This window comes from Pelodiscus sinensis, chromosome 6 (assembly GCF_049634645.1).
Source record: "Pelodiscus sinensis isolate JC-2024 chromosome 6, ASM4963464v1, whole genome shotgun sequence".
NCBI classification, from domain to species: Eukaryota; Metazoa; Chordata; order Testudines; family Trionychidae; genus Pelodiscus; species Pelodiscus sinensis.
In genome coordinates this window covers 91,864,541-91,925,488 of record NC_134716.1, presented here as the reverse complement: position 1 = coordinate 91,925,488, position 60,948 = coordinate 91,864,541, and the positions used below count along the sequence as shown (strand labels likewise).

General features: G+C 41.0%; 1 long non-coding RNA gene across 1 annotated transcript; it reads right to left on the bottom strand.

The window, feature by feature from the left end:
* Positions 1 to 456: 456 nt before the first annotated feature.
* Positions 457 to 37,245, bottom strand: LOC112547651 (uncharacterized). Its single transcript, XR_012904891.1, has 3 exons — positions 37,063 to 37,245; positions 11,017 to 11,074; positions 457 to 2,476 (listed from the first exon to the last, which is right to left on the bottom strand). It is a non-coding gene; the product is annotated as an uncharacterized LOC112547651 (long non-coding RNA).
* Between the last annotated feature and the right edge of the window lie 23,703 nt (positions 37,246 to 60,948).

Here is a 60,948-nt window from a genome sequence, read left to right as displayed (position 1 = left end):
TGGCAATGACACTGTGCAATGCTATCTATGCAAGCTTAGAAGAAATCTGCCAAAATTCAGAGCACCCTCTAGAGTCAAGTGCACAGCACAATCTAAGGCTGAAAGAATCTGCTTTGCTAGTTGTTCAGAGCTGTGGGTATAATTTGTGCTGTAAGATCCTTACAAAAGAACTTCTCATGTCCCTCCCCGAATACTTTCTGTGCCCACCAACCTCCAGCTTGAGAATCTCTGCTCTAAGATTCAGTCTCCACTTGGCCAGCTTGAGGAGAATTGAAAAGTGATTTCTCCTTATCTCCTGCTGTCATCAGCTGGACCGAGGCTCCGGCCCAGAGTGTATTGAACTATGTGAAGTGTTTTCATTATGTTAAATTCAGAGAGTCATGAAGAAAAGGCAAAATGGTCAACTTTGGGGGATTTAAATGAAGACGGAAGGGGTAAGTGAATATAAGGGAAGTGGATCAAGTTTAAAGAGCTCTGAAAAGCAGGAGGGCAACTGTGAATTATCTGTGGCCAGCTAGAGGTCAGTGAAAGTATGTGAAGATAAGGGTAATGCACTGATGATACCTGGAGGAAGAGAATAATCAGGTTGCAGCATTCGGCACCTCCTGAGGTTTAGCTAATGGGAATTCAGAAAAGCCAGGAGAAAATAAATAGTAAAGACAAACAGAGATTAAGGCATGAAGAGAAAAGACTTTAGTAGAAGTGGAGCCAAACTATGTATTTTGGCAGTTTCCCAGAGGTGCATTTGGGCAGTGTTTCAGAGGTACGCCTCAACACTACAACAGGATGTAGTGTTGTATCACCACTTGATCTTGAGACAACTTCCGTGACCACTAAAATTGGTTAGCTTGCCCTATTATTTTTTTGTACTTCATTTCGTGTTGTGAGAAGGGTGAGAGAGAAGTTGTTGAGGAGAGGGTAATAGGTCTTTGGCAGAAGATGGTATAATCTCAGCTACGCACTGTTGTTGGCTTATAAGAGGTTTGATTTTTTCACTTGTAGCATCAGTCTAGCTCTAATTCACTGGGTATAGAAGTTATGAAAAATTGCTATAGTTACAACTGCAAATACTAGGTTAGTTCCAAGCTAAGTGGGTTATTGTTTTGATTGCCTTTATTTCCAGGTAAGCACTGTAAATGAATTCTTAGAAAGCACAGAAACTATAGAACCATTTTCCTTGAAGAAGCCTCTAGTCCAGGTTACTGAAGTCACTTTCAGTGACTGACTTTCTTCTTTTATTCATTTTCAGGTATCTTGTCCAGTGCTGAGGAGAGAGTAGTAAGCATGGTGGTGTTCTGGCATCACAGTGCCTCTCTTCCTTAAGTGATGTGGAGTCTCAGTCTTATTGCTTCCTTATTCAGTAAAAGTGAGAATGTAATCATGTAAGAGTTCAGAATCCCCAAAGGATGCAAATACCATTTACTCTTAGCTTTCTAGAAGGAAGGACAGTGTACTTGGTGTTTTATTATTTGTGCCAAGTTTTTTTCCCTGGGTATAATTTGTACTCCCAAGTAAACAGGATTATTTTTGGAGCTCTCTCCTAAGTAACTAGTTATGTAGAGGACAGTTGCTAAATAAACCTGACTTTTCCAAGTTTATTTCCTGCATTCTCAGTATGTGGCAAAATCTAGGCAAGGACAGAGAGTTTCCTGTTGGTAGTGTCTCTCTCTTAGGTATGTAGTGAGTTCCCACCATTAGCAATGGAATGTCTCACATGCTGCTCAGTCAAGATAGTATTATCCGCACAGTATATCTACTGAAAAGAAAAGTAGAATATGATCTGCAAAGGCTGGAGGTAAATAAAAACCTGACACACGATCAAGAACAATTCAGCTTTGCAGAGAAGACTAAGAGCTTTGTCTTGCAGGATGCTGAACCCCTCCTAGGAGGTGATGGATGCCCTGCTCAGGCTATTGAGGACCTGAAAGTTTTGGTTCCATAGAAAGTTGCTTTTTCTGGTTATATTTTTGAATAGCTTACAAAATAATGACTTGGGAAAGTAAAATGCATGTTACGCTAGTGAATTATAAATCCATTGCTCATCTAGCACTTTAAATCTGCAAAGTGCTGTTCAGACTGTGAGGTCAGATGGTAGCTGTTAAGCCTTGGGGAGATTTGGAGGGGTCTTGCTGCAGCAGGAGTCCTCATGAGGTTGTTCTTCCTGAATATTCTCTTGCAGGTTTTCCACAACCACATGGCGTATGGTGGATTTTCCATCTTTCCAGTTTGAACAGTTTGTACTCTCAGGCTAAGTTAGCTGCTGGGGTGGGATGGTCACTGCTTTTCTTTTTGGGTAGCTAAAGCTCCTGTTTACTTTAGTAGTGAAGGATCAGGCACATAGTGAGTCGGGCTACATCAACATTACTGTGGGGGTTGACACACTGAGACATGGCCATTGGTGGTTGATTTAGAGGGTCTAGTAAAGACCTGCCAAACCATTCACAGATTGCGCTTCAGTTGATGCTGGTACTCTACCCTGGATAAGAAAAGAAAGGAAAGTAAATGTGAGAATTTCTTCCATCGACCCTCCATGCTGTAGACCCTGCAGTAACTCAGCCTAACATACGTTGACTTCAGTTATGTTATTCAGATAGCTAGAGTTGCATACCTTAGGTCAGCTTTCTGCAGTAGTGTAGATATAGCCTCAGCAGGAGAGCCAGGGATAATTACCGACTTATTGCCCCCATGTTAGTCTATTACTGCTTCTCGGGAAACACATAGGATGGTAGTACATATGGAAACTGACAGACTTAATACCGTATTTCTCAGGGCTGTTTATGAGGAATCAGATGCTTTATATAAATGTGAGAATAATCTTTAACAAATATTCTTTGATTGGATTAACAAACAATAATGCTGTACTCTATGTTCCCTCACACTCTTAATCAATTTCTTATTAATTTATGGTCAACTGTTTTTCACTTTATTTTCACTCCACAGCTGCCTACATAATACATATTATGTACATGTTGCATCTACCTACAAGAAAATATAGAAGATTTAAATTTCATCCACAAACTTCCTATATAACTCCTGTTCAGCATTTAGATCAAAAGATTCTAATGTTTTACCCAAAATATTGGCAATAAACGTGTTTTCTTGCATATAGACAAATTGAAAAGAATTTAAAAAGGTGATAAACACAGGACACAGCTGTGTAAGGGTATTTCAGTAATTTCAGGATTCACTGATCAGGAAGTGACTCGTCCTGAATATGTTATACTTTTTCAAACTGTTTTCAAAAAACTCCAGTCATCTGAAGAAGTGGGCTGTGCCCATGAAAGCTCATGATACCATCTGGTCTAGACAATGCTACCAGACCTTTTGTTGTTTTTTATGTTTTTCAAAAGGCAGCAAAATTCAATATCTTCCATTGTTTGCACGTTATTGTTGCTGTGGTGGTCCCCACAACCTTGCTAAGTGCATCATCAACTCAAAGTGATATTGGCCATTGCCACAGCAACAAAAGCAAAACTTGTAGACCTACGATGATCAATACCCTCCACAACACAGTTTTCAAAATCTAGGGGCCTATTAGAACATGTGGTATACTTCAGTCAACGCACAAAACACCCCAAGAACAACTGTGTGAGTGAAATGAGACTATCACTGGAATGAACTCTCTCAGAAAAATGAGACACAAAAACATTGTATCGCCTGTGGGCAAGCACTTCTCACAAAACAATCATTCCTTATCTGACCTCTCAGTCCTTGTCCTCAGAGGAGCCCTTCATAATGTTTTCAAGACAAGCCTGGGAACTTCAATTCATAGCTTGGTTAGACATCAAAAATCATGGACATAATAAAATTGCTGGATTTATGGCTCATTACAACATGCTGTAACTCACTCACCCCACTTTGTCCTACAGCTGAAGAAATATTAACTACCCACTTCACCTTGAATGGTCTCTTGCTGAATGTGTTAACTCCCTATCTGTTCCACATTGAATGTGGCTGTGAGGCTTTGTGTACCTTTCTCAGACCTGAAGAAGAACTCTGTGTAACTCTAAAGCAGTGGTTCCCAAACTTTTCCACAACATGCCCCCTTCTCCCACACTGGGGAGTGGGAGAAGGGAGGGGAGGGCTTAGCTTCAGGGGCTGGATTCAGGAAAGCCAGGAGGCTGCATCTGTCCCCCGGGCCTGAGGTTCCTCACCCCTGCTTTAAATTGTTCCTTAGGATTATGATTTAATCTTTTCTGACCTATCTCCTGGATTTGGTTAAGTGACAACTCAGCACATGTAGGGTATGTCTACACTCCTCGTGAAATGAGGAGTAACGGTAGTTCGAACTAGGAAGCCTAGTTCGAACTGCCTAGTTCGTGCCCTGTGTAGCCGCGCTGCACGGGGTTCGAACCAGCGGGGATTTAAAAATGGCGGCTCCCTGCTTATGCAAATGAAGCCCGGGAAATTCAAATCCCGGGCTTCATTTGCAAGTGCGGTATGCCTACATTACCCCGCTAGTTCGAACTAGTGGGGTAGTGTGGACATACCCAAAGGGGCTGGGAAAATGATGGTGATAGATAGTCAGGTTTCGAGTTCTTTGTATGAACACTCCATCCTAATGCTAATTTCAGCTAACTAAACATTCTCCATCTTTTATACTGTCTATCCCATTTTCTCCTCTCAAGGATGATGTGTGCCTCCTCCTCATCCCCATCTTTCCATTTATACATTAAAATGTTACATCAAGATAAATGTTGAAATATGCTCACACAACACGCAGAGCCTAAACTCCACTCTTCACAGAGAGTTAGATGCCTGACTCTGGGTCAGAGGAAGACACCTCCCTCCATTTGGGATTCACAGCCATTAACCAGATCCTGGAGTGAGGTGCCTATGTCAGCTTTTCCTGGCACAAAGTGGTGATGGCGCCTCCTATGCTCCACTTATCACAGTGGATAGTGTGGTCACCTGGAATGTGGCACCCTCAGTTCAAATCCCCATTTCTGCCTAATTCAGAACAGGGACTTTAAACCAAGTCTGCAACTTCCATGCAAGTGCCCAAACCTCTGGGACATGGAGTATTTTGGAATAGGTCTCTACTATTGCCGCTGTTACACTTTCTATAAAGTGGCCTCTAAGCACACCTATCAGATTAGGCCCTCCAGGCAAAATGCAGGGAATGCTGAGTTTGAGAATTGTGCCAGCATTTAGGGTTAAGCAGTTTAGGGATTAGGCAGTTGTGCGCGTCCCACTAGTAAGAATTTAGGTGTTTACAAAGTGAGCCAGCCCCTGACTTGTGAGGGGGCTGAGGATCTCTAAAATGTGGACATACAAACCTAAAAAGTGATAGTTGAGCCCCTAGTATATCTAGCCCCTGGTGTATTGAATCATAATTTGAAATGAATCTGAAAAGTAACATTTCTGTGTTTTCTTTTTATATTATTAGACTGTAAGAACAGCCATTCCTGGTCAGAGCAAAGGTCCATCTATCTCATTGTCCTGTCTTCTGACAATGGCCAATGTCAGGTGCTTCAGAGGGAATGAACAGAGAAGGTAATTATCAAATGATCCATCCCTTGTCACCCATTCTCAGTTTCTGGCCAAAAGAGGTTAGGGGTGTTTTGGAGCATGATTTTGCTTTCCTGCTCTGCCTAATAGTCATTGAGGGAACTATTCTCCATAAACTTATCTAGTTCTTTCTTGAATCCTATTTTAGTTTGGCCTTCACATCATTCTCTGGCAAAGAGTTTCACAGATTGACTGTGCATTGTGTGAAGAAATACTTCTTTTTTTTTTATTATTTTAAACCTGCTACCTGTTAATTTCATTAAGTGAACCCTGGTTCTTGTGTTATGAGGAGTAAATAACACTCCCTTTTTTTATTTTCTGCATACCAGTCATGATTTTATAGACGTCTTTCATATGGATCTATGGTCTTCTCTTTTCCAAGATGAAAAGTCCCAGTATTACAAATTTATCCTCATATTTGCTGAAGGAGCATGGAATATGTAAGCATTTTTTATGCAAGGACATATATATTCTGATGATAAGACATGAAGCAATGGACTGCAGCAAGGGAGGTTTGGGTGGGATATTAGGAAAAACTTCCTAACTGTCAGGATGGTTAAACACTGGAATAAGTTGCCTAGGGAGGTTGTGGAATCGCCATCTCTGGAGATATTTAAGAGCAGGTTAGATAGACATCTATCAGGGATGATCTAGATAGTGCTTGGTCCTGCCATGATGGCAGGGGACTAGACTTGATGATCTCTCAAGGTCCCTTCCAGTTCTAGTATTCTATGAGTCTATAATTCTATAATTTAAGAAATAATTAATGAATTTTGTCTTGACTCTGCCAGTTACATATTATTTACAATTTAAAACTAGACAACCTTAAGAAGGTTATAAGATTTCTACCATTTTTAAAATGTTAAGATTTCTTTGGAGGGGTTCTGCCCTTTTATAATTAATAGAAAATTAATAGTAGTGTATCATGAGAAATTTATCTAGAGGAATTTAGTTCCAGTAATCAGTCTTAACAACCTCTTCTGATCATTACATCTGAGCCTTGGTCTACACTAGGACTTTAGTCTGAAATAAGTCCCCCAAGTTTGAATTAGTAAGTGATGTGTCCACACTCCCAAGCCTGTTATTTTGGAAAATGTGCAGTGGAATTCGTGTTCTGTACTCCTGCTTTTCATGAGGAGTAATGCTAATTTCAAACGTGTAGGTCTGAAATAATGTTAGTATGGATCTTCCGGTGCTGCTAATTCAAACTAATTGGCCTCTGGGAGGCCTCCGGCAGCTCTCCAGAGTGCTTCCTGGGGCCCACATTAACAGAGCCTGCCTCAGACTAATTTTGATGCTTCCCCATGGTGAGGACATGCAAGTTTGAATTTGTTAAATCAGGAGTTCTTACATCGAATTTAGTAATTTAGAAAAATATTCCTAGTGTAGACATGGCCTAACTGACATGTTGAACACTGAGCTCACCAATCTAGATATTTACATAAAGGCAAAATCTCCTCCTTGTGGTGATATGAGTGAACTCTAAAGTCATTATCAGGGCAGGCCAATCAATTTAAAATTGGGCCTAACAAGCATTCCCCATCCATTAAATTTCATAAATGCAGTTAAGTCACATTTAGAAGGATGCAAAATTACTTCTTGTCTAGTATACAGCCAAGATAATCATGTCCAGTCTGATCCTTACACCTTAAAATTGTACTAATCATTGTAATCAAGAGAATAAACATCAACATAAGCATGGCTGGTGCAGAATTTATGAAAATAAGATTAAGCAACAGATCAAAACAAATGCTACCATACATGTGGTTCAATTTTATTTAACTGAGTAGAAAAGCTGAAAAAATGCACATAATATTTTTGAAAGGTTTTAGAATGGCATAAAATACTACACAATGTTTGCTCCTTGTTCTGATTCAAAAATTCCCAGTACAGTATTAAAACTTGCTTCCTCCCTGGTGTTAATAAGGTATAAGAGGAACAATAAGTTTTGAACCTAGGTTCTCTTCCACAAACAGTAGAAGCCAGTGCCAGTGAGAACTGTGCAGATGAGGGAAGTGATATGCGTGACTGCATGCAGAGTGCAGCCTCTGGGTCTGATCAGATTGTTAGCTGGGGTAGATCAGTACTATTGCAGATTGAAGAAGTCAAGCTCTTGAAGTCTATAGAGGTGCACAAATTTACATTAGTTGACAACCTGCCTCAGAGTTGGCACTTTAAGTAACTTACACCACTTCTCTCATTTACACTGTGCACAGATCCCTCAGGTAAGTTAATGAGTTCAGACCCTGTCAGCCGACGGTCAGGGCAGTGAGTGGTGTGTGTGTGTATACTATACACCCGAGACTTCAACTGCTGAGACCGGGGTCCCTTGCAGTGGGCAACCTGGAAGAGGTTGATGGGCACCCCAATAAGTGTACAGGAAGAGCTTATTACACTTCAGATTTTAGCTGCTAGAATATGTGATTCCTTCGCAGCGGGCAGCCTCGGGGAGGCTGAGAAGTGCCCCAAAGGATTTTGCCACCTAGGTGTGACACAAATCCAAACGCCCAAGCTCTTCCTATACTGTCCCTAATGACCGGCTAAAGTTCTTTTTAAATTGTGCCTGGTTCTGTTACAGCAACTGAAGGAGTCAGGTTAAAACTTAAACAGTTACAGGTTTATCGAGGAAGCTTATAAATCATATGGTTGCAATGGCTATTGTTCTATTTCTTAACTGCTGACAAATATATATATATATATATATATATATATATAGAGAGAGAGAGAGAGAGAGAGAGAAATGGTTACAAAGAAGATAAAGATAGGAAATAGAAAATAATGGTACCAAATGACAGCTTAATCTTTAAAGAGCTCTATTCTATGCATGCACTATAACAAAAGGACACATACAGGTACAATTTTTACCCCCTTCTGTGTCACTCGATCCCAGCGTGTCAGGCCAGGATTGGTCCCTCAATTCCTCGGAAAGATGAAAATACGAGGTGGGTGTCCCCGTGGAACCTCAGGAGGTCAAACACCTAATCCGACCAGCAGGTAGAGGGCAGATTGACACTCAAAAGAGAGTGTGCTGCTGTACCACCTTATATACCCGTTGGGTCACGTATTTTCTCTTTCTTATCTGTAATGCCAAATGGTGCGGGTCTGTCTTTTGTGAGACCAGTTCTTACAAGGGAGTTGTGAACTTAATTTACACTTGTAAGAGAGAGTTGAGAGGATTAAATTGGAAGTACTGAACATTCTTTTTCTCAGTGGGAAATTCCTCTCCCAGGGACTGTGTGTGTTTGAATCAACATGGGTGCCAGCCAGGCACTTCTTGCAGCCTCGAGCTCAGTTTATTTCCTTAATCGTTACTCAGAGTCAGAGAAACTCGCATATCCTGGTTTCGCATCAAAGCAGATCAAAGCTTAATGGCTATGCTGATTTTCTTATTGTTCCTTCTCTGCCCTGTATACAGACATCTCAGAGGGCAAGCAAGATTGTTTGAGATGGGGGGGGGGGGGGTTGTCTGGCTACAGACCCTGAAGAATTTCTGGGTGGAGCTTGGAAAAGCATCCCATCTCCTTACCTCATCCTCAGCTAAAGCCCTTCACCTACTCACAGCCAGTGCCACCCTCAGCATGCAAATTATCAGTGAATACTGAGAAGTTATGGCTGCCTGCCTATCACAAGTGCCTTCTGCTATATCAAAAAGCTTTTTTCCTGTTGGTCTCTTCCCCCTGGATTCTTCAGGATACTTCCTTATCCTCCACATTGTTTCAGTTGTAAGGATTCCCTAAAGGAAACCTTTTGTGTGCAATCTCTAATTTCCTAAAACAAAAAACAGGACTATGTAGCACTTTAAAGACTAACAAGATGGTTTGTTAGGTGATGAGCTTTCGTGGGCCAGACCCACTTCCTCAGATCAAATTGTGGAAGAAAATAGGCATGACCATATTTACCAAAGGAATACAATAAAAAAAAGTGAACGCATATAAAAAGGACAAATCAAGTTTCAGAACACAAAACGGATATCAGACAGTATGACAAAGAAAAAACAGTTTCTTGCCATTTCAACCAGAAAGGGCATTGTCTCAATGAATTGATTACCTGCATCCTGCTTCAAAGACATTTTAACATCAGACTTGAAAGAGAATCCTCTGAACTATCAATCATGCTTAAATTTGACACTTTACACCTAGGTCTGAACAAAGACATTAATTATCTTACCCATTACAAAGATAGCTTCCCCAATTATCACCTCTAATATCATTAGCTCACAGACATTTACCTCCCACCCCTCCATCCCCCTTCTGTTCTGAAATTTGATTTGTCCTTTTCATATGTGTTCATTTTTTTGATTGTATCCTTTGGTATATATGGTCATGCCAATTTTCTTCCACTATTTGATCTGAGGAAGTGGGTCTGGCCCACGAAAGCTCATCACCTAATAAACCATCTTGTTAGTCTTTAAAGTGCTACATAGTCCTGTTTTTTGTTTCAGCGACACCAGACTAACATGGCAACATTTCTATCACTAATAATACTAGTTATGTTATCATCCTGATGCAAGTAATGAACCTGATTCAGATCTGCTGAAGATGGTGACAAATCTCTGCTAAAGTTGCAGCGGGAACACCAGATTTGTAAAAAAAATCACCAAAATGCTGGGTCTTCAGAGACATTCCTAATTTTTTTTTAATATAACACTAGGAAAATTCAGTAGGAAGAGTGCACAGCATATTGCTCTTACTGCCTGCCCTTGTGTTTAGCTTGTCCTGCATAGCAACTGTTGCTAGCGGGGGTGTGACTTAATCTCCGAACTAGAATGTGATTAAATATAACTGAACATGTGTGAAATGTGCTTGTAGTTCTGTGTAGCTAGCAAACTAACCCCTGTAATAACTTTGAACTGTTTTAATAGCTTTTTTGTGCAATCTACATTATCTCTAAGAGAAAGGAGACATACGTGATCTCGTTATGAAGGTATGGTGAACTCTACTAGAAACTTCTCAGAAAAATAAATGTACAGCCCTGAACATCATTCTTTAAAGTGCATGTCAAAAACATAGAACAAAGAATGCCCTCTTCTGGAAACACACCTAGCAGATGGACAGGGGTCCAGGAAAGTGTCTGATTCACCTTCCAGAATCTCCTGCAGGAGGGGGAAGTAGCAGAGAGAGAGAGGGACACAGGGGAGGCTGAAGTGTGACACTGTAACCTCATGGGTCCTCAGGTTCCATCCAAGCAAACCCCCACCTTGAGGAAGTTCATGTATTTAATGCAGGTTCTGTGACAGCCAGGCTTCTCTAGGAGCAGGACTGCTTTGGGGTAGGAACTCACACATCAAAACAGGCCATTCTCTCTGAGTGTGATACAGGGCACATCCTCAGGTGACACAATGCCTATCAGTTGTTTCAGACAGAAGAAGACTGTAAATACTGAATCCTCCCTATGTTACCTCCAGCAATGGCTCCCAAAACATTTCAAGACCTGGTCCCCTGATGTACCCATTGAGCAGCTTTTCAAATCCCTGCGATGGGGGGAGAATCACAGAGGCAGACTTACCTATAGTCCCTCCTTCACCCATGGATCCTGCAAGTCTTGTTCCCTGCTCTCTGGGGAACTGTAACAGACATTATGTAAATAATTACCACAAGATGAGAACTTAAGCCAAATTACCTGTGATCTCAGGTGTATTGGAGATGCACGGCCACAAGCCAAATGTTTTAAACTTTTCATAAGTTGCTGATATTTCTTTAAAACCTCACTTTTCAAAATATTTTATTGATTTTATACTTTTCTGTACAATTACATTAATAACTATTTACACTGTAGGCTCACAGTATAAAATTATAACTGTAATGGGCTATTTTTCTCTCTGTGTGTCTCAAACAAATCCAGGGCATGATTTATTTGTGAAAGATATGGTGTTGGCATCTGATATTTGAACTTTAAAATAGGTCACACAAGTCACTAGTGGTGTGACTATTCACATTCCACATCAAATACTGGTATTCAGTTGTATTATGCCAACCATATGGGACAAATGGATTTATCAGTATTTTATATCCAAAGCTGAAAATATGGTGAAAAGTATTTCATTAACCTTCTCTTCCCTCATTCTCCTCCCCCAAAAGTTGAGAAATTCCAAGACAAATTTGTTGTAGAAAGTTATGAGGAACTACAAGCAGATATTAGAATGGAAATTTAGTCTTAACTATGCTGACAAAATACAAATGCCAATGTACTGTATTTTATTGGCATTGACATTTTCTTTTAACAGGTTCTTATGCTTTCTGTCCTACTTAAAAAAAGGCTTGATTATGCACAGAATAGTTTTAAAGGCTGATTGGTAATACCTAAATTAATGTACTTTTATAAATGTTTTATTCATATTTATGGCATGAGTACTAACTGCTGCTACAGTACATTCTCATCTCATTATACAGCATGCTATAGTGATAAAAGCTTAATATTCATGATGATGATAGGACAAGCTGTTACAATGTTACTCAAAATTATGATATTCTGAATTTTTATGAAGAATAATTTTCTGTTAAATGCAATTCTCTTTTCTGTTCCTGCTTTAATCATATAACCTCATTAACCCTTTGAATACATCAATAGAGTGTTGAAGGCATTGGAGATCCGCATGACTTTGATGAGGCTTTTTTTAATGGTATTAATCAAGCCATACATATGCCTCTTTGCTCAGTGTGTGTGTGTTTGCATGTGGCACAGAAGAAGTTAAATAATGCACCCTGAAAGAAAGATATTTTCGATTAAATTAATTTTCATTTAATATGAAAGATCCCCATTAAAAATGGGCCACTCTTAAAAATATTGTTGCCACTCCGCTATTCTAGCTGGCAGGACAAGATCTACTGGATTCCCTAACCAGAATTAATTCTGTCAAATCCTGTTTTAAAATATGCATGCGAAAATATGGAATTGCTAAATAATGTATAGTAGCGGTGAGCCACTGCATATTCAGTTTGATTTGGGTGCTCTGCAGTAGAAATGCTCAAAAAATCTGTCTTGAAATGTCTAGAAATCTGCTTTCGAATATAATGAGAACAGCGTTTACTAGGGGATTTCTGGTACTTCCTCATTCCTGGTGGGTTGATGGTACTGTGAGAAATGCATATTTTTTTTCAGAATAATTCTGCATACTCCTTTCAGGCCAACAGGAAACAGTGAGGAAAGGAAGCAAAAGAAAGGGTTCAACCCTTGAAAGTTCTCTGTGTGAACCATTACCACTGAAGTCTTCTTGGAGACCCAGAGTGGCATCTGCAGGATTAGCTCAAAATTCAGTTGTTTTCACCTAAAAAACAGCTTAAATGGCGATGAGTAAGTTGTGAGTTCAGTTTAAAAAGTGGTTGCTTTAGGTCAGTGTGACCATAAGTGATTTTCCTGTGCCAGACACTTTCCACTCGTCTATCTCAGCAGCTAGGATTCTCATTTCCAGTCTCATCTGACTGTGCCAGTGAACCACAGCAGAGACTGGCTTTCTGAATTGCCTCTCTCTATTACCTGCTTGGAAAACTGCACTTTGGCTCTGCTCTCCAACATTCTTATTGATGTAGGAGGGGTCATGTAAGGCCGCAGTACCTGTGCATATAATGTTTGGCGCGAGGCAAATAGGTTCTAGGAGCAGCACAGAAGCCTCTCACTTATTACTACACATCAAATCTGGAATTTATGTGGTAATAATGCAGCCAATAGCTAGTAATGCAGCCAATAGCTAATAGACTCTCTTTAGCCTATGAAAGTCTCAGAGGGGTAACCATGTTAGTCTGTAACTTTAAAAACAATGTGCAGTCCAGTGGCACCTTAGGACACATCTACACAGCAGGTTATTTCAAAATACCAAGCATTATTTTGAAATAACAAAGTGAGCATCTCCCCAGCAAGGCCATTATTTTGAAGTAATTTTGAAATAACTGTCTTCTTATTTCGAATTCTGTAACCCTCATTTAATGAGGAATAATGCCTATTTTGAAATAGGGCGTGTAGATGGGGCAGCTGAAGTTATTTTGAAATAAGTGGCCTCCAGGAAACCTCGCAGCTGCCCTGGTGGCCACTCTGTCCACAGTCAACAGAACTCTATAGTTCACCTTCCCCTGCAGCCCTTCAAGTTGCAGGCAGAAAGGAAAGGGCTTGTGGCATGAAGCAGGCCCTGCTCACATTAAGCCGCACAGCCTACCCTGCTGCCATGGCTGAGCTCACTGCTCCAGCCAAGCCTCCTCCCTCCCCCCCCACACACTGCTGCAAGCATAGCTTCAGCAACTTCTAAGCCCCTGCCTGGGGCCGAAGAAGGGCACCATTCTGGTCTGGTGTGCAGATCCTGGATCTCTTTGAGATCTGGCGTGAGGAGGCAAATCTGCAGGATCTCCACACCAGGTTGCGGACATTTATGGCCAGATGGCCAACAGCCTGAGCCACAAGGGCCATGTGCGCACCCAGGAGCAGGTGTGCATGGAGGTCAAAGAACTGAGGTAGGCCTACACGAAGGCCAGGAAGCACAGGTCCCACCCAGGGGTAGCACCCCGGCCTTGCCCCTACTACGAGCATCTCCACTGCATCCTGGGGCGGGGAGGAGGGGGTGTTCAGTCCCATTCCCCCGCCCCGTTGTCATGAACTCTGGGCTGGAGACACCAGTCATCAGTCACCTGGAGGGCATGGCTGGGGATGAGAAGTAGGAGGTGAAAGAAGAGGAGGAGGAAAAGGCCAGCATGGATACAATGCCTACCAGCCAGGAGGATATTCTGGCTCTGGAGCCAGTACCCTCCCCCTAGAATGTCGCCCAGGGACTGCACAATGATGGGGAAGGCCCATCAGATAAGTTCCATTACTTTCCCTATGCACATATGGGGGGAGGAAGCAGGCGGCAAGGGGCTGTGCACACGCCTTGCTCAGCCTTCTCAGCATGGGGATCACACAGCAGCCCATGCACGTGGGTGCACATGGAGCACCAGTCCACAGCACGCAGTCCAAGGAGCCTGCCACAAGCAGGACCTTGTGCTGCTGCTCACAGGGTTCCTGCACAGGCCCACCTTATCCCGACCTTTTGGTGGGACATCTTCCCACCACAAGCCAGCACTAAGGAAGATGCGGTCATGGACACACACAGCAGTGCCACACACACCACATGGTCCTGCCTGCACTTCTGGGACAGCATCTGCTTGTGGGCAAGTGTGGCAAGGCAGAGGACACGTAAGGACACTATTCATGTGAATAAATTGAAAAACAGGAATAAGCATCGGTAGGACCAGGGATGTAGGCTGCTCTTCTTGTTTCATCTGGATGACATCTTTTTTTATTTTTTTTAAGTGTTAGCATCTGTACACAGGTATTTTCAATAAGACTGTTATTTTTGCAAGAATTCAATAATTTGAAGAAGTATATAACACTTCTAGACATCAACTTAAAGCAACAATTCCTGATTTATTAAGTTTTGTAATGCTACTTTAGACACGCAGTAACGAATTAATCAGCAACTAAGGTTCAATGTTTAATGGCATTTACTGGATCCCAAGAGATATTACTGTGGTAATCAGGTAACTAATCAAGCAAACACAGTATTAAATGTTCTGTTCACAAAATTCCAGAACTATTGAACCACACAGGATGTTGAGAATGTCTTACCTTAAAATATTAGCTTGTACGTTGTTTAACAAATAACTTTTACTTTGGGAGTGAAAAATAACAAAAAGTGAAAGTACAAAAACTTCTATCACATTTAAGTACCTGATAATTTTATTTTTTATTATTATTTAAGAAAAATGTCCATTGAAAATTCTTCTGGGATGGCCTTGCATTAGTGAGGTGAACAATTACTTCATGTATTATTAGCTGCTGAACTAAATGAATTTTGCATTACACAGTCCATAAAATACAAACACCTTCCAGCACCTCTGAAAGCTTAATGGATATGTGTTTTTCAATAATTTTTTTTTTACTTTTCGTAATAGCACAACTGCTAAAATTACTCCACTGAAGCAGCTTTTGGCAATAAGCATTATTAATAAGTAAGTTTGTAGTACTGGCTGTGTTCCCATGTGTAAAGGGCACTTATACTAAATCTGGGAGAAAGTGCTGTTTTCATCTACATCAAATGATCTGACTAGAAATGAAGTATTTTGTTTCTACTTTGTTTTATTCCAATATTACTGTTTTGTTTATACTTTAAAGTTTAATACCAGATTTATAAGATATTTTAATATTTTATATGGCAGCATTATTGAAATATAACATTTTGAGAAGACAGTTTAGGTTTGGGAAATAAATCTGAATTTTCATTTTCTGGTATACTTGGTAATATTGACTTGGTAACTTTAATTGTCATGATTTGGAATGAAAGGAAAATGTGAAATGATAGAATTTCCTGTGAAAAGGAAATTCCATTTTTCTGACCAGCTCTACTTACAGCTTCTTTACATAATGTGGCAGAGTGGTCATTCCAGGGTGAAGACTGTATCTGAGAGAAGAACCCTCCAATTGGTTAGGGTCCACTAAGGATCTCAAGCCCATGGCAGAGCCTAAAACTTTCTGGCAGCAATATGAAGTTAAGTTGGAGCGGGGATTAGAGTTCTGGACCCAAGAATTAAGAATTATTTTTTGTAAAGCCTGTAAATATGGAAAGATGTCAATTTGTTATACACTTGCTTCCCTTAATGGGATGTAAAATATAAGGACACTTCCATCACATAATGATATGTGCTGGAGCTGAAGATGATGATCTCAATCTCAGAAGTAGTAAGTTTGTCATTTTGCTATAGTGAAAAATTTAATTATCACTTAAGAGTAGTTCCAAATCTACATTTTCAAAAGTTGTCTAATTTTGGATGGCTCAGTTTGGGGGTGTTTAACTTCAGATACTTAAAACTGGCATACAAAGTGACTGGGCACTTGTGAAACCATAACACTAAATACTAAAAGTCCTAAAATGGCCAAGTAATCAAAATTTGTTCCCTGAATATTATTATATATAACTGCATTTGCTTTTAAAGGTGGCATTTTTTTTGTTACTTCAGTTAATGCCCACTCCCAGAACGACTGCTTCCTTTAATGCTCATCCTCAGTGTCAAGATAAGTTGGCATTATTTGCAGAATAATTTAATTTGCAGAATAGCTAATTATTCTAATATTCTCTTTCCTTCCTTCCCCAAAAGGTAACAGACAGCAAACCCACTCTAAAGACACAAAAATGCAAATTTCAGTGTGGATTTATTAAAAGCTGCTGTTTCCTGGGGAAGGCTGGTAAGTGTCTTCTATTGAAATGACTGAATTAGCTAATCAGATGTCAGGATTTGGTATGAGTTTGGTAGTATTATTAAGCATTTATGTTTTCTTCAGCTGCTATAAATAAGATGTTATGAAATTCTGTCGTTGTGTCATTTTAATAGAGTTAATTTGCTCTGCTCTCAGGTACATTGAAGGAAAGTGTTCTTTGATCTCTCAATTAGCTTTTCAGTCATTTACTGCTCAAGCTCCCAGCAGTGTTTGCATTCCCCCTCAGGCTCACACTCTGTCTCATACACACATGTATGGTCATCTTATTTAAACACCATCACGTTCAAGAGTTTCTTCATATACACTGGTATGTGAGTGCAAGTTCTGTTGCTGCCATAGAGCATGCATGTGGAAATATATCCCCCTCGTCAATATACACATCCACACAGTTATATACTTGAACATGCAGATTGACTTTCATAGGTCTCAATGCAGCTCCCATTTTGTTTGTATTTTTACAATTGACTTCTTGGTGACAAGACTAGATCCAGGCACTCCTAGGCTATGAATACGCTATGAGCAAGGGAAGTAAGTCCCTGCTTTTGTGCAAATATTTGCAGTAGCTGGATGAAAGGTAGTATGAGTATAACTAGCAACATAGCTATAGCAGCACAGGCAACAGCATGAGAGGCAGGGCTTAGCTGTGCCAAGTATATATTTACCTCAGACTGGTGGGTATGTACTTAGCATGCCACTACTGCTGCTATCTATGCTCTCTCAGCTGATAGTTATACTCACACTAACTTGATGAGAGCTATTGTAAGTGTGTATGTGCATGCTGGGGACTCTGTCCTCCATTGTAAAGTAGATATAGGCTTAGTTGAAGGTGTGTAACACTTTTGAAAATCAGGCCAGTTTTAGTAGGATGACTAAAATACACATTGTAATGTCTAAGATGAGTCTGCCACATTTAAGAATGAAGACCTAAATCCTTCTGTTGATATTAGTAGGCATTTTCCTGCTATGATAGTAGCAGAGTTGGGCCATAAGTAATTTAAAAAAACTTCTTAACAGTCACACTGTTGTTCAATCTTATGATACCTTTATTGTGAGATAAGTACGGTTGAGAATTCTTTTTGCTCAGAATCATCCAATGTTTAAGTTCTCAGCCATTTGGCACTGCAAATTATAACCATGTGGTATACAGCTGCACTAAGGCATGCATCTGTGTCATGCAAAGAGTCCAGGACCATTGGGATATCAGAGGTAATTCAGTCAATCAGTATCCGTATTCAGTCAATCAGTATCCGTATTGGGCAGCTAATGTGCATGTAGTAATATCAATGGTTCTATGTGGGAGACTGGACAGATGGTGAATTACTTGGCATAACTGTCGTGCATGTGTGACAGTATGGCTTTCAGATACTAGTGTTACTGTAATATAATCTGAAGTTAAGATTTAGTAAAGAATTGTACACAGGTGTGCAAATGCAAAAAAAGATGTTACTAAAAAGATGTTACTACTGTAAAAGTCAATTAATTTCTTGACTATAACAAGCATTTGTTTAGTTATAAAACTATTTTTAATTGTGCTGTGATGAAATGAAGCGGAGTTATCTGGTACATTACAGCTTATGATCATTGTCAAGTGTGTGCTTTATTTGTGACTTTTCTTAGCAAATTCAGATCTGACGTTCTGTCAGAATGCCTGTGTGATAAAAGTACAATTCCTAAAATATCAAAGCAAAGAGAGCTTTTGAATGGCTTGTAACATATTTTATGGTAGTCTCTGAAGAATAAAAATATTGCAATCCATGCATATCTTTTGCTGCAGAGCGGCATGAAATACCACAGTACTTTGAGAGTCACTGCATGTTGAAATAAATGATGACAGCAAGAATATAAATCAGAAAGTAGGAAGTGTAGAAAATTTGATAAAGGAAGCAGAAGGGCACAAGGAGAAATCTGTAGCTGAAAGAGTTAATGAAAATAGGAAAGAATGTAAATATATTAGGAACAAAAAGAACCAAAAAAATTGGTATTGGTATTGGCATTACTGGTACACTTGTTAATTTTAATGCAGAAAAGGCAGAAATGTTCAATAAATATTAATCTTCTGTGATGTTGATAAAACATTTTCAATTCTAATAACTCTGGAGGATGTTAAACAGCAATTATTTAAATTAGACATTTTAAAATCAGCAGATCTGGATAACTTTCATTAAAGAGTTGTAAAAGAGATGGCTGAGGAACTTGCTAGATTATTTATGCTGATTTTCAATGACTTTTGGATCACTGAGGAAGTTCCAAAATGGATGAAAACTCATACTGTGCCCATATTTAAAAATAGTAAATGAACAACCAGGTAGTTTTAGGTCTATTAGACTGACATTGACCTTGGGCAAAATAATAGAATGGCTGATACAGGACTTTAATTATGTTAGTTTGTAAGTTTAAAAACAGCGAGTAGTTCTGTGGTACCTTAGACTAATTCAGGAGGAGGTTATGGAAAATAGATCTGTCAAATAATTTGATTTTTTAATTGAGATTACAAATGTGGTTGATAAACATAATAGTATTGATGTAACCTAGCTAGACTGCTATAAGATAGTTGACTTAGTAATGCACAAAATTTTGATTACAATTATAATTATACATATATTAAAGTACATATATTAAATGCATTAACACTGGCTAACAGGTCTCAAAATGCAAATGTAAACAGGGAATCATGCAGGGTGCATCTTTTTAAGTGGAGTCCCAGAGAGATTGGTTCTTGCCCCTGTGCTATGTAGCATTTTTACTTGTGACCTGGAAGAAAATATAAAGTCCATAAAACAAAGAGTGATGGACTGGGGACTGTATCTTAGAAAGCACTGACTCTGAAGAACATCTGGGGGTCATCACGGATAATCAGCTGCTCATGGGCTCCTAGTGTGATGCTGTGGCCAAATGGGCTAATGCAGTCCTCAAATGTATAAACAAAATAATCTTTTCTAAAAGTCTCAGAGGGGTAGCCATGTTAGTCTATAACTTAAACAACTTTAAAAACAACAATGGTCCTGTTGCACCTTAGAGACTAACAAAAAAAATAGAGCTATCATCATAAGCTTTCGTTGGCACAACCCACTTATGACAGGGAAGTTATATAACTTCTACATATAACACTGGTGTAACCATGAGTGGAATAACATGTCCAGTTCTAGGGTATGTCTACACTGCAGGGATTTTCCGGGATACACTGCAAGGTGTCCCAGAAAAACTCTGCCGCATCCAGAGAACACGTTTGCTCTTCTGCTTTTTTTTGCACTCTCTTTCAGGGAGCCCTGTATACCTCGTTTTACGGGGGATAAAGGCTCTGCCGAAAGAGGAGGCTTTTCCACCATTTGACCCCATCTAGATAGGGCCAAATGGTGGAAAAGCCTCTTCCGGAAAACTGATTGGAAAAAGCTATGCATATTGCAAAGCGCAATTTGCATAGCTTTTCTGACAAAGGACTGTAGTCTAGACCTAGACCTAGTGTCCACAATTCAAGAATATTGGTAAATGATAGAAGGTTCAGAGAAGAGCCAAGAGAATAATTAAAGGATTGGAAGACATGCATTGTAATGATAGACTCATGGGCTACGTCTAGACTACATCCCTTTTTCAGAAAAGGGATGTAAATTAGACGTATCGCAATTGCTAATGAAGCGGGGATTTAAATCTCCCGCGCTTCATTAGCATAAAAATGACTGCCGCTTTTTTTCGGCACGGAGCCTTGCCGGAGAAAAGCGCCAGTCTAGACGCTTATCTTTCGAAAAATAAAGCCTTTTCCGAAAGATCCTTTATCCCTTATTTCAAGAGGGATAAGGGATCTTTCAGAAAAGGCTTTATTTTTCGAAAGATCAGCGTCTAGACTGGTGCTTTTCTCCGGCAAAGTGCCGTGCCGAAAAAAGCGGCAGCCATATTTAAATCCCCGCTTCATTAGCAATTGCGATACGTCTAATTTACATCCCTTTTCCGAAAAAGGGATGTATGTAGTCTAGACATAGCCATGAAGTTCAATGCATTTACCTTAACAAAGAAAAAGTTAAGGAGTGACTTGATTGCAGTCTATAGGTAACTATAGGTGGAACAAACATTTGACAGTGAGTTATTCTATTTAGGAGACAAAGGTATAACAAGGATCTAATGGTTGGAAGTTGTAACTAGACAAATGCAGAGTAGAAATGAGGCATAAATTTGTAAGTGAGGGTAACTAGCCATTGCAATTAATTTCCAAGGACTGAGATACATTGTTAGTCTCTGTCAACTGTTAAATCAAGATTGGGTTCGTTTCTAAAATACATATTGTAGTTCAAAGAGGAATTAATTCAGGAAAGGTCTATGGCATCTATTAGATAGGAACTCTATTTAGTGGTCATAGTAGTACTTTCTGGCCTTAGCATCTGTGAATCTATGAAATCTATCAGCTGTCTGCCGAAGTATGAGAAGGTGACAGAAAAGCTCCCTGATCTAGAAATTGTATTGAAATGAAGACTGATCAAACTTAACTAACTTTTCTGATAGTGCTGTAGCCCTAAGTGATTGCTATATGAGAGCTAGTTGAAAACAAATTTTCCACAACTTAAACCCCTCCAATGCATTATCAACAATTTATAACCTATCCTGAAAAATGACCCCTCACTCTCACAGGCCAATCCTCACCTACAGACAACTCCCTAATCTCAAACAAATTCTTTCCAGCATCCACGCAGCACACCTCCATCATCACCATCCAGGAACCCACCCCTGCAATCAGCCCTGGTGCCAACTCCATCCACACATTACTGGACCCAACCACATCAGCCACTACATCAGGGGTTCATTTAACTGCACACCCTCAAATGCCAGCAATGCCCCTCTACCATGTATATTGGCCAAACTGAACAGTATCTATGGGAAAGAATTAATGGATACAAATAAGATATTCAAAAATGTGACCTATTGGAGAACTCTTTAACCTTCCCAGGCAGTCATGAATGGATCTCAAAGTCACCATGTTGTTTCAGGCCAATTCTACAAGCTAAATACACAGGGAAGGGTTGGAACTTAACTTCATTTACAAGTTTGATTTCTGTCACAAATGAAGACAAACATTGGCTGGCTAGCACATATGAATAAAGACATTGGCTGGCTAGCACACTACCTTCCATATCCTAATGACTTAACCAACTAAACAATGGGTACTTAGACTAGGTGCAAATTGTTCATATTAGCTTCTTGTAACTTGAACACTCTAATTCACTTTTTTTCTCCCTTCCTTTACCCTCATCTTCCCTTATTTATTCTTGGCTCCAAACTTTTAATGTTCCATTAATCTGAAGAAGTGGGTTGTACCCACGAAAGCTCATGATACCATCTACATGTTTTGTTAATATTTAAGGTGCTGCTAGGCTTTTTGTTCTTTTTTAATTTTGTTCAGTTACAGACTAACACAGCTACCCTGCTGAAGACCCTATGGCAGCTCAGTACAGATTCAGGACAAACAGAATTTAGCATTCCAATTCACTTAGGCTACGTCTAGACTGCAAGCCTCTTTCGAAAGAAACTTTTTCAAAACATACTTTCGAAAAAGCCTCTTTCGAAAAAGAGCATCTAGACTGCAAGCAGTACTTTCGAAAAAGCAAGCCACTTTTTCGACAGAGAGCACCCAGGCAGTCTGGATGCTCTCTTTCAAAAAAGCACAGTTTGCATTCAAGAACGCCCTTTTTCGAAAGAGCACTTTCGAAAAGAGGCGTTCTTCCTCGTTAAATGAGGAGTACCGCCATCGAATGAAAAGCCGCATTCTTTCGATTTAATTTCAAAAGAATGCAGCTGTAGTCTAGACGCAAGTGAAGTTTTTTCGAAAAAAGGCTACTTTTTTCAAAAAAACCTGCAGCCTTAGGCTGTGTCTAGACTGCAGGGTTTTTTTGAAAAAAGTAGCCTTTTTTCAAAAAAACTTCACCTGCGTCTAGACTACAGCCGCGTTCTTTCAAAATTAAATCGAAAGGACGTGGCTTTTCTTTCGACGGCGGTACTCCTCATTTCACGAGGAAGAACGCCTTTTTTCGAAAGTGCTCTTTCGAAAAAAAGGCGTTCTTGAATGCAAACAGGGCTTTTTCGAAAGAGAGCGTCCAGACTGCCTGGGTGCTCTCTGTCGAAAAAGTGGCTTGCTTTTTCGAAAGTACTGCTTGCAGTCTAGATGCTCTTTTTCGAAAGAGGCTTGCAGTCTAGACGTAGCCTTAGGGAGACAAGTAGAAATAATCATCTTGGAATTCGAGACATAGGGGTGGGAGTGGGGTCAATGCAGTGACACTTTGGCTAACATGAGCATAGTATGGCCACTGCACTCTGCCATAATCACAGGCACCATATCTATAGCTATATTTATACCCAGAATTGTTTGTGTCCTAAACTCTCTTAATTTTTGTTTTTCTTCAGTTAAATCATTGCTCTGGGGTTGGGCTAGGGATGAGGATGCTCTGGGGAGAGAGGACTACCCCAGCTCTCTCTTACCCCAGCAGTTTGGGGACTGGTGAGAAGTGCTTCTCCATGGCCACTGCAGCTGTGAGAGATGCATGCTCCTAGCTGGGGCAGGTCCAGGTTTGTCTGCGATCAGGACCCCTCAGAGTGAGGAATGCAACAAATGATGCACTTTCCTCTCATTCTCCAATGAAGGCAAACAGTCAGCAATGTTCCCATACAAATTGGGGACAGAAGAAGGCAGAACAGCCATTATGCAGAATACAAGAATATTCAGTTTGTTTATTAAAATAAGAACGTGTATATACGTCTGTCTGTCTGACTGTCACACACACACACACACACACGCTCATTCTGCATAGGGGCTATTCTGACCTACACCAGTTGACAAGAATCCCCAAGATGACAATAATATGAGTCAGGTTTCAGCTGTGTTGCAGACTTGTTCTCCTCCACATTCACCTTAGGCCTGCCCAGTGCTGAAGGACCTCCCCAGAAGAGGAAGTGCAGGCAGTTACCTTGCCTGAGTAGCGTCAATTGAGTAGAGCAAGTGAGAGACTCTGTCCCTGCCTTTATAGAAAACAGAGAGAAAGAAAGGCACAACACAGATTGAAATATATTCAAAATAAACCATCTTGATAAGTCAAAACCTCCAGGAAAAAGCTCTCGCCTACCTGGGAACCCAACCTAGTACTGTCACCTGACATTTGTATCTCAGTCTTCAGAGTGAAATCTACAGAGTACTGGATTATATTGCTCAAGCTCCGCCTTGCTAATGACCTGCACAAAATCAATGAGAAATTTGTTTAAACATGCTCATTGAAGGCTGCTGTAAGGAAAGTGTGTCTGTAAGCATGCCCGGTGAGACCCATAGGACACTAAGGGCATGTCTACACTACAGGGCAAAAGTCAAATTAAGCTATGCAACTTCAGCTATGTCAATTGCGCAACTGAAGTCGAAATAGCTTAATTCACCTTTTGGCATGATCTACACAGCAGAAAGTCAAAGTAAGAACACCCTTCCTTTGACTTCCCTTACTCCTCATGAAATGAAGGTTACAGGAGTTGGAGTAAGAAATCCTTCAGCTCAACATCATTTTGAAATAATGGCTTGCTGTGTAGATGCGCACTTTCTTATTTCAAAATAGTGTCAGTTATTCCAAAATAATGCTGCTATGTAGACAAACCCTAAGAGCTTTATCGCTCAGAATTTCACATAACAGACCATCTAGTTAGGACAGTGTGTGAATTTTGGCCACTCCATCAAAGGAGTGCAATTGATTTTGAAACTTTGCCTCCAAGAAAACACAAGGCTACAGGGAAATTTGAAAGGAGCAGGAACAAGGCTCATCAGATAGTTGGCTGGGAATTCATGAAGAGTAGAGGAATTGTAAGAGATGTCTGAAAGAACAGAGATTTAGCCTGAGTTAATACCCTGCACTAGTAGGGCCTGGAGAAAGGAAAGAATTGACTTAAACTGACCCAAATTTGGAAACAGTGCTTTTGTTTTGTTTTGTTTTCCCTGTTTGGTTCAAATAGGGAAATGGGAGAAAATTCAGGCTGCTTTGTTCTGTCTTAAAAGTTTCACCTGTTTCTACTAGAAAACTTTTCTAATGTCATTGGGACTGATGGTTTAGCCTATCTTTTCATCCCTTCATTTTGCTCAATGGTTCAAAGGCTGAGGTGATTAGCCAGAGAACTGCTGCCAGTAGTCATAGTTAGTCTCGGCAATCTCTCATATAGGGATGTGTGTTGAGGTGGGCATGAGGCATAGCTGGGGCATTCTGTGTTCTAGCCCTCCACCTTTACTGAACCCAGGTAGGTGCAGCTGAGAATCTATTTGTGGTATGAGTCTTATGTTGTCAAGTTATACTACTGAGCTTTTAAAGAGATCCATTTGCCTGAAACAAAAAATGGTCTAAATCCTGGTTGTAATTAAATTAATGAACTTCTGTTGACTTCAGCGGAACAAGATTTTGCATGAGCTAGGAAGAAAATAATTTTGAAGGACTAGAATGTGGAGATGATTAAAATAACATTTTTTTGTGAAAGCATGGAAAATACAACCCTGTCAAACAGAGCGCCCATAAGACTGCATACTAGGGTGAGAACATTTTTATCAGTGCTAAATTAGGCATCTTCTGGAAAAATGGCCAACATAAAACTAAAAATATTTTTGACCCTCTGTCTCAAATTCACACAACATATGTCTTGATTTCTGTATCTATGAAAATACTGCTAGAATTCACAGTCTCCTTATTGGTTCATCTGTTTGTGAGGCTGATTTGTAAATTGAGTGTCTGAGCCACTTATACTAGATTCAGAAAGATCAAATGGACAGACTCTGGAAATATTTTAAATAATGTCTTTGAATATCTTTGGGGTCCTGATTCCATTTGGAAATGATGGTGTCCCCTCTGTCTAACACATGTTGGTTGAGTTAATTGAGCAGTTGGGTTACTGCTTTCCATCTTTAAACAACTGTACTCATTTTGATTATATTTTTTTTAACAGAAAGAGAGCTAGTGAACTTTCAGAATTGTTAAATAGTATGGTGTCAGGAAGAAATTTGACAGGCAAAAAAGCATTTTTGAATCTCTCATTTACCAAAATGTATACATGATATTATTTACTGATCAGCCTCTAATCAGATATCTAATTTATACTGCTTATGTGCAGCCTATCTGGAATGTATCTTTCTCATTCCTTGTGGCAGGTTTTCTCCCTAAGCATATTAATTCTAGTACAGTTCTTTTTCCTACAAATGTTTTCCATTAAAATATCCACTTAGAAGTTATAATTCTTTTTATTTCAACTTCTTGTTATTGCAAAAAGATATTTATTACTTGATATTTAAAAAACAACAACCATGTCCGTGAGAAGAAACTCATAAATTCTATATTATCAGCTAATAATGTGAAAGAACTACCATCAAAGTTCAGGAGTTGTCTGTTCCATTCATATTATAATGACTACTTGTTAACCCAGAGAGCATGTTGTATATCACAGTTGTACAGCAGATTGAAAGTAAAATGGTAAAAACAAATCTTACCAGGTAAGTAAAGAAAGCAGAAGCATAACATTTTAAAAACAGATGTAAATGTACATTGCTTTATGTGTTATGCTGCCAAATCACTTCTCATGGGAAACCCATATCTTATCTTGTGCAGTCCAAAGAATTTACTTACACCTTTCCACATAATTTCTGAATTAATTCTTGAGTCCACTAATGCCATTTATGCAAATATCAACCTTCCTGGGTGACTGACAAACAGGGAGCTGCTAAACCCATCCATGCTGCCTGTTAAAGTAACAGACAGATCATTTAAATCAATGAGTGATGCTCACTTAAGACAGCAAAATCTGGCATTTATAGCAATTCAAAAGTTGGAGTTTTCTGTCCAATTCCTAATTGCAAAGCTGGAATCAAGAAATTGGGATGGTGAACAAGTATGAACAAAATAACTCAATTTTTTGACATTTCAAAAAGTGTAGCTGTTTTTCCAGTTGGGCCACCTCTATGCTTCCTGGTTGGGATTGAATATATATATATATATAATCTGTAAAAAGTGCATGACCCATTTTTTGTTGTTTTCAGCTGAACTGTGGAAAAAAAGTAATGGAAGTGAGTTTTAAAGCCTTGTTTTTGAGATTTCCAACCCAGTATTGTAGATTAAAAAGGTTTTAATGAGATTGAAGTCTGAGCCAATTTTTTTCAGAATTGGGAAGAAAGTACTACAGTTTAGAGAACTTATTTGCCTCCTTCTTAGGTTTTTGAAGGTCTATTCACATAAACCAACAAAAAGGCTATTATAGCCAAGTTGCTTTTTCTTCTGAATAAGCTGCTAAGCCATCACCTTTGACTTTGTAGTGCAAAACTGGATACAATTATAACTGGATAGAAAATTTTCACTTCTCTCCCTTACCCTTATGTAGACTGGAAGCAAAGAAACCTGGCATTTTGCAAATAGCTTTTAGGAAGAAATTATTATACTACATGACTCAGTGGAGGAAAGAATTAAATTTATCTGTTTATTTTCTTTTAAGGTTTTACTCCTACATTTCTGAAAATACCCTTGAAATTGAAAACGTTTTATTATAGCTGGACTTCTGCAAAGATACATGAAGTAGAATCTATAGATATTTCCTATATTAAGAACAATACCTTCATTTCCTCTATATCACCTTAATCCTCATGAATGCCTAATTATATACCCAAGAGTTAATTACATCTTCTTCACAAGTCACTAATAGGAGACTGTATTATTATTATTATTATTATTCACAGATGCAAATGACAAAATTAAGGTGCTAAGCAGTGGACAGTCAGCCCATAGAGAATGCTGTTTGTACAGCACAGCGTTCAACTTGCGTAATTTGAGTTAGAATTTGAAATTGTATATGTGCATGTGGGGACATTACAATTTGAACTGTATTTTCTGCTGTAATAGAAAGGAATACAAAATAGTTATATAGGATGAACATGATGTAGCTATAGAAGGAAAAAGGGGAGACTGCATAATAGGCAGGAAAGCTCCCCTATGCCACTTCTAGTCTAGTGTTAGAATTTTAAAAGTGGGGAGCTGCTGGAGTGAAAAGCTCCAGCAATGGGGAGAAGCTGCCTCCCCATTGCAAGAGCCTTTTCTTGACACCCGTATCTACATACCTCATGCCTGTTTTCACTGTGTTGTGCAACTACCCATACCCAACATGCTGCCACAAGAGGTGTGCAATGTAGATGTAGCCTTAGAAATCATATAGGCTAAAGCAGTATGGGAAAAAATTAAAAAGTAACATTTTGAGCAGAATTCCAGATTTTATTACACTAAGTAAATCTGTGTATACATATCTGAGCTCTGTAATGTAATGGCTAACTATGTGCACTGAGCAGCTGATCTTCCAGTCATCTGCTGCCCACCTTCAATCCATCTCCTCCGTTGTAAACCCCTACTTCAGTGAGCCTCTACCATTGCTTGCACAATTATTTTCTCAAGGTTATTTCCATCTTTACTCCTATGTGACCAAATTATATACGTTTGCGTACATTTATTTTTGATATCAGTGTCTGCTCTTCTCCAGTAATATCTCTAATATAGGCATTCATCTCTTTTCCATCCAGGAAATACACAAGAGTCTTCCCCAAAACCATATTTCAAGACTTCAGTTTTATGCCTGTCAGCAACGTTTATGTCCCATCTGTAAGTCACTGTAGTAAAAATTAGGGTTTTCACCAGCTGTACCTTCATACTTTTGGAAATACCATATTTGTTTTTCATGCTTTCTTAAGGGATGGCATAGTTGGGCAAGTTGTCCCTTGACTTCTTCCAGTTTATTTGAAATAGTCTCTAAATTAATGATCCCATATAAATGAATTCCTCTGTTACCTCTATTCAGTGCTTTTTTTGTAAGAAAAAAGTGCCAGTACTCCAGGCTCAAACATGTTGAGAGAGAAAAAAATGTGCTGGGAGCCGAAATGAGGTCATTGCCCCTTTAAAAGCCAAAACGCCACACTGGGAGCCGGAAAAAACACCTCGTGTCCCAAGCAGCCTTCCTTCAGGAGTCGAGCCACCGCAGGAAAACAGGTGCCAGTCCGCATGGGGGAAATGCCATTCCTTTCCTGTGTGCTGGGAAAATAGGTCACCGTACGCCGTCACAAAAAAAGCCCTGCCTCTATTAATTTTGATGGCTGCTTTCATTCTGTGATTATTGATCATGCCAAGGTACTTGAATTTTGTTTTTGTGTCATTAAAGGATAGTCTGCAATCCTCACAGGCTCCAGCATCAGTGGCTGTAGCACAGAATATTATGTCATCAGCATATCTGAGGTCAGTAAAGAGGTAGCCACCAATGGAAATCCTAGCTCCTTTCATGTTGCCAGAACTTCCTGAGGCTCATAATCCATTTTGCTTATATGTTAAAGAGGCTTGGGGACAAAATATACCCTTGTCTCTCACCCTGCCCAGCTCACTGTTGCCTACTACTTGTTATACCATGGGCTAATGCTTGTGACAGAGACTTGCAATAGGTTCAGTGAGATGCTTTGGAATTCCTATGCCTGACACTGTCATCCAAATAGTTGTGTCAAATGTGATCAAATGCTTTTGTGTAGTCAATGAAATAAATGATCAGAGAATGGCTATACTCTGTGTGCTTCAATATTTTCAGCCTTCTCCGAAATCAGTTTGTTGTGCTAGTAGTTCTGCTTCTGTCCTGTATTTTATGGGATCCTGGATTATGTAAAGCAGCACCTTGCTTGAGTGAGATGGTACAATAAATATTTTCTCTTATGTCCCCTTTCTTGGTAAAGGGCAGAAAAATCAAGTCCTCAGGCCAATTTCTAGACATTCATACATGATTATAAAATTTCCAGACAATATCAGTGCTGTGTTCACTAATCACTTCAACAATTCTTCAAGCACATTGTCTTCTCCTGCTGCTTTCCCAGGCTTCATTTGCAGAAAAATGAAGCCTGGGAAAGTATGTACCATTTCCTCCCATAGGCTTAGGGTCCAGAGTGACCTAGACAAATTGGAGGATTGGGCCAAAATAAATCTAATGAGGTTCAACAAGGACAAATGCAGAATCCTGCACTTGGGATGGAAGAATCCCAAGCATTGTTACAGGCTGGGGACTGAATGGCTAAATAGCAGTTCTGCAGAAAAGGACCTGGGGATTACAGTGGATTAGAAGCTGGATACGAGTCAACAGTGTACCCTCGTAGCCAGGGGCAGATATAGGGCAGGGCGAACAGGGCGGCCGCCCCGGGCCCCGCGCTTCAGAAAGCCCCGCGCATGCGCCGCTGCGCATGCGCATGGCGTCACTGTGCATGCGCCGTGGCAAAGGGGGGGGCCCCGCGGAATTATGCTGCCTGGGGCCCCGCAAAACAGTCATCTGCCCCTGCTTGTAGCCAAGAAGGCTAATGACATATTAGGGTGCATTAGGAGGAGCATTGCCAGCAGATCTAGAATAGTGATTTGGCTCTGGTGAGACCACGTCTAGGGTATTGTGTCCAGTCTTGGGCCCCCACTATAGAAAGGATGTGGATGCATTGGAGAGGGTCCAGCGGAGGGCAACCAAAATAATTAGGGGGATGGAGCACATAATCTATGAGGAGAGACTGAGGGATTTGGGTTTGTTTAGTCTGTGGAAAGGGAAGAGTGAGGGGGGATTTGATAGCAGCCTTTAACTACCCGAAGGGAGGTTCTAAAGAGGCTGGAGAGAGGCTGTTCTCAGTAGTGACAAATGGCAGAACAAGGAGCAATGGTCTCAAGTTGCAGGGAGGGGAGGTCTAAGTTGGCTATTAAGAAAAACTATTTCACTAGGGCTGTGTCCAGACTCAAGGGTTTTTTCGAAAAAACTTCACCTGCGTCTAGACTACAGCCGCGTTCTTTCGAAATTAAATCGAAAGAACGCGGCTTTTCTTTCGATGGCGGAAAACCTCATTTCACAAGGAAGAACGCCTCTTTTCGAAAGTGTTCTTGAATGCAAACGACTTTTTTGAAAGAGAGCATCCAGACTGCCTGGGTGCTTTCTTTCAAAAAAGCGGCTTGCTTTTTCGAAATTACTGCTTGCAGTCTAGACGCTCTTTTTCAAAAGAGGCCTTTCGAAAGAGGCTTGCAGTCTAGACGTAGCCTACGAGGGTGGTGAAGCACTAGAATGGGTTACCTAGGGAGGTGGTGGGATCTCCATTCCTAGAGGTTTTTAAGTTCTGGCTTGACAAATTCCTGGCTGGGATGATTTAATTAGGGTTGGTCCTAGAATTCTATGACTGATGGTTCTGACTCTGTACTCTTTTTCTGTTGTCCTATATTCTTAGTAGCTCTAGTTTGGCAAAGATTCTCCACCTGTGTTTAATATCATCTTCCTTGGTGAGGACTGAGGATCCCTTTGCCTTGATTCTGTTGCATGTGTTCTCATGGGAGACAGTATCAAAGGCAAATTCCCATTGTCTTATGTCTGATTTGTGGCTGCCTGACATTGATTAAATCATGGTTTAACTCATTCACTTTTTGATGCATTTCCTCCATTGAGGCTCCCAATACCCTTCTCAGGTGCTCATCTATCCTAAGGCATTTGTCAACTTACTTAACTTCCACTCAGCCCCTGGCATTGGCCAATTGCAGGTGGTACATGTTTGCCGTTATGGTAACAGCTAAAGCACATTAAACCTAGTGCATTTTTCCAAATTCCAGAAATATCAATATTTTCTATTAGTTTTTGTACTTGGTTCAATTGAATTTCTGGTATGAATTTGAGCATTGGAATGTATATTATAAGCACTAGCAATCTCTCTGATCTGTCAGGATAACTGATAATATTGTCAGTTCCCTGTAGACTATATCTAGATGTCAGTGCTTGCTACTCAGTGCATGCCAATCTTGTCCTTTCTGCCAAGAAGCTCACAGTTTTGGGATTAAATCCAAGCATTTTGAAGCATTTGGACTCTTTCCCATTATACAATAATGGCTTTCCTACACAAGAAATCAAGAAGGCTGTTGTTCAATTTACTTAGCTTTTTTTTTGAAAGAAAAGATATAGATAGAAACAGAACCTTTCCTTTGCATTTTCTTAGCGTAAGACCAGAAAATCCTATTTCAGCTTGAAGGCATTTAAACTTTTGCCTGTCCTAAAGACCTATAACTATGTATGAAAGTCTGACATATGGTGCTTGTTCAATTATAAGCATGCCCACTCAAATAGATCTGTCAAACCAATGGCCAGAAGGACTGAACAAGAGTGATTTGGAAGCAGTTTTTCAGTCTGTTCATCCAAGGCATTATCTCTAATAGCTGGGGAATTCTCAGGCACTGAACAAACATCAACTTGTGTTGTAAATCTATGGGAGGATGCTTGAGGAAAAGTGCTCATCAGTGCCTGTATAGCCCAACTTAAACAAAGTCACCTAGACCTTGAGTTGTTGCTGCCCTGGAGTTAATCCAGGCCCCCTGTGTTTTGTAGAGATGGTAAGAAATTTGGAAATGCACGTATTCTCTTCTGTATCTTTGATTTCTCCAGCGGTTTATTAGGACCCTTCTTTGGAAGAAGATAGTGCTTTTATAGATAGTGTAAGTGCAATAGACAGGGTGGCCCTAAATTAGCTGCCAGCAACTGACGCACTAGGCGAACCATGCAATCTGCACCCCCACCTCCAAACCCCTCAATGATATTGCGTCACCATTTGGCACCCCATTTAACTTGGTGCCCTAGGCGGCCACTTAGTTTGCCTATATGGACGGGCCACCCTGGGCAATAGATAAGATAGATCTTGGATTTCAGTAACACACGTGACCATAGAACCATATGAAGAATTATTAGTTAAATTAGTAAAGATAGAAATCAGTGCTAGAATTATATGTTGGGTAAGGAATTGGCTAAAGCAGAAAATGCAATGGGTTGTGCTGAAAGATAGATTTTCAGACTGCAGGAAGGTTGCTGGTGGAGTTTCTCAAGGATCAATCTGAGCCATTTTATTCAATATTTGTATTAATGAAATTGGCACAAAAAGATAGAAGTGTACTTGTGAAACTTGCTGATGATACAAAGGAAGGAGGCATTGTCAATACAGGGGAGGATTAAATTATTCTACAGGAAGACCTGGATGACCTTGATGACTTATGTAAAAATAGAATAAAATTCAAAATAGCACAAAATACACTTAGGATTTAACAGTAAGAATTTCTGTTTTGAGTTGGTCACTTACCATTGAAAGCAACAGAGGGGGAAAGAGACTTGAATGTGTGGGTCTAACACAGAATGATTACAAACTACCAACGTGGTGCCTCTGTTAAAAAGTCAAAAGTGATTCCAGGATGCAAGGCATTTTGAGGGAGGAGGGGTAGAAAGAGAGAGAGAGAATGAATTGCTATTGTTCAAGACACGTGTAAGTCCGCATTTGGAATACTGCCTACAATTCTGGTCACCCATGTTCAAGAAAGATGTATTTAAATGAGACCAGGTTTGGAAAAGATATACCAGTGTAGTATGGTCAGAGGAATGTAGGGCCTATCTTATGAGATGAGACTAGAAGATCTTGGCTTGTTTAGTTTACAAGAAAAGAAGGTTAAATGAGGATATGATTACTCTCTCAAAATAAATTAAGTGGGTAAATTTCAGGATGGGGAAAGAACTATTCAAACTTGAGGATGATGATATGAGAACAAATGGATATAAACTTGTCATGAATGAATTCAGACTGGAAATGAAGGCGTCAAACCATCAGAGGAGTATTGTTTTGGAACAGCCTTCCAACAGGAGTTTTTGGCAAACATGCCTCATTTCCAGCCTGAATTAAGACAGAGTTGGACAATTTTATGAATGTGATTGTATTATAGGATTACTTATGGTGGTAGAGGGCAGGACTCAACAGCCCTGGGGTTCACTCCTGGTTTGTCATATATTCCTAAAAGCTCATGCTTAGGGTTTCAGCCAGTAACCCTTAGGGAGCAGGAAAGAATTTCCCTCCCTCAATAGATAAGATAGATCTTGGATTTCAGTAACACACGTGACCATAGAACCACATGAGGAATTATTAGTTAAATTAGTAAAGATAGAAATCAGTACTAGAATTATATGTTGGGTAAAGAATTGGCTAAAGCAGAAAATGCAATGGGTTGTGCTGAAAGATAGATTATATATATTTTATGCTTTTTAAAAAAAAATCTTTTATCTGAACCATCAGGAATACACAAGACTGGAGATGGGACATTGACCAGGATAGCCCAGAGTTCTGAGATGGCTCAGAGTATATCCTGTCTTAGGGTCTATTTATTTGCATATCTGGAGTGAAGAATTTTTCCTCCAGGTCAGATTGGCAGTGAACTTTTTGTCTTCCTGTGCATTGTGTGGGTGTGGTTCACTTGCCAGGATTATCTGGGTATATCTCATTTAATCATTACCCTGCCTTCCAGGATCTTGCACACTGGTGCTCCTCGGTCCCTTCTATTTTGAATGTGGCATATAATTATTCTCCTTTAGACTGTGAGACTATGGTCTGGTTTCAGTTGTTGGGTTTAATGTGCAGGTGTTGATGGCCACTGATTTACATGAGATGAGACTAGATGATTTGGAAATCCCTTTTGGCCTTAAACTCTATGACCCTTTTTAGTCTTGGCAGGATTAAAAACGGATGATGATCTTGGTGTCCTGTTGTCCTTGCAGCCTGGTGTGCTCATTCTATTAATGTGTTTCTCCATTATAAGTGTTTGTTACAGTCAATTTGAAAAATTCAGGTGGGATTACTGTCGTCTTGGCCTTCTGCAGATCTTGTTATGTGGAGATGTGGATATTGATTTTTCTTCCATGCCCTCCAGTCCCTTTTTTGTCATCCCCCAATTACTTTCTTTTTACCTCACAGGTCTTTTGATAGTGCTCAATATTTGATTGTCGTCCAATTTCTATATTTCTTTAGCAACTGTCAGTTTATTATCCATGCATTCATTTAAGCTCACTAAGTCTTATTTCCCTAAATGTTTCAACATTGCGTTTGTCCAGACATTTGAAGAGTAGTTGTGTGTTCTCTCAGAACATCTTTTTCTGGAAAAGGCTGGGCTGCCTCTCCTCTCATTTTCTTCTTGCATTTCTGTAGTGTTGATTTTCCTTAGTGTTGAAAATGGATCACCCATTGTCTGGGAAGGCTCTTGTTCCTTGATTTATCATAATTTTGGGGGATCCAGTTCCAATTCTGGTAGAGTTTATGACAGTGATATGAAGGCAGGGCTCTACAGGAAGTGGGGCTACCTGAAGCATTTCGCTAGAAATTTTTGCATCAGTGGCTTACATTTCCATCTCCAGACGCAGCCATTTTCTCAGTCCCTTCACTGTCTCCTCCACTGAGTAGTTTATCTGTCTGGACAAATGAAAATTCCCACCACTTCCAAAGCAGATGTAAGCAGGGGCTGAACTGCTGCTTGCTATCAGCCAGCTAAAAGGGGTGTGTGCGTGTGTGCCCACTACAATTGTTTAGCTCTGCAAGGTAATTAACAGTTAACTGTAAACACAGCTCAGGAGAGAATCATAGTTGTGGCTATGTAAATCCCATTCAGTCAGGGCTGATGGAGGGTCAGTGTTGGAATGGAATGTGGAGAATTGTAAAGAATGTGGGACTGTTGTGGGGGTCACTAATCATGCTACCCATAAATGTGGGAACTGTAAAACATGCCACTAGTGCTTGCAGGGGAGACACCACCATCATGGTAAGAGGTCTAGGAGGAACAAGCCTCCCCCTTTCCAGACTTGATTGAACTGAGCTGCGGGAAAGGGTTAAAGGACTTGAGTCAGCCTGCTTCACACCTGCCAGGTGTGAGCTATAAGACTGGCCCAACCTGCCCCTTTCCCCCTTTGTTTTAAGGACAGACCTAAAGCAGACTCCCAGAGGAGTCTTTTCTTATGCTAGTGCAGTGGAAGCTGGATGCCTTTGCCAGTCCAGCTGGTGGCTAAAGAGTTGAAATCACTGGTTTTGCTGAGAGCCAGTCCCATTGCAGCCAGTGGAGAGGCGGCGACCAGCAGAGTGGCTAGTGGGAATCACTGGCTGGTGGCGTAATGTGGCTGGTAGGAGTGATGGCAGGCGAGGAGTGGTGACCAGCGGCGTGGCGCGGAGTGGCAGAAGACGAGGAGCGGCAGCAGCAGGCGAGGAGTGGCGGCAGGTGACCAGCAGAGCGTCCGGTGGCGTGGGACGAGACAGCTGGTGGAGTGTGGCGGAGTGTTGTAAGGTGCCCCCTATCTATCCCACCACCCCCATTTCTACCCAAGTTGGGAAGTGAAACCCTGCGGGTGAACTTTGGGACTCTGGGTGGCATGGACCAGGGACAGAGACTTTTGGGGTGTCGGACTCTTTGGACTTCAGGTGATATTGGCTGGGGGAGCAGGGGGTGGGGGGCGGGCTTAGCTCATGTTTGGGTTATGAACTCTGTTTGTGGTGTTTCCCCCAAGTTAATGCCGTATGACTTCTCTCTCTGTTTCATTAAATGTTTCTTTCCTTCACAAAGACTCAGTGCTTGCGAGTGGGGAAGCATTGCCTCTCAGAGGCACCGAGGGGTGTGTGAATTTCCCAGATTACTGGGTGGGGGCTCGAGCCGGTTCTGTGTGAGATGGACCCCAAGATATTGAGCCCAGCCCTGGTTACTGCCAGGCCTACCCAGCAGAAGGGTTACACAATAAATATCTGAAGCAAGTACAAACCAATGTAGTTCTTTCCCATTAAGACTTATCCCTGTCCTTCATCAGTTACTATTCCGCCTTCACAGACTTCTACCCCCAGGCATCTTCAATGTTCTGTTAGCTGTGAGTCATACCACAGTTCGTGCACACTCCCCCATCATTCATGAAGGGCCAGAATCCTTAAGGAAGGTGTCACGGGCCAGGTTGCCCCTCAGGCCTACAGCCCTGTCATCATCGGGGCCACCCGCCAATGTCTCCCATTTTGTCCTTTCTCCCACCACCTGTGCCCCTAATGTGCTCCCCCAGCTTCGTCCCCTCCAAAGCGAAAAGGGACAGTGCTCGGTCCAGGGCCTCCTAAGCTTCGGTCTTCCTGAGTGTTATATGGTGCCCGCGACAGAGGAGGGGGACTTGGGCCCTCACTCCAAGTCCCGACCCAGGACCCCAAAGGCAGCAGCGTCGGCTCGCTGCCTGGTTGGTGGGGACTCCCCTGTAACTCACCAACCCTCGTTGCCACTGCCTGCCATCCCCGTTCTGGGTCACTTCCTCCTCCTCTCTGAGCTCGCCTTCTCGGTGATCCGCGGCTCCATCTCTCCAGTCATTGACCGCGGCTCCTTCCATACAGGGCTCCTTTTCACTGGCCGGAGCGTCCTCCCCTCCCTGCTCTCTGACCTCTTTTGAAGGGCCCGCCTTCGACAGCCCCGCCCCCTTTGCCCGGGCGCCCTCTGATGACGTCACCTGGGAAGGGGAATCCCCTCCGGGTGACGTCAATGCCCCCAGCTGGCCCCGTACACGCGGGGCACGTGACTCGGGCTGCTGCTTGCAGGCAGCTGCCTCTCCAGCACCTGGAGATGGTGAACGCCGCGGCAAGTGCCGTGGCAGTCCTGCCAGCAGCCCTTTTGCCCCTCACGGGTGCTGGAGGGCAGGATGTCCCTGGTTCCGGGGCGGTCGGAACCGGCGCCCTGTCACAGAAGGATTGGAATTATTTGGACTGTTGAAGCCCCATAAGACACTGTGCTTGTTCTGAATGAAGCTCTGATAAACATCTAACCACAAAGGGGTGGGCAATAATTTTTGAGAGGGGGCACACTAAGATTTTGGAACGTGGTTGAGGGCTGCACTCTTCCAGGATATTAATGGAGGAATTCTGGGGTCTGGGATTGAGGTTGGGTGCAAAAGGGAGCTTGGGGTAAAGGATTGGGGTGCAGAAGGGAGAAGGGAGCAGGTCTGGAAGGGAGTTTGGGTGAAGAAGGCAGTTGTGACCTAGGGCAAGGGACTGGGATGCAGGATTTTGGGATGTGACCTAAGGTAGGAGGGGATTGTGATCTGGGGCAGGAGATTGGGGTGCCAGATCTGGGAGGGGGTATGGGTGCAGGAGGGGGTAGAGGGTTTGGGTATGTGGAGGGGGAGCAGAGGGTTAGAGAAGGGAGGGACTGGGGTGCCAGAGACAGGCTCTAGGGGGAAGGTACTTACCAGCAGAAACCTGAGGCAGAGTGTCTGCTTCAGGCTGCTCACTGCTCCACCAGCATGAGAAGGAGGGGAAGGAGGTCAAGGTGGGAGGGAGAAAACTTCCTACACTGCTCCAGCTCCCATCAAAAATTTTCAGCTCCTGTTGGATGGAAACTGATAGATTGGTCAATGTGAGCTAAGAGATTTTGCTGGGTGGCAGGAACAGCATGAGAAGTCTCCCTCTTCCCTCCCCAGAAGTCCGGAAAGGAAAACAGCAGGCTTTTTAAAGTGTGAGCTGTTCTCTGCCTAAGGTCCTGGTGAGGTTGCTGTAGGCCAGATCTAGTGGCTTGGTGGGCCAGATCAGGCCAGCTGGCAGCCTCTTGCTCACTTTTGCTCTAGGGTGAAATTATGCTTGGTCAGTTTATTAGAATGCGTGTAGGTTCTTTCATTGTTTTGAATGTATTGTCTCTACAATGCTTTTTACCATATAAACAAAGTAGGCTTGCTTAGAGAGGGCTGTATGGTTACTTATATCTGTAGCAATCACTCTGGTTTCTGTCTCTGAAGAGACAGCAAGCAGGTCTGTTCAGGCAGACTGTTTTTGCTGGAATTTGCACTGTAAGTTTACACTTTGCAGCTCCCCCTCAGACAGAAGGGAGAGAAACCTGGGTTTCCACCCAGAAAGGTAACAGCTGAAGATCTGGAATCCTAGGGTATGTCTAGACTGTATCCTTCTGTCAGCACAGGGATGCAGATTAGGTAGGTCAACATTGCAAATGAGGCAGGGATTTAAATATCCCACACCTAATTTGCATAAAAATGGCCACCACATTTTGACGACTCACTTCGTTGGCAAAAAGCGGCAGTCTAGAGGGGGAATCTATTGAGAAAGAAAGCCTTTTTCAACAGATCCCTTATGCCTCCTGCAAGGAGGTTTACAGGATCTGTCGAAAAAAGCTTTCTTTCTCAACAGATCCCCCTCTAGACTGCAGCTTTTTGCAGACAAAGTGCTGAGTCGGCAAAACGTGGCGTCCATATTTATGCAAATTAGGCACGGGATATTTAAATCCCTGCCTCATTTGCAATGTCTACCTGCCTAATCTGCATCCCTGTGCCGACAGAGGGATGCAGTCTAGACATACCCCAAGAGATGATGTCCTTGCTGAATCACTGAGGGAAAATACTCTGAACTATGATAGCAAGTCACACATATGCTGAGTTAGGGGAGGGTGCTTATAGTTATGGCTTCTGATTTTTGGTTTTACTTGTATTGTGTGTTATTTATATTTATCAACAATAAATATTTAAACATTGGCGTTTATCTGAAGAAATGGAAATTGGCTATTATCTATATAGAGCAATAATGGCAGACTATGAGGTGTGGTTTCTAAAATATACTACTGTATCGCACATAAATTGATTCATGTAGAATCAGTGTTGATAACACAATAGAGTTTCCCTAGTGCACTTTTATGTAGCACTGTTTCAAGCAGCACTACATTCAAGTGCATTAGAAATATTGCAAGGAGATTGCACAGTATTCACAGAGCCCCCAAAACCTTCCTATTTGGACCTCTGCATTAAACTCAAAAATTGCTAAAAATTGAACCTTGGAAAATAAAATGAGTAATAGAAGTCCTATTTCTAGTCCTTACTGTCAGGCCTACAGTGTACTTCTATCTTGAGACCTAGAAGTCCCTGAATGCTTTGACTCTGCACTGAACTAGGAGGCAGGGCTATGACAGGCCTGCAGCCTCTCTAGAAAGGCCAGCGTACCTTGGGGCAATTCAACTATTTTCTTTACTACTTTACATTTTGTAAGTAGTAAGACTAACTTTCTCAAGATGTTATGGTCTCACTTGCCCACTACCTGGCTTCTCCTGTATATTTTGGAGAGCTACAGAGACAGGACCATTACAGTTCTGGTGTAGTGATATTGGTGTATCAGGACTATTCATGCTTTCTCCTTTCTTGTGTGTGGCTGCTGCTTCTGATGTCTGTTTCTGTGTGTGTAACAGAATGATGGCAGCCTTGTGATACACCAGTGCTAGGAAGCGACAGTTTCTATCCTACTTTAAAATGAGTTACTCAGTATTCTGCACATTCGTTATTTAACCAACCTCATTTCATGTCACAAATACTTAAGGGGCTTACTTTTATGAGCACTTTCAGATACGAATCACTGCAGACTCCAAGTAGGTCAGGGATTATTTGCAATTACTGCTGATTGCTGAAACAGAGAAACCCACAGCAAATCACCTCCAATAGAAAGTCCTGCTTATAGGCAGCCATTGTAGAGTATCCCTGAATTTTGCAGTAAAAAACTTTTTACTTTGCTAAACATTTTTATTGTATTGGGACATACAAATGAATTTCTAAGTTTTAGGGCCAGAATTTTCCTTTCTTCTTGCTCTTCTTATCTTTCCCTTTCCTTGTGGAAATCTGAAGTAATTCAGCTGACTTAATGGTGGAAACAGAAGAAGAGTTTGACTCCTAAATTAAAATATCATTTTACAAACTCCATTAAATTCAACTATTTGTGTCTCTGTGTGACAAGGATCGATGCACTAATCAACATATGCACAGATTAATAAGTATAGAATACAGAAATGTGAATAATTTATATAAAAGGAAAGATATGGTCAGGTTGCTTGAACTTTTTGTTTCATTGGTGATGGATTCTGTAGACAATTCCCTTTCATGATATACTAATTGTATAGAATGTCAAACATGCACTTCTGCTTCATTTCACTAGAAAACTTCAGCTATTTCCCCCCCAAAGAGATTCACCATTGGTTACTGATAGGCTAATAAAAGGTCTACAGCAATGACATTTAATTTAGAGCAGCAGCATCGAGCTAGTAGCAAGAATGAAACATGCTTCAGGGAAAAATAAGTTCCTCATTCTTATTGTTGGTTTTCCAAGAGGGCAGGGTACATACATTTGTGAGGAGTACACACCGTACTTGTTTCTTTCAGGATAGAAATTCTCATTTCATTTTAATCATCCTTCATTGTTATTGTCAAAAAGCTACAAATTGTTGGGGCTGTGGCTATTTATCTATCCATCTGGCTTTTTTCCCATTGCCTGAATTTGTGAAGAGGGAAAGTATCTCACTATGCAGTGTAGATTTCTTATCTCCAGGCTTTTCATACAATTCAGAACAGGAATAAAGCCAACAGCCATCTAAGTTTCTATACAAAATAAGCACTCACTGTTATGGAGTTTTGTCCTTGTTGTCTGATAAGATATGGCAGAGCATGTAGAAAAGTACCTGTATTGTCAGAGAATTTCATCTATCTGGTTAGTTCCATGATAACACTTTATGTGAAGGGCTGATTGTAGTTTAAATATGTCACTGTTTTGGAAGTGAAATAATGAAATCCAAGTCAGATATATGAAAACATTTTTTATACAGAAGGCAAGAGAGTGTCTTTTATGAACCTCCTATGTTCCAGCTCCCATAATAGTTCATACTGTAAGTAAAGTATCAACAATGTTGCAGGGCTGAATCCTGTACAATATGATTCCTTGATGTTTGCATAAATATATTGCCTACTTGCCTAAGCTTTAATTATTTTCTTCATTTAAAAGCTGCATGAAATCTGAGACAGTTAATTAGTTTATACTGAATGTGATGCTGAAACTCTTCAGAATATACATGTAGAAAATTCAGGTTGAGTTACTCAGTGTAAAGAAAAAACTTAAACAACAACAACAGATAGTCTGGTAGCACTTTAAAGACGAACAAAATATGTATATGGTATCATGAGCGTTCGTGGGCACAGCCCACTTCTTCAGATGACCAGAGTGTTGGATGTCCAGAACCAAAATAAATGAGGGAAGAAGGGAGAGGGGGAGGGAAAGAAGGGGAAAAATGGGAGGCAGATGGGACAGAAAGAGGCAGAGGGTAGATAAGTATCAAAGAGAAAGCTGAGTGTGTATGTAACTGGAAAAACTGGAAAACAATAGATAGTCTATTAGCACTTAAAAACTAAATAGTTAAAAGAGGCAGAGAAGAACCTTTAGTTAGCAGAGAAAGAGAACTAAAACACAGACATAAAGGACCTTTGGCACCTTCATTGTTTGGTTGGTTGATAATGTCCCAGCCATCCAGTATCTCAATTTAAGCCATTAGCATGAGAATTAAACTTGTGAATGAATTGTAGTTCCAATCCTTCTCTGTATACTTGGCTTATGGAGTTGGCCTATAACAAAACAGCAACTTGAAGATCCCTTAATGTGTGTCCAAGTAGGTTAAAGTGTTCAGCAATAGGTTTCTGTATGTTCCCTTTATAGAAATCTGATTTGTGTCCATTCATTCTTTCCTGTAGGGACTATCCAGTTTTTGCTGGCATTTGATGGCATAGATCACATTACTGGATATGCAGTTAAATGAGCCTCTGATTTGGTGGCTGATGTGATTGGCTCCAGTGATGAATTCATTAGTATAGATATGTGGGCAGAGTTGGCACTGGGGCTGATTGCAGAGCTGGGTTCCTGGATGCTTACGATGTAGCTATGTAGCATGGTTACCGGAAAGAATTTGTTTCAGGTTAGGGGGTTGTCTGTAAGCAAGAATTGGCCTTACCCCCCAAGGCCTCTGAGAGTGAGGGATCATTTTCCAAGACAGGTTGTAGATTATGGATAATGCATTGGAGGGGTTTAAGTTGTGGACTGTAGGTAATGACAAGTGGAGTTCTGTTGTTTTCTCTTTTGGGTCTGTCTTGAAGTAGTTCATGTCTGGGTATTTTTTTAACTCTTTCAATCTGTGTAAGGTAGGCCATATTCCAGATTTTATATTTGTAATCTCCTGACTTCTTTTGTTTTATATTTATGGTTCTGAATATTGTGCTTAGAAATTTGGAGACCAAATCTCATTGTTTAGACATGTTAGAAATGATTACAGAGCAAAACATATGAAAGATATTTTTCCTCATTATCTGTATTTACATAATCTATCAAATTACTTGTTTCAGGTTTTATACTTATTAAATGCTAATCTAATGGTGTATACATTAGTGGTGAGAAATGACTAACCAGTTTTGCAAATGCAACATAAATTGAGTTGCTTCCTCTGTTGTTTTTCTTTTACATATTTTGTAACATTTGGTTTTTTTAATAAAGTTGAGGTTCAGTAATTATAGGACTCCAAAACTTTTGTCTTTAGTTTGCAACGCCTTATGATGTCATTAGACTGTCTTATACTAGTAAAATAGCCTTAATTAAGCATAACGCATTAGAAATTGACCTTCTGCCCTTACAGCTCTGCCAATGCACTAGAGTCTTGACCTGCAGCAATTTTGTTACTCCTGAGTGAGCATCTTGTGAATAGGAACACTTCATAGCACTACACTGAGGGCTTGTTTCAGGCAATCAAACTTATTTTTCTGCTTGTGATCTTAGCTAGGGCTTTGTTTCAGATCTTCAGAGATGAAAGGGTATTATTAACCTAAGATTTTAATAAAATATTGTACATCATTGTAAAACTGATGTACAGTTAAACTACTTGTAATCTGGAGTCAACTGTACCTTTACCCACCAGAAATACTTAGTGATTGAGCTGAGAAGGCAACTTAAAACTTAATATAACTTGAAAAGAGTGGGCCAAATTGTCAGCTTGAGAAAATTGTCATAGCAATAGAGCTACACTGAATTACACAAGCTGCAAATCTGGTCCATGGACTAAGAGAACATACACTATAATTTTTACATGGCTGTTGTCCCAGATATCTGCTAATATTTCTGTTAGTTAGCAGTATGACATCTTGCCTTTTGGGAAACAAATGTTAAGCAGATCCAGAAATGGAAGAAAGATCAGCAAACACCAGTTGTTGATCCATCTCAAGATAAACATACATCTTTGTGTGGGTTTTGTTTGATTGTGTTCTGTTGAATATTCAAAGATTAACAATTATAAAGTCTGGTTAGAAATACAATGGATACTGCTGCTGGAAAACTCTTGGTATATTCTAACCAGCATAATTTTTTCAGACAAATTTTGAAGAACTTTTGCAAATAACTAAGCTATGTCATTAATGATTTTTTTCTTTGTAATAGACAAGAAGGCATGATACGGTATATACGTTGAATCTCTCTGGTCCGGCAACATCCGTGGTCTGGCATGATTTTAGTTAGGTGGATGTCCATTTATCACGAGTGCAGCCAAGTTTACCATGGTCCCATAAAGTTTATTTACAGACACCAGTCCTGGCTCTCAGTGTTCTGTGCTGTTATTTAGCTCTAATTTACCCTAAATGTCTTTTAAGAGCCCAGTAAGCAGTGGAAGTATTAGTAATGCTGCTAGACAATATTGACCCCCCATGGTTCAGCAAATTCTCTGGTTTGGAAATGGTCAGATCCCAAGGGTGCTGGACTAGAGAGGGTCAACCTGTACTACCATCTTAAGTGTTATTCTCTGATTATCATAAATAATTTTTTATTGTTCCACTGGAAGAACAATTCTCATTTTTTTTCATGATTATTTCCTCTTAGCTGCTTACATCCAGCGTTTAGTAGTTATCACTGTTTCCAGAGAAGGAAGAGATGGAGTAAAGATGAATAAGTGAGCCAATTAACTGCCTAGGCTTTAACCGCAGGAGGAGTCAGAGAGCAGGGAATTAATTAGATGCAGGCTCAGCTGACAACAGAAGAGGTGACATGGGAAAGTAGGCTGCAGTTACTCCCTGGGTGAAGCGAGGTGTGTTAGGGGTTAGTCCACTCTCATTCTCTAAGAGGAGGAGGTGGGAGGCTGGCAGAGAAGGGGGAAGTCAGGAATGTAGGAGAAGACTTCGAGGAAAAAGCAGCAAGATATACGAAAATGAGGACCATGAACTGGAACCCAGAGTAGAGGGCAAGGCCAGGTTCCCCAGCCATCACGCAGGATGTGGCCCTGGTTGGGATGATTAGTCCTGGAAAGAAGAGAACATGTACGGTGACCATCTGTGGGGCCGAGTCATCAAGAGGAGGTGATGGTTCCTGGAGTGAGGGAGACCAGCCAAGAGGATGACAGAAGGGACACGGCAGGAGTAGGGTGCAACACATGGCCAGAGCTAGTCTCTGTGGTGACCAAGAGGGGGCGCTATTTGCAATGAGTAGACCTGCAACACCGGGGGGGATTACAGAAGACACACTTCCCCAGAATAAACAGAAAAATACAGATACAAGCATGTAAAGTGTGACTGGAGAAAATCTCCAATTCTGAAAAGTACAAATGGCAATGAAAAATGTGCAGCACAGATTAACCCACTGATCTCTGCTCCTCTACAATGGCTGAATCACATACAGATTTTAATGTGTTGTTACTACCTTTAAGCTAATCAGTCCATGACTGAGATTTCATAGATTCTGTTTCCATACAAGAGCTGACCAAAGATGTCATTAAAAATGCAAAGTGAAGGAAACAATACTCTGTGTTGTGGTGTGAAAACAATATATTAAATGGTAGATTTTTTTAAAAAAAGACAGGTTCCAGGAAAAGTTCAGTGTTTACAATAACAGAGAAAGTTGTTAAAGCTCTTAAGTCTCCACTGAAAGGTCAGCGTGAATAGATTTGATTTGATAGTGACATAATTGTGCTGCTGTAATAGACTGAGAGATAAGCATTATTTCTTATTAAATAAAGTGTAATGAAGAAATGTTCATGATAGTACCCAACTGCAGTTATAATAAATTAACATCAGACTTACTTTGTTTTGCCCAAGAAGTTTATGGTTGATCAGCAAACCTTTTAGGTAGGTGATAATTAGAGAAGATTTTCTTGTTTTCATGCTATATCTGTAATATCTGTTATTAAAGAAAGAAAACTGTTGGATTTAACCTCCTCTCATACAGATAAAATGTATATAAGAGCTGGTCTACACTACACAAGTAGACATAAGGCAGCTTATGTCAACCTAAGTATGTCAGTACCTACATTACAGGCTTTCTCCCCTTGATGTAAGTGCCCTATTACACTGCTATCATAATTCCACCTCCACAAGAGACATAAGGCTTATGTCAGTGTAGTTAGGTACACAGTATCTGTGTTGACACTGAGTCTCTTCTGTCGGCTGTCCTGTCAATTTCACAGCAGGAGCTGTGAAATTGACAAAGTGCTCAATCCCCCAGAGAGATGGGCAGCTGGACTGGAGATAGGGTGAGAAAACTGAAGTAGCTTTGGATCCTGCTCCCAGACGTGAACCAGGCAGCCTTGTGAATTTCACAGTGGGGAGCAGGCAGGATGGGGTGGGGCTGAGAAGCAGGGACAGTTGGTCCCCGCTCCTTGATGGCAATAAGCCCCAAAAGACTTCATCCTGCTTCTGGAAGGGAGCAGCCCACTGGGAACTTGTGTGGCAGCCAGGGTCCTAAAAGGGAGCTTCCAGTGAAGCGAAGAGACTGAGCTCACCACGCTACCTTTCTTAGGTCAGTGAAAGTGTTGCGGATGAGGACATGCACCTCTGACCCAAGGAGAGTGCTGTGGACATGCACTGCTACAGTAATTACTGCAGAGGCTATAACTCTGCCTAATATAGGTCAACTTAGGTTTATAACGTACATATACCCTAAGAATTCTGTGCATCATCTTTGTTCCATGCACATATGACCTGATCGTGCATGCCGTTGAGCATTCTCAAATCTCATTGTCCATGAATGTTAAGTGCACTCAACATCATGCAGGAATGGGCTCAAGATATCATAAAGGCAAATGAAATCTTTTGTTACTGTTTGCACAGGATAATAATAAAACAATGTTGGCCAAATCCTTATCTGCACTCAGATTCTTTTGGCCATAACTTGTAGGTAACACAAAGTGGTCCATTGTGTCTTCCTGATTTTCTGACTAGTTTTATGCAAATTGGCCATGACCTGAAGAGTCCATCTGCTATTTGCAGATACCATGAGTGCAGATGTTGTGGGGGCAGGAAAGGGTGGTAGTGGTTGTACAGTGGCTTTCAGCTCTTCGTGCAGCCACAGAGGCATGTGCAGTGGAGTAGCTCAGAGAATCTCTCTGTATTTTCATTATTCTTATCCTAAATTATTATTCCCTGCATTGTTCCATTGTTTGTTCTTCTTTTGAAAGCTGATCTTTTTTTGAGATAGTGGTTTCTAAACAAATCTGACCTATGAAGCATTCAGTAATTAGTACTTTTCTAGAAAATTGGTCAGCTTTAACCCTACTAAGAATATTTAGCATCTAAAGAGTTAGCAGTAATGTATTCAGTGGCCTGGTCTCTTTTTCTTTGAGTAAATTAATGTCTTTCTGGGATGTGATTCAGTGCTAACTTGCCAAATGCAACAATGATAAGGTCATCTGGCCTCCATCTCAGCATTAATTAGTGTGGTATGGATTGACAAATAACTTGTGAACAAAATCACAAGAAGCATTTAATTAAGCTTATAATGACTATTTTATTTTACTGTGTTTAACAATTTCCTCTTTTCAGCAGCATAAATTAATTAGGTGTATTAGTACGTAAAGCATTATTTTCAATTTCCATAGTGCTTCTAATTTGTAATCTTAATCTCCTAGTAATGAAAGCATTCAGAATACATGTTTTAAAATCTAGGTGTCAAGTTTGTGGTTCCTGTACACAGTGTGACTTTGGGGAAAGGCATACAAAGGGTTTGAGTGGTTCATCACACTTGCCAAGCAAAAGGGATACCTTCAGATTGCTCCAATTATATGTATTGTGGACAATGAATCACAGTACATGGGGTAAGCATAAAGTTCCCCATTGACAATAACTTTTCCTCCATCAATGGATTTCTCCTGTGTGTGAGGCAAACCTGTCCATTCGGCTTCAAGTCTGCATGGTACTCAGACATATGCCTAACTAAGAGCAAGTGAGTAATCTCATTCATTTTGGAGATACTTACATGGTTACTTATATGGTTATGCACGTGCATTGGTACCTTGCTGTAATTGGGGCCTTCCTTCTCAGAGCTTCTAAATAGACAAAACTCATTTCAAAGCAGTGGAATGTTTTCTTTGTCCACCACAGATTCATATCAAACGTTAAAAGAAAAGAAAAAGAAAAGAGAGAAAAGGAGGAAAGAAGACTTGCCATTTTCTTTGGGATTTTATAAGTGGCAATGTCTAAAAGTTCCACAACACTGATACTAAATTCCACAAGCAACTCAAATTGGAGTGTATTGTAATAGAAATGCCTTAAATCCTGCTCCCCCTCCCCCCATTTAATTAAACCACTAAAGAATGGCACAGTGAGCCGCAGAATTGTACAGACCACTTGAGACTGCAGAGCAGTACAACATGTTTGGCTGTGAAGAAGAAAGAGATTCAGATAAAAGGTAACTCCCTGCTGAGAGTTCCCACTTGCCAGATCCATTTAGACAGCAGAACTGGACATTGTTCAAAGACCTGCTAGCTAAATAATTATTTTCATATGAAACTCCACCCTGTCACTGACTTTTGGCACCAGAGTTTCCACTTGAGGGGCATGGAAGTGAAGTTTGCTCATCTTGGTTTTGAAAATCCAGAATGTACACATTGTTTCATGGGTTCTACCTGTGAAGTGGCTTGAGCAACAGACTGTATAGAGCAGGGGTGAGCAAGATGCTGTCAGTGAGCTGGATCTGGCCCACCAAGCCACCGGGTCCGGCCCATGGCTGCCTCTTTGGGACCCTTAAGCACAGCACAGCGGCAGACACTTTAAATGTGGCTGATCTGTTCTGAGAGCAAGGAGGGAGGCTTTGTGCTCTGCCTGGCCCCTCCGCAAAATCTCTCATGTCCCATTGGCCAGTTTACAACCACTAGCAGCTGAGATATTTTGCTGGCGGCAGGGTCAGCTAATGAAGCCTCCTTCTTTTCCCTCCCCCTTCACCTTGTCCAGAGCAGAGCCACGTGGAGCAGCTTGAGACTGCAGCCTTCAGGATTCTGCTTCAGGTTGCTTACTGGAAGCTGCCTACGTAAACACCTCCCAGCCAGAGCCTGTCTCTGGCACTCTTTCTCCCTCCCCCCCTCCCCCCACGACTACCTCTCCTAGGCCACCACCCAAACCCTCTGTATGCCCTTCACTCAGGTCACAACTCTCTCCCAGACCCTGCACCCCCTCCTAGAGCCCTTCCCCCGGGCCAGAATCCTCTCCTACACCCATACTCCCTCCTGGTCTCTGCCCCCCAAGCCACTGCCCCAGATCACAACCCCCTTCTTCATCCAAACTCCCTCTCAGTTGCCACACACACCCCTGCACCATCTCCTGCCCCAAGCTCTCTTCTGCACCCAACCTCTGTCCCAGACCCCAGACTTTCTCGGTAGAAATGTGGCCCTTGACCATTTGCCAAAATCTTGGAGTGGTCCTCCATTAAAAATTATTGCCCATCCCTAGTATAGAAGGAGCAGCTTTTGGAACATCAGGAATGGCAGCATTGGAGCCGTCAGTATATCAGTGATGGCTCTCCTCAAAATAATTAATGAAGTTAACTAAACCTGTTCCTAGATGTCCGCCGTGAAGTCCATTGCTGATTATTGCACTCGGAACATATATCTGTGCATATTTTTACATAAATATTTTATTCAGTAGCTCAGTACCCACATATCTGGTCAGCCCTGCGAACTTGCATTTTGAAAAAGGTACAACTATGGTCTCACTTCCTTTCTGAGTCTTTTGGGGTATGATGATCTCCCAGAGAGGTATGGAGAGAATTGTCCCTGCACTGGGCTCACTGCTTCCTTTACAATGAAAGAGGGGCTGAGGCTCAAGCACTTTTTTTTAAACTTTCATAACTGATATGCCAAGCCCAGGGATGCTGGGGCTATGAACTGCCTTTGTATAATAGGAGTGCTAATAGCCATTGAAACAAACTATAAATCTTGTATATGGTGGAAACTATTTCAACAAAGGAGGTGTCACAGCACCCCAATACCCCTAATTCCAGCATCTACTCGTAGAAGTGCTGAGGTTCAGCACTGGCAAAAGTGAAACACTATTTGCACTTAGCACAGGGTGTTTAGCCTAGGCTTTATGGAGGCTGTAGGGTGGGCAGTGGGTGAGGGAGTGGGGTACCTCTTGTGACATCCTGCCTGGCCGAGAAGGCCCTAAGATTGGGGCAGTTAAATGGAGCCAGTTTTGTGAATTTCTATTAAGGAAGAGAATTTTTCTTATTCTTTGGAAAGAATGAGATGAACAAATCATTAAGAAATGCTATCAAATGCTGAGCTGGAGGCAAAAATAATTGAAGCAAACATACTCATTCCTTTCTTGTTCTGTTCTCCCCATTGTGTACAATTCCCCTTCACATCCAGTGAACGATTGGAAAACAGAAAACAACTTCAACACTGTCTTAAGAAATCATGTTTAACGGACATGAACCTTGTTTATAGATATCATGTCTTCACAGGACTGTAGTTTCGCTAGATTTTAAAAGCATCATGCAGTGTTTTAGCCTCAGATCTCTTGCTAAAGGTAAAGGGAGGGGGTCAGTAGATAATATCAGAACATTCATTTTTAACATTAATTCATGAATATTCACTTTACTTTAAATCTCACACAAATCCTGGCTTACAAGAACAGCAATATACTGAAAAAGGAATAAAATGTGTCTGTGTACCATAACACAACACAGTGCAACAATATAGCAATAAGTAATAGTGGGGTGCGATTTTGAGGCTATTTGTGTGTGACTCAGCATATTGAAAAAACTAAGACCAATTACCAATGTTTCATTAATGCATACAAGCATCATGTATTACTATTGGAGTATAAATCTAAAATTCTGCATTTCATATTTATGAAAAAAAGTCAATTTTTGGCAGGCCATAAACATATTTTTCAGGGTTGAATTTAAGGGACAAGATAATATAGTAGGGAAATATTATTGTGGCATCTGGAAAAATCAAAGAGCTTTCAATTGGACATTTTTAATGAAGCTGTGATTGAACATCAGACAAATGAGAGCTCTAAATAACAGTCTAACCAATTTAGAGACCAGCACACTTACGCATATTTCTGCATATTTCCTTGTGACTCTCTTGCATAGCTGTCTCCACACTAGTTGAAGAAATACTAGCAGCATCACAGTATTTTTAGGGCTGTCAAACTATTTTAAAAAATTAATTGCAAGATTAAAAATGATGATTAATAGCAGTTTTAATTGCAGTGTTAAACAAAAATAGAATACCATTTAGTTAAATATTTTTAGATGGTTCCACATTTTCAAATATTGATTTCAGTTATGACACAAAACAGAAAGTGTACAGGGCTCACTTTCTATTATTATTTTTTATTATCTTTTTTACATTGCAACAAAAGAAATAGTAGTTTTCAGTTCACCTTCTACAAGTACTGTAAATCAATTTCTTTAGTGTGAAAGTGCAACTTACACATGTAGAATTATTTTTAATAACTGCACTCAAAGACAAAACAACGTAACATTTTGTAGCTTACAAGTCCATTTAGTCCTACTTCTTGTTCAATCAATCTGTAAAACAAATACCTCTGTTTACATTCACAGGAGATAAATGCTTCTAACTTCTTGTTTACAATGTCATCTGAAAATGAGAACAAGTGTTTGTATTGCACTATTATAGGTGGTGTTGCAAGGTATTTACCTGACATATATTAAACATTTGTATGCCCTTTCATGCTTCCATGGTGAGGACAAGTTCTGCTCAATAGTGATCTAAAGTTATGTGAACTGATGCACATAATTTTCATCATCTGAGTCATATGCCATCAACAAAAGGTTGGCTTTCTTTTTTGGTGATTCACGTACATAGTTTCCAAATCAGAGTGTGGCTCTTTTAAGACTTCTGACACCATGTTCCAGGTCTCATCCACTCAGATTTTGGAAGACACTTCAGATTCTAAAGCCCTGGGTTGAATACTGTAGCTATCTTTAACATTCTCACATTGGTCCTTCCTTTTCATTTTGTCAAATCTGCGCTGGTCTAAATTGAACAACATATGCTTGGTAGTCATCCGAGACTGCCATAACTCAAAATATATGGTAGAATGTGGGTAAAACCATGGAGCAGGAGAAATACAATTATCTCCTAAGAAAGTCAGTTACAAATTTAAATAATACATTTTTTTAAGAAGTGTCATCTACGTGGAATCATGTCCTCTGGAATGGTGACAGAAGCATAAAATAGTTTATGAATGTTTAGCTTATCTGGCATGTAAGCATCTTGCAATGCCTTGAAAATGCCTTCACTCACTTTCAGGTGACATTGTAAATAGCAAGTGGGCAGCATAATCTCCCATAAATGTAAACAAACTTGTTTGTCTTAGGCTATGTCTACACTACAGGGGTTTTCTGGGACACTGGAGAACTCTGCTGCATCCAGGAAATGCATCTGCTCTTCCACTTTCGAAACAGCCCTGTTTTCATGCAATAGTGTCTTTTTTTGAAAGACGACTTTCGATAAAAGGCATTATTCCTCGTAGAATGAGGTTTACTGCCGTCGACAAAACCGTCACATCCGTCAACTTACCGTCTACAGAACACGGCAGTAGACTAGACACACCCCTAGTGACCAATCAGCTCTTGATCTTTGATGTACCCAAAGTCACACAAATCAAAAATAACATTGCTAGTTTTGAAAAATTACACTCACCCACTGTTAAAGCCTTTTATTTAAAAGGCCTAATCTAGAATCTGTTATAAAAATATGGTGTTTTCCTTTAAGCAGTCAAACTATTTCTGGCAAGAAGTTAGAAATTCTCTTGCTTGCTTTATCAGAAAGGCTCTCTAATATTATGGTTTTCTTTTAGCGTCCAGGGTATAGTCTGTGATTGTTATGATCATTTTGAACCATGGTTAGGCTTACAAGACAAAGATCCGTGTTTAGATTTATAGTCCCTTTTAAAAAGTCTTTTTGGTGAGCCATTTTTACTGTGTATCGTGGGAAATGAAGATACATTAAATCATGCTTTGAACGACAGTATAAATGGAGAAATCCATTGAAATCTGGCTCAGTTAGGGCTAGCTAGAAAAGAATTCTGTTTAAATGAAAATCTTAAAGGTTTTAATACTTTGGTTTTGTTCTACATCAGCATGAAAACAAAACCTTCAGAATTTTTTAATGCAAACAGGAGTGCCAGATCAGACTAGCCCCGGCCTGTACAACATACAGCCTGAGGGCCGCATGCGGTCTGCAGGGGCTCATTGTGTGGGCCGTGACAACTACGGGTGGCGCTGCCTCATCCAATCCGCTGCTGGGGAGGGGGAAGTGTGGTGATTCTCGCTGCCAGTCTGCCTGCATGCAGCTCCGGCACGAGGAGGTGGGGTGCGAGCTAGAGGGTGGGCTCGAGCCAGAGGGCAGGACGCTGGCACACGCCAGGATACTGGTGTGACGTCGTGATGTCATGGCCAGCGACCGCTGGATTAAAAAAGGCAGAAGCCAGGTAGGGGAGGGGAAGGGGCTTGTGCTGAGGGGAGGGGGGGCAGGTCCATAGAAAGGGGCAGACACCAAGGGGCAGGGTGAAGGAGAGACAAATGCCAGGGGGCCAAGTAGAGACACGCAGTGGGGTTTTTTTTAGCCATGTGTTTGGTATTTTTGGGGAGAGCATCCTTGAGAGTAATATGGCCCTCATCACTTTCTGAGTTGTGCAGGCCTGGACTAGCCAATAGCCCAATAGGGGGTTCTCATCTTGCCCTTGCACTACCTCATTTGGAGTAGGGACCTGAATGTGGGCCTCTCACATCCTAGGTGAGTGCCCTAACTGCCAGGCAATACAGCCTTTCTCTCTCTAACCTAATGAATAAGTCTGTTTATACAAAGTGGAACAGCTCAAACAAGCAAGTGAGAGACCGAGACTATAGCCAATGGATAGGCACTCACCCCGCACTTGGGAGGCCCAGATTCTAGTCTCTGCTCTGAATCAAACAAAGTAGGCGAGTGCCTAGCCATTGTCTATTCTGGGGACTCTCTCTCTGATTTTGACCAGAAATTCTATCCTTAATTCTGCTCTGGGAGACAGGGTAGTTGAGTGAGCTAAAGAGTGCAGGATTCAGTTCTGTGGTGATATCTGACTTTTCAGCAGGGAATTTTTGGATGGCTAGCCAAAAACATTTCTAGAGATACGTTTGCATTGTGATTAAGCTATTTAAGCGCAGTGTAGATGTCCTGGCTCAGCTGGAATACAGCCTGTAGGACCCTCTGGAGTGTGAGAGTCCCAGAGCTTGGCTATGACACAGTTAAACAGCCCAGCATCCTGAGCCCCATGAGCCCATGTCAGCTGGTATGGGCCAGCACTGGTCATAAGCAATAATGTCATTGTCTACACAAGCTCCTTATGCAGGCTATAGAAAAGCAACTGATGTGAACAGCTCAAAGTAAATGCTTTAGTTATATTGCTGACATTTTCTGCAATAAAGGAGCCACATGGGACAGACTGTGATTTGATCAAACATTAATCAGCCATTCTAGCTGGTTTCCAATATTCTCAGGTGTTTGTTTGTTTGTTTGTAAACATGTTTACTTTGACGCATAGCAACTTTTAAAAAAGTGGATTGCTGCAACATTTCTGTTTCGTACAAATGGAGGTAGTAAAATGAGAGGTGCTAATGCAAAATTGCTAGTTGTTGTGCTAGAAATACCCTCTTTTCCCTCCCTCCTGTCAAACTCTATGGGTACGTCTACTACAAAGAAAAGTCGGAAAAAGATACGCATCTTTTTCCACTTTTCTTTTGAAAGAGGCTTTTCCAAAATTTGGCGTGTCTACACATGCCAAATTCCAGAAAAATCTGTTCTTTCAAGCCATCCTTTCTTCCTCATAAAATGAGGTTTTCAGGGATGGTAAAAGAATGTGTCCGCTTTTCTGAATTTTTTTTTAGAAAAGCGGATGCGTTCCTTGGACGTGGCATTGTTTTTCCGAGATATCTCTGGTTAATTGCTTCCTTTGGCTTTTTAGATGCATAGAATGTTATGGACAAGGAGAGAGAAAGAGGGAAGTCTGAGGTGCATGTCTCTTCTTTTTATAGTCTTGACTTTTCTTTGAGATGCTTTCCAGATGGGAGCAAGGTAACAAGTTGTCTGGATAGAATAAAACTCCATGTTATTTTGGCCCCAGCCCCTTTCTTGTCAAAGAATGCCTATTTAACAGGCCTTCATGAGCCTGCTCTATACATGGCTGAGGTGTCAGTTTGACCTTTGTCTCTGAGGAATGGGTTTGGCCACTCCCCAGACTTATTCAGAACACATATTTTTAGTCATGATCTCAGCTTGACATATAATGCTGCCATTTCCATTTTAGCATGATAATATCAATCAGCAAATTGACCTGTTAAGGCAGAGGTGGGCAATAATTTTTGGTGGGGGAGCCACTCCAAGATTTTGGAAAGTGGTCAAGTGCCGCACTCTTCTATGGAGGAGGTGCGGGGTCAAGGATAGAGGCTGGGTTCAGAAGGGCACATGGGGTAAGGGAATGGGGTGCAGGATACAGTGTAAGGTCTGAGAGGGCATTTGGGTGAAGGAGGGGGTTGAGACCTGGGCCAGGGGATTGGGATGTAGGGTCATGGAAGTAGTGGGGGTGCAAGAGAAAATTCTGGCCTGTAGGAGGATTAGGAGGGGGTGCAGGGATTATGAGGTAGTTGTGACCCGGAGCAGGGGGTGCAGAGGGTTTGGAAAGTGACCTGGGGAGGAAGTTGGTGTGTGGGAGGGACAGGGGTGCCAGAGGCAGGCTCTGACTGTGAGGCACTTACCTATTTCCCAGCCAGCAGCCCTGCAGACCCGCAAGGCAGGCTTGGATCTCTACCTGCTATAGCCCCAGAGCATTGAAAATGCAGCCTGCCCTCTCCACGTGGCTCTCAACTCCAGGAGGGGGGAGAGGCTTGCGTTGCCCCCAGTCTCCCTGGCCAATCTTTCAGCTCTTATTGGATGGCTGTTTTTGGCCAATAGGAGATGAAGAGATTGGCTGGGATCAGTTCCTATTGGCTGGCTGTTTCTGGCCAATTGGAGCTCAGGATTGGGCTGGGGGTGGGGAGATCACCTGGAGCCTCCTGCTCCCTCCAGAGTAGAATCACATGGAGCCCTGCATTTAAAACAGTGGCTGCTTCATGCCTGAGGGTTCCGGGAGGGACATCTATGGTCCAGATCTGGTTGCTTAGCGGGCCAGATCTAGCCTGTGAGAGGTATCTTGCTTACCCCTGTCTTAAGGCATGTGTTGTACATTATTACAGTAGTGTATAGGGTATGAGCACAGGGGTACATCTGTCATAACATGAATTACTAATGCAATGCTTCTCTTTTTGTAAGCTCTTCTACATATAAAGTACCATCTAGTTAGCCTGGTAGAAGGTTTTATTTTGTAATTGCCTATACATGCAATACTAGCCTTTGAAATATTCTAGAAACTTCCCTTTTAATTCATTGACACTTATTTATTGGATAATACACAGTTTCATACTAGGCTTCAGTCAAAATAGCTATTTTCATACATATATTTTCATACAAATTACATAAATTATATATAATTTAGCGCAAGTCTGCATACTGGTGGAAAATAAGTGATAGTAATGGTGCTAATGCTAATAATGTACTCTGAGAATTTTACCACAGCAGGGGAATTATAGTGTATGAAGCCATGGAGGAATCACGCCCCTTAAATCTTACATCTAAGACAGATACTCTATATACTTACATGCCTGAACAGCAGGGCTCAGGTCACAAGCTCCTTCCCTGGGGCTGAATCCTTAGGTTTTGGCTTCGCCTCCCTCCCCATCAGAAATGATATGTGCTCAAGCTGAGGGAGGACCCTCCTGGAGTCCTGTAGTAAATTTTGTTTTCAGAAGGTCTTCACAACCCCTTCACTGGATCATACATGTCCTCTAATGGCTAGCCCTGTTTACTTGTGGAAAAACACACACAAGAAATTTCATAAAATAGACACAATTGAGAAAGTAACCAATGAAAAGGAGAGAACACTTCTAAGGATATGCAATGCAGAATATCTGAGGAAGCCTTGATTTTTAAGAATGCAGTTGATCACTCAACTACCTTTCTTCCTACTGAGTCAAAGGAATCTTAAAACAAAACCATCTAGCTACAGTAGAACAATGCATTCATCTGATGGCATTGCATTTATCAGTTGATTGAAGAGCTAGACAATGGTGTTACATACAAAAAAGTTTGTATCTTGTACAAACAGCTGAAAGATATGAAGTCCTACTTGCTGCAGATATAGAAAATGCCAACTATTCCATTAGCAACGCAAGTTTATCTTTATTCTATGCAGTGCAATAACATTAACGGATGTTAACCAAGCTACTACTAGTTTGAATTAGGCTTCAAACAGCAAACTGGAGGCAATAGGAGCCATGAGGCTCTGTGGCTGCGGAGACGTTAAGTAAGCAAACCGGAGTGGCCAGTTAGCAGTTTTCTCAAAGGGAGCCTGAGGCCCACATTGAGAAATATTGCTCTATGCTGTTGGTCAGGAAGTGAAGTGGAGTTTCCCAAATTATCTTGGTACCAATGCGATTCACCCAACTGGTTCTCTCACCTGTACTACTTTAATGTATGTTTTGGGAAATTTTGGAGAGATGCATGACACCCAACAAGCAGACATTTGTAAAATTCCTCTCTGAGTATATGGTTCAAAATTCAAACAAAAATGCAGATGCACACCCAACACAACTGTTTCTTTTTGCTGGAGGCTTTTCCAATGGTGAAATAACAAAGTGTGTCACCAGTAAAAAGAATCCCAAGAATTGTACAAGACACTAGGATGCTTGAGCATACTGTATGTGCCAGTATGGTTTTTGGGGTCTTTTAATGTCAAAGGAACAATAATAATTCATTCACCTAATACAGTTGGGGATTTTTTGGTCCTTACTATTCAGTACGTTACAAAAATGGAATACACAGATGACGTGGATTGAAACCAGCACTATTATCAACTCATCTTAGAAGTGTCACTTCATACTTGTGCATGCAATTTGTGATGTGCTCTCTCCTGACTTTTGCAACATACTCCTTGCTACATGTGCATTAACAAGATATGACGCTGTATCTTCCCTGTTGGATATGAAATGGGGAAATCTGTGTTTTCATGTTGCCATCAAAAAAGGAGCCGAGTCTTCTGGCATCTTGCCAAGTTGGAAGAGAGTGATGGACAAGCCCCAGTTTCTGCAGTAAGAAAGCTGGTGGCAGTACTGTATGACCACAGCAAGGAAGAAAAAAAGGTCTACCGTGATCTGAATTTCTTACACCTCAATCGAGCCATTAAAAAAGGATAAATCACTGGCCAAGCTCTTATCATGTGAGGACAGTTTTGAGTAGCATTTCAAAAGTGCATCTTAACAACAAAGATTTAGATGCCTTCACACAGGGCAGAGTAGGTATTTTATCATTATTGCAGTTTGAATGGGGAAAAAAGCAGCATATGTGCTAAGGCAATGAATACTCTGATTACCCACATATTGGCAACAGAAATCATAATGATAAACAAGATGAGGATAGTGGTATTGACTAGAAATGTCACCAGTGCTATAACATTTCAATGGTATCTACACAAATTCATTATGAGTTTTAGTTTTACCCTTTAGGTGGTTGTGCTGATATTTTAAAGTCACAAAGAAATCCAATTTTATGTCTTGAAATAACACGCAGTCATTAAACTAACAGAAACTCAGGAAAATATATTTTAACTTGTTGATGATGTCATTGTTTATCCCCTTTTCTGCAGTAATGGAACCACTTGACACCTCCTCTAGACATCATAAGCTTTTACAACATGGTTCTCTCAAGCTGACCATGTGTTCTATAAAGCTGACCAAATATTCCTCTCACCCGTGTGGGATTCCTTCCCAGGAACTCAGAGGGTATTTACCTCCACTGTCTGTCTTCCTCTGAGCTGCTCTTTATAAGCTCCTCCTCCAGCTTGTACAGACTTTGTAGGTGCTGTGGGGCAGGGATGTTACCCAGTTTTCAGAAGCAATGGTAACTTAACTGTTTCTCTCCAAGAAGTGTCTGGAATAAATCAATAGGGGGCACTGTTCATCCATCCGATAAATGTTTGATATGAACAAGTGTTCTCTTATCTAAAACCACTATTTATTACATTTTAAGCACATGCACACACACTCATACAATGGGCTTAGGACATCCCAGGTATAGTTAACCGCAGTCTGAGATGATTTCTAGTGATCCCTAGGCAGGCTTCTAGGGACCCTCTTTCCGTCCGACTAATAGGGAATTCAGGTGCCCGAAGAAAAAGCTCCTTCTGACTGCCCCAAAGCATATTCTTTTACTTAATCTTTCATAGCTAACTTCAAAGCATAAAACTTATAGTGACTCCTAGTGGATCACCTGTTCTCCTTAATTTTTCCTAGCTTGCAGTGGCTGGACATGCAAAATGGTTGACTCCAGAACTATTCTGTTCTGTGTTACACCCAGGACTGTCACATTCTGGGGTAACAAAGCCATGTGTACCCAATACATCTCCTTGACCCCTCCCTTGCCAGTGTGGAATTTGCATAAAGTTATCTGTTGTCTTTTTCAAAGAGAAGCTGGATTGAAAAGAGTATCCATAGTGCCAGCAAAAGCAGTGGTACATTGTGTTGTTGAATTTCAGTTTTGAAAGATTGAGCTTTTTATTATTATGAAACAGTGTAAACACTGTAAATTACTTTGGCTTTGGAAGGGTTTCTACATTATTAGTGTAGACACTTTCTTCTTTCATGTGCCTAATTGGCTACCAGATAGCAACATCCTTTCTATTTTCAGTGTGATTTGTATAAGTTTTTTCAGGTATGATCTCTCGTGTTCTGTGATATCCCTGAGCGTGATACCAAATGAAGCTGTAAAGATTTACATTGTGCTAGCTGCTTTTTGGCTGATAACCATATGATTTATTCTTTTGAGGTTTAAACTCTGAATTAAGGAACTTACCTTGTGATAGATAATGTTTGAATATATCTATATTGATACTGATCCTACCCAGTGGAACTTGATGTTTTGTAGTTCTGAGAACCAATGAATACAGACACTGACTCTTTATCCCATGGACGCTCAGATCAGAAGATTTTTCACAATAAACTGTGAATTTTGGACTACTGTTGGAACTATTATTAATTAGAATACACGTTCTTATTCAAACTTGATTAAATTTACTAAAAACAATAACTGTATACAAATGAACATAAAAATGGTATTAAAATGTATTTTAAAAATTACCCAGTTTTACTTTTAGGAAAAATCTAAAAATGTAATGCAGACTCTAGACAATAACACTATTAGCAAAAATTACTACTACGTCAATGCTGTCTGGCAGCCTAGATTGTGAGAATGAGTTCCTGGTCTTATTGCAGTTTTAGTGGACTAATTTTCACACTCTAGGAATCACCTGGTTAGACCATTGCTGGTATTCTTGCCAAAGAACAAAGATGACTGAATCAACACAGAGACTGAACTTTTTTTGTCACTAAAGATAATTGCAACAGATGAAAGCTGTGGCAGATGAATGGGGAAATGTGAGGAAAGTTGACATAATGTACTTCCTATACCTGTTTCCTTGACAAATGCATTTTAGTTTCCAGTGCTGTCAATTGGTAACATTTCATGTACACCAAATTCACTTTAATAAACAATATCTCAGTCTTATCTTAATCCTTGTTACAGCTGTTCCTTCTCTTAGAGTAGTATAACCATGGTATCATAGGAGCCAACTGAGAGAGAGCTTGTGTCAGCCAATCAGAACCTAGTGAGGGTACATAAAATAGACGGATGGCCAGGCTGAGCTCACTCTTGCTTCCGCTCTGGAGGGAGAGGCAGGGTGAGCCAGAGGAGCTCAGGTCTTAATAAACCCAAGGCTGAGGCCCAGCGAAGGGGCTCAGGGAGATACTAGGACTGCAGAGGCACATCCAGGGCCGGACAAAGCAGCAGATCCACTCCACCTTGCCAATGACGAGTGGCCATTTCAGACTGCAATTTGCTCTTGAGGCTGCGGCTAGATGATGACTGGCCGTGGATCACTGAGGCAAAGAGGATATAGGAGGTTGGGGTTCCCTGGGAGGGAGGACCCAGAGTGCCGGGGCACTGCCATGGATCAGTAGTTTAAGGGAAGGTGCCGTGGTCTGGGAGGTACATGGGTGTGGACAAGCAGAGGAGAATGGACAAAGGCAAGACACCACAATGAAAGGGTGCTCTGAGACTGGACTGACTTAATTCCCAGAGTGAGCAGCAGGAGGCACCATGGCAGTGAGTCACAAACTTGAAGCCATATCCTGAACCA